This window comes from Sorex fumeus, unplaced genomic scaffold, assembly GCF_029834395.1.
Source record: "Sorex fumeus unplaced genomic scaffold, SorFum_2.1 ptg000044l, whole genome shotgun sequence".
Classification (NCBI taxonomy): domain Eukaryota; kingdom Metazoa; phylum Chordata; class Mammalia; order Eulipotyphla; family Soricidae; genus Sorex; species Sorex fumeus.
The window spans coordinates 9033127-9090313 of record NW_026606101.1 but is presented as its reverse complement, the minus strand read 5'-3'; the positions used below and the strand labels follow the sequence as shown (position 1 = coordinate 9090313).

The following is a 57187-nucleotide window of genomic DNA, read 5'->3' as shown; positions in this document are numbered from 1 at the left end:
GGTGAGATACTCTCGGTAGCGGGTGAGATACTCTCGGTAGCTTGCCAGGCTCTCCTAGGGGGACAGAGGAATCGAACCCGGGTCGGCTGCATGCAAAGCAAATGCCCTAACGCTCTGCTATACCATCACACAATATTACCACTGTTCCCTCCCCTGTCTGATTGTTGCTGGGATGGCCAGAAGTCACACACGTGGACCTGAGTTCATGAGGCCAGATGAGGTGCTGCAGGGTCCCCTCAAACAGCAGCAGCTTCTGCCCCCCTCAGAATCCTGCTCAGCAAGTCAGGTCCCTGGTTTCCTACATTTTATTTCATGGAAACCGCAAGAACGCCTTCCATGAAAAGTTCATTTCACTTTTCAAAGTGTGTCAGAGGGCTGGAGTGATAGACAACGGGTAGGGCATTTACCTTGCACGTGGCCAACCCAGGTTTGATTCCCAGCATCCCATATGGTCCCCCGAGCACCACCAGGAATAATTCCTGAGTGCAGAGCCAGGACCCTGAGCATCACCGGATGTGGCCCCCGAAAGCAAAATAAATAAACAAAGTGTATTAGAAGTCAGCTATCACTGGAAACAATAATAACAACCACCACCACAAAAGTAACCAGGGCTGGAACATCTTCCACTGTGCGCCACACTTAACCGCCGAGCACCATGTCTGCAGCTTACAGGGGTGGGAGAGAGGCTGTGTGGGAGCAGATGACATGCCCCAGGATGCCGAGCCAGGGGGCAGGACTCAGCACCAGGTGTCCGCAGCCGTTTAGAACCGAATGTTTTGGCCGCGTGATGGTGGTGGCCCTTGGCAAGATCTCCCTGCTTGTTTCCACCCCAGAGTCTGAGCAACAGGAACCCAGTGGGTGTGTTTCCCCAGTTCTGCCTGCAGGGGTGCCTCAGGCTTGGCAGGGGTGGGCTGCAGTCTCTGCCATCCCCCTGACCCAGGACACAGCCCTGAACGCTGGCCAGCAAGGGCAGGGGACGTGCCCCAGGCCACGCTGTGCAGGAGCTTTGGCAGATGAGGAGCCTGCGTCCATTTGGGGCGCACAGGACACAGGGTTTGGCCCCCATGGCCCGGGGCTGCGTCTGTCTGGGTCCCAGCCCCAGCATGCTCCTGGCGTGCTGGGCGAGACAGCAGGATGGAGAGAAGAATGGGAACAGGGGCAGGCGTCCGTGAGAGGCGTCTGGGGCCCTCAGCTGGGCCGTGGAATGGGAGAGCAGCTCGAGAAGCCGGCGAGGTGGTGGTGCAGGGGGAGAGCGGGTGTAGAGACCCACTGAGCACTGACCGAGGCTTTGGTGGCCAGGGCAGACCCCAGGGCGCTCCAGACCCCGCCAGGGGGGACAGTCCCCCCACCAACCACCACACAGCCTGGTAATTCCTGAACAGGAGGAGGAAGTTGTATAAGCTCCATCAGCCGGTGAGTGGGAGGCAGAACTTGGTTTCGTTTCCAGACGGTCCTGGAGCTGTTCTTGGGCTCTGGTGCCCGCCCCCAGCCCTGCCCGTCCCCTGCTGCCTCTGCCCTTGGCTCTGGCAAAGATGGATTTCAAAACCCAGCTGGCCCAGCGGGCATCATCAAGGCAACGACCAGGGGAAGTCCTGTCCCGGAGGGGAAAGTCCTGGGACTGACCACAGACTTCACCTCTCCAGACCAGTGAACGGCTGCAGGCTGGAGCTTCCCCGCCCTCACTTCCCGGCAGACTCCTTCTCATCCTTCAAAACCCCACTGAAAAGTCCCTCCCCTTGGAAGTTCCCTGAGGAGTCCCCACCGCAGCAAATAGGCCAGTTGTCCAGTTGTTCCCTCTCTGAACAGCCTAGAGGCCACATTTAAAAATAAACAGACTCAGCCGCACACGCTAGGGGAAAAGGCAGCTCAGATAGAGAAGGGAGGACCAAATAAAGGGTGCTGGGAGGATCCTTCCAGATGGGAGATGTGTGCTGAGAGTAGACTTTAGACCGAACATGAGTTCCACTCAATGCAAACCACAGCACCCAAAAGGAGAGAGATAACAAAGGGGAATGCCCTGCCATAGAGGCAGGGTGGGATGTGGGAGAAGGGGGGTGGGAGGGATACTGGGATCATTAGTGGTGGAGAACGGGCACTGGTGGAGGGATGGGTATTCGATCATTGTATAACTGAAACCCAAGCACGAAAATTTGTAAGTCTACAACTGTACTTCATGGTGTTTCACTAATAAAAATCTAAAAAAAAAAAAAAAAACAGACTCAGGGCCAGAGCGTTAGTACTGCAGGTAGGGCGCACAATCTGGGTTTGATCCCTGACACCCTGTATGGCCTCCCTGAACACCTCCAGGGGTGATCCTTGAGTGCGGAACCAGGACAACGCCCTGAGCACCGCCAGATGTGACCAAATAAATAGACAGAATCATAGTGGACTCTGGACTCAGAGCACCTCAGTGCCTTGAGCAGCTGTTTTCCAGGTAGCACGCACAGGTCCAAATGGACAGGCCGAATCTCCAGGACACGTTGGCATGTGGCTCTTCATCTCTTGAGGTTCCCCCTTGGGGCCTCTCCCCTGGCAGTGCCTGGCACAGAGGAGTGTGGAGCCAGGACGTACCTTCCATCCCAGACCTGCCTTCATCATGATGAAGAGCAAGGTCAGCGCCGCGCCCTTCTGACTTCAGGGAACCCCGTACGGGCTCTGCCATACCTCACAGTCTGACCGTGGGGTCGTCAATTCCCCTCCCCAGCCCTGATTTGCCCCATTTTGGAAGGACAGGTTTGGAGACAGCTGTCTTGGCCTCCTCTCTGCCCTAAAATTCTCTCCTTTGCTGGAGAACAGAACATGACAGATACCCCACAACCGGTTGGCCCTATTATTAACATCTTCGACTTGACGGTACATTTGCTACATGTAGCTTGTGGTTGGAGAGATAGCATGGCAGACTGATGCATGCTCTGCATGCCTGAAGCCCTGGGTTCAATCCCTGGCATCGCAGGAAATTATTTAAATTGAATAGGCTGGAGCGATAGCACAGCGGCAGGGTGTTTGCCTTGCATGCAGCTGGCCCAGCCAACCTGGGTTCAATTCCTCCGCCCCTCTCAGAGAGCCCAGCAAGCTACTGAGAGTATCTCGCCTGCATGGCAAAGCCTGGCAAGCTCCCTGTGACATATTCAATATGCCAAACACAGTAACAACAAGTCTCACAATGGAGACATTCCTGGGCCCGCTCAAGCAAATAGATGAACATCAGGAGGACAGTGCTACAGTGCTACAATGAAATTTAGGGGCCAGAGCTTCAAGGGCCGAGTACATGCAGGAAGCCCAGGTTTAAGCCCACTATACACTCCCATCTCACCCCACAATACATGGGGCCGTCCCTGAGCACCACCAGCTGTGACCCAAACACCAAAACCCAACAATACAAAACAACTGATGAAGGAGTATGGGTGCATTTTTGCTAATATCTCAAACATCATTCTTTCATGTCCTTGTTCCATGACAGTGGGACATATCTCCCACTATGATATTTAAAGTTCAAATAAACATGATATTTAAACTTCATGGCTCCTGGGGCACCTCTCAGCTGTCCTGGGGCTCATTCTTCTTTAATTTTATTTCATTTTTATAAAGTAGTTGACAATATTTGATTACATTTAATATTTGGACACCAAGTCTACAACCACAACACTTTCCCACCACCATATTTCAGATGTTTCCATCCCGAACCCCAACCCCTGCCCCAAAGAAGAAATGAAATATTGTATTGTTATGAATGAACCATTGAAAATGATTCAAAAAATTTCCTTAGAGGAAAGTGTGTGAAGATTGTTGTATTTCACCCAGGGGCCATTAAGTCCTTGTATAAGAGGTTACTAAAGTGTTGTTAAAGGTTGCTGGAGCTCATTCTTTTTTTTTCTTTCTTTTTGCTTTTTGCTTTTTGCTTTTTGGGTCACACCCAGCAATGCACAGGGGTTACTCTTGGCTCTGCACTCAGGAATTACTCCTGGCGGTGCTGGGGGAACCAAAGGGGTTGCTGGGAATCGAACCTGGGTCGGCCGCATGCAAGGCAAACGCCCTCCCCGCTGCGCTATTGCTCCAGTGGGGCTCATTCTTGATGTCCTGGACAGCGCTGAGGCTCGCTGCCTGGAGACCATGGTTTCTCCACTGGCAGGAGAAATGTTTGATATTTTTCCCACGGGTCTGCAGGGATGGTGGGTTCTGGCGGGAAGCCCGCAGAGGAGAGGCATGCTCCTCAATGTCCCTTGGATGCTGACCTGGTCTCCTGGCTGCTCAGCATGTGCCAGGCCTCACCATCAGTCACCCCATCCCGTCCCATCCTGTCCTCCGAGGCAGGAAGCCATCACCCCAGCCTCACCCCAGCCAGGAGCAAGGCTTAACTCCCATCCCCAAGGGCCAAAGATGGTGGTATGAACATTCTTCTTCTTTGATCTACTTTCCATCTTTCTCCCACCATACATCTGTGGTCTGAGGAGCCTGGGAAATGAGGGGGACGGAAGTCAAGGCCCAGGGTTGGGGTGGAGTGAGAGGTTGGGCTGGTGGGGGTGGGGGGGATCTGTGTGTCTCCCCCACACACCAGAAGGTCAAAGGTGCACAGAGCCAGACTCAGGACGGTGGGGCTCCCTCCTAGGCTTGGTCCTGCCACTTCCCCAGCTTCAGTTTCCCCAATCCTACAAGGAGGCAACTTCTCCCTTGTGTTGAGTGTGCAGACTAAAGGGGACGCTAATGCCAAGCCCCCCAAACAGGACACAGTGTAGGAAGCGGCTGGCCACTGTGGGCGGGGCCCCGTGTCCGTTGTTCTTTGAACGTTGTTTTGTGTCCTGGCTACTCAGCAAGCTTGTTGGCCTCTGCTCCGTGGGGTCACAGCTCCGGGGGCAGATGTGCCCCGTGCCCTCTGCCCTCCTGCCAGGCCAGCAGATCAAGGGCCCTGGCTCCTCTGATCTTTCCTCGCAAATGGGGAGCCACGGTGGAAGGACGCCTCAGCAGGAGGGGCTCCCCCCGCAGCCAGCGGTTCTCCATGGACCCTGGAGCGTGTTTGTCCCTCTCAGGGCCTCCACCATGGTCAGGGGGTTGACTAGTGGCCAAGTTTCTCTGCACGAGACCTTCCCAGGAGCTGGGTGGGGACAGGCATCTTCTCGACCTTCGACCTTCTCAGGGGCAGGTCCCTGTCTGCCTGTGGCTCCCTGACTTTGTGCCTTCTCTGGCTGGGCAGGTCTGCCCGGGAGCCCCCAAGCTTTCCGTCGGGGGCCGCCCCCAGCCCAGGAGGTGAAGTCAAGAGGCGCTGGCTCCGGCGGGGTTGTTCTGGGGGGTGCTTCCTGCCTGCCGTCTTCGGGTGCCCCTGTCCAGGTGCCCCGATGATCTCCTAGGGGCCTCCAGGGGGGACACGCTCACTGCTCTAAGCTCTGGTGACTCTCAGGCCCTGGGTTCATCCTGGCAGCACACACACACACACACACACACACACACACAAGCATGCGAGTCCAGGAAAATAAGACTCTTGAGGGCTGGAGTGATAGCACAGCGGATAGGGCGTTTGCCTTGCACACGGCCGACCTGGCTTCGATTCCCAGCATCCCATATGGTCTCCAAAGCACCACCAGGAGTAATGCCTGAGTGCATGAGTCAGGAGTAACCCCTGTGCATCGCTGGGTGTGACCCATCCTCCCCCCAAAAAAAAGAAAAAGAAAAAGAAAGAAATAAGGCTCCTTTCTACTACTCAAGAAAGAAACCATGATGTCGACTGATTCAGCCTTTTTGGAAAACAATATGGACATTCCTACAAAAACTAGTAATTGAGCCTCCATAGGAGACAGCAATTTTTCTCCTTGGAGTATACCCCAAGGCCCCCAAATTCAGTGCAGAAAAGCCCTCTGCACTCCTATGTTCATTACAGCACTATTTACACTAGCCAAAACCTCTGCCCAAGGACAGAAGACTGGATAAAGACACTATTGTGCATACACACAATGGAATACTACTCGGCTGAAGTCACGCAGTTTGCCACTCCGTGGATGGATCTGGAGAGCATCAAGCTGAGTGAAGTTCCCGAGAGGGAGAGGGACACAGAAGGCCTCTCTCAATGCGGGACATAAGGAAACTTAATGGGGAAATAACAAATGCCCGGAGGCAACCGTCAGAGAGGGACATGATATGACATCGGGGAAGGTAAGTGGTTGCTCTGGAGGAGAGCAGAGTGCTGACTGGAGGTAGAAAATGCCTACCATCGAGGCAGGGCGGGAAGGGGGGGGGCAGGAGGGGAGCTGGGGACATTGGAGGGACTGGTGTTGGAGCACTGTCTCTCTGAAACCCTTCCTGGATAACTTGGTAACTTTGTAACTCATGGTGATTCAATAAAAACAATTTTTTTTTTTGCTTTTTGGGTCACACCTGGCCATGCTCAGGGGTTACTCCTGGCTCTGGAATTGCTCCTGGCGGTGCTCAGGGGACCATATGGGGTGCTGGGAACCGAACCTGTGTCGGTCATGTTGGCTGCGTGCAAGGAAAACGCTCTACCCGCTGTGCTATCACTCCAGCCCCCTAAAAACAATTAAAAAAAAAAAAGAAATTCTGGTGCTAGCCAAATTCCTGGGGAGCAGCTCCGAGACCCTCAGCAGGGACAGAGACCCTTCGAGCCCGGGATACTCCAGAGCCAAGGTGTGTCCACAAGTATAGGGTTATGAATGACAGCCCGGATGCAGACGTCACCTCAAGGAGCCTTCCTACCGAAACTTTATCTTTAGCCCATTTTGCAAGGCTGATCTGCCAAGGCTTAGGGCCACATAGCCAACAAGTGCAGAGTTGAGACTTGAACCCAGGTCCATAGGTTTTTTTTTTTCATTTGGCCATATCCAGCAGTGCTCAGAGGCGGCTCCTAGCTCTGTGCTTAGGGGACCATATGTGGTACTGGGGATGATCAAACCAGGGTGAGCTGTATACAAGGCCTTACCTTCTGGACTATCTCTCCAGCCCTAAAGTCTGTTTTTAAACCCTGAGTCATCCCAATTCCAGAAGTCCAGAACTTTCCACTGAGCTCCTGGGTTGAATTTAGTGATAGACTAGTAAATATTTAACAACAAGTGCTCTCTCTCTCTCTCTCTCTCTCTCTCTCTCTCTCTCTCTCTCTCTCCACTCAGGGATCACTCCTGGTGGGCTCCGGGGACCATGTTGGAACTCAGGCCAGCCATGTGCAAGTCAAACACCTTATCCACTGTACTATTGATCTGGCCCACAATAGGCTTTCTGAAAAGGAAAGGAAAAGAAAAGAAAAGAAAAGAAAAGAAAAGAAAAGAAAAGAAAAGAAGTAGCCCAGATTCTGGAGCACATTTGTGCATGTCTGAGCTGACGCCACATCTTCTCCGGAGCACCATGCCAGGAGTAGTAGCCCTGAGTGCTGGTGGCTGTGGTTCCCAAACCCAAACCCAAAACACAACAATAACAACAAAAAGCCTGGGTGTGCCACATCTTCTGTCTTCCAATTCCCGAGGTGTAAATGTGGCTCTGTAGCTGTAAATGCTGCTTCTCGGCTGGCGTTCTGCCAGAGTGGTGGCAGGAGCCTGGAGCCGGGAGACGTGAGCCTAACACAGATGCCCAGGGTGAGGGCCAGCGCCTGCGTGCCCCGGAAGAGCTTCCCCCTGGTCTGAGGAGGCAGGAGAGGCTTGGAAACCTGCTCCTCCAGCCCAGCCTGCCCAGAGTCCTGGGAGCAGGGTTAAACTTTAATCCAGCCTTGCAAATAAGGGCAGCCACTTCTCAGTCTGACTTGCTGGGAGTTTGTGATCAGTACCTCCTCCCTGTGGCCTCAGTTTACCGGCCATAAGCGCATTCCTGGACCAAAGCCCTGGCTGTCCTCACATCTATCCATCCATCCATCCATCCATCCATCCATCCATCCATCCATCCATCCGAACTTTCCCAGAGTCCTCCGTGGCCACAGTCACTCCCATTTTCCGGCAGGGCCTGGACGGGGGCATTTTGGTGGATTCTTCCAGGTGCTGTAGGTGGACAGCTGGCTTGCCTGTCATCCAGGTCATTCTGGCTCCTAGCTAGCCCTTTGCGCTGTAACCGAAGGCCTTGGTCTCTGTGTAGAATTCCCTTTAGCTTCCTCCAGGCTTGGTGCTGTTTGTCCTGGCCGAGTGAGTCTTTGCTTACCGGCTGGGAGAGCGTTCAGGGGAGGACTGTGGAGACTGGGGAGGTGTGGAAAGGTGTTCGGAGCTGGATTCAGGCCCATCTACCTCTGCTGGACTCCAGGAGGACAGTAAAGAGCTAAGAGTGGGGTGTGCATCCTAGATGCTTGGGGTACACCCTGGAGGCTGGCCCAGGAGTGGTGGGGTGAGGTGCTGGCAGTCAGATGTGGCAGTTACCCAACTGTTCCCAGGCCCTGCAGCCAGACCCATTTCGCCTGTTATTTAGTTGAAAGTCAGGGCCAGGGGCTGGAGCAATAGGACAGCGGGTAGGACGTTTGCCTTGCATGCAGCTGACCCAGGTTCGATTCCCAGCATCCTATAGGGTCCCCCGAGCACCTCCTGACTGCAGTCAGGAGTAACTCCTGTGCATCGCCAGGTGTGACCCAAAAAGCCAAAAAAAAAAAAAAAAGAAAAAGAGAGAGAGAGAAAGTCAGGGTCAGGTTCTGCCTGAGGAGCACTGTCCGAGAGAGCCCGGTTGGTCTAACTTCCCTCTAGAGATGGACACCTTGTACTTTCCCTTACATACACTGCAATGAGCTCATGGGGCAGGCGAAGGTTCAAAGGGCTGGAATCCCGGGTTTGATCCCTGCACCTCTGAGCCGGAAGAGCCCCTCCCACGTCTCTGGGCGTGGCCCCGAACGAACAAACAAACAAACAAACAAACAAAACCCCCCAAAAAGTGAAGTCATGGGGGCGGGGAGAGTTAGCACAGTGGGGGAGGGTGTGTCCTGAGCGAGGCAGACTCGGGTTTGAGCCCTGGTATAAGCCCTACCTGCAGTGAGCCCTGAGTGCAGAGCTAGGAGTGAACTGTGAGCACCATTGGGTGTGCCCCCCACTCCCGCCACCCCTCACCCCCCTACACAGACACAAAAAAAGGGAGAAAACGAGAAAAGAACTCGGTATCTCTTCAGAAAAATGTCGCTCCTCCCACACTGCCCCTCCTGCCTAGTTCCCACCGTGGGTCAAGGTCAGGGTCCAGGGCCCGGTTCAGGTCAGGCGGCCCCCGCCTCCTGGGCTCTTTTTTCATCAGCTCCGGGGGACCATCACCACCCGCGGCGGGGGAAAGGGACCCAAAGCCGGGCTGGGGAGCACCTGGCCCGCCGGCAGGTCATTGTGGCCGCGGGAGGGGCGGGTCGCGAGGGCAGGTGGGGAGGAAGGGGGCGGGGAGGGCGGAGGGGGTCCCCGGGGCGGGGCGCCGGGCGGGGGGCGGAGCTGCCGTGCGGGCGCCGGACCCCAGGCTCCAGGGTGTCCCCCAGGCCCGGGCGGGACCCGGCCCGGCGCTTCCTCCTCCCGCCGCTGCTCTTCCTCCTCCTCCTCCTCCTCCTCCTCCTGCTCCCCGGGCCGCGGCCCCTCCCCCTCCCGCGCTCCCTCCTCCCCGCGCTCCTCCCGCCGCCTCCTCCTTTCTCTCCCGATCTGTCTCGGGGCCCGGGAATCCACCCGGCCTGCGCGCCGGAGCGGCCCGGCCGCCGTCTGCTGCCCCCGGCCCAGGTGAGCGCCCCCCGCCCAGGTGAGCCCCCGGCCGCGACCCCCGCGCCGCCGCCGCCGCCCCCGCCGCCAACCGCGCGCACCCCCGGCCCGAGCCGCGGCCCCGACCTGCCCCGCGCGGCCTTTTGTTGCGCCGGCCCGGGGGGGAGGGGGCTGCCGGGGTGGGGGGCGCGGGGACCCCCACCGGGCCCCGCCCGGCCGCCGCCGCCCGCCCCCCGCGCGCGTCTAGGCCGAGTCCGGGACCCGCGTCGCGCGGCGCCGCCTCTGGCCCCGCGGCCGGCCTGGAGCCCCCCGGGCCGGGGCCGCGGCGGGGCGGGCGCCGGGCGGGGGGTCGCGGGGCGCGCGGGGGTTGGGCGGCGGGACCCCCCGACCTCCCCCGGGCCCGCACGCGCGGCCGGGAGGGCCGGGCCGGACCTCCGGGTCCCCCGCGCCGGCCGCCGCCGCAGCCTCGCCCCTGGCAGGCCTCGCTGCCCGCCGCCGGCTCCGAAGTTGGCAAAAGTTTTGGGTTTTCGCCACCAGGTTGGTCCATCTGCCGGCCCCGGCTGAGTGTGGGGGTGGCTGGGAGCCCCCGCGGGGCCCCCCGCGGGCTTTGCTGTGTGTCCTCGGGCCCCCCGCGCTCCCTCTCTGAACTCCGCAGCGGCGGGAAGGTTTGACTGGCTCTGGGGGGCAGACGGAAGGGTTGGGGTCCCGGGAGCCCCAGCCATGTCTGGGACTGGGGGAAGGCGTGAGGACAGGAGCTGCCCAAGGGGCAGAGGCTTGGACACCCCAGCAATGTCTGTGCCCCTGTGTGAGGAAGGAGGGAGGCCAGGCCCAGCACTAGAATCCTGGCTGGCTGGTCCTGGGGCCGAGTCTTTGCACAGCCTTCTGGGCCCAGGGACTGTCCCTGTGTGGAACGGGGGCCCCCCAAGGGGCAGAAGCCCTTGGCGTGTACTAGGTGCTCAGTAAACGAGCACTTGCCCACTGGGCTGGGAGTCCAGGTGGCTGGCCTGGCGGGCTCATCTGCAGGAGAGGAGCCATCAGTGTCCCCCCCATGACTTCTCAAAGCCCCTCAAGAGAGAAGCCCCCCACCCCACAGTCCCCAGCCCTCCTGGGCTTGCAACCCGCTGCCTTGCTGAGTGTCCAAGGGGCCAGTGCTAGAACAGAGACTGTCCAGAGCCCAGCCCGGCTGCCCCTACGGTCTCCTCCCGAGGTTGGGGGGCAGGCACAGGACAGGGCGGGCCCAGGCGCGATTCTGTGGGAACCCCCGAGGTGCTTAGGGGATGTGGTTGGCCTCGGTGATGGGGTCTTTCCAGCCAGGGAGCGGCTCGTCACCCCTCAGCTGACAGCCTGTCCCGCTGCTCAGGGCACCGTGCCAGGAACACCCTCTCCCTTCAGCTGGCCGGCCCTGCCCTTGGCCTCTGGCCATCGGGACCCCCCCTCCCTCTCCCAGGACGGCCCCCCACCCCCCCTCGGGTGTGTGCTCCCCCAGCCCCGTCCGGGGGCCATGACCACCCCCACACCCCCGGAGCCTGCCTTGGCATCTTCCCCGAGGGAGTGTGGAGTCAGGAGGGAAGTTGGCGGGCAGGAACAAGAAGGAGCCGCTCCGTGACCAGCTGGCAGCCTCCTCCTCCCCCCGCACCTCGCCTGACCCCGATTCCCCCCGAGCCCTCCCCGATCCAGGCCTCGGGGTGACCCCCGATTGAGCCCCTCCTGTGTCCTGGGAGCAGGGAGCAGGCAGCGGCTGGTGACCGGGGCGACCGGAGGCTTCCTGGGTGCTCGGGTGGGGGGCATGGTTGGCTCCGGCAAGCAGGGCAGAGAAGATTCTGGCTTCACAGAATAGGGCCTCTTTCCGGGGTGCGGGGAGGCTCAGCCTGGGAAATGGGGAACAGGCCTCTGGCTGTCCAGACAGTCCCATCTGAAGGGCAAGCTGAACAGTAGCTAAGTTGCTAAGTAAACTTAGTTATAATCATAGATGTGATAAAGGGCTCAAGGTACAAGGTTTGGGGGGGGGGGGCGCAGAGGAATCTTGAAGGAAGCACGGAGGAGTCAGCTGGACTTGGGGCTGGGCCTGCCCGACGCAGGGCAACTGCATGTGCAAAGGCCCTGAGGTATGTGTGGGGGAGAGAGTGTGCTTCCAGGGGGAAGCAGCGGTCAGCCCTGGGAGTGTGGAGGGTAGGGAATTATGGTGAATGCTGCTGGTGAGAGGTGAAATGATGGGTGTCATCAATAGGTCTGGGCCATGTTGGGCTTGTGGAGGGGAGGGGAAGAAGTTGGGCCTTTATCTTCACATGGGTGGTGGGGGCCGGAGCGATAGCACAGTGGAGAGGGCATTTGCCTGGCACGGGGCCGACCCGGGTTCGATCCCTGGCATCCCATATGGTCCCTTGAGCACCGCCAGGAGTGATTCCTGAGTGCAGAGCCAGGAGTAACCCCTGAGCATTGCTGGGTGTGACCCAAAACGCCAAACAAAAGATTCACATGGGTGGGAGTGTGTATTGGGGGGACTTGACTGGTGTCAGCCACACTGTCATTATCAGCCACAGTGTTACCTTTCTGGGGGCCAGACTCTATTCGGTGGGGGGCCTAAATCAGGAATCAAGGGGAAGGGGACATTTGAGGCTGGGCTTTGAAAGCAGCATAGGAGTTCGCTGGAGGGAAGGCTGGCTGGAGGCAGGGAGGGTGGTGGGTGGTGGTTTGGTGGTTTGGGGCTTAGGGGACCAAATGCGCCATCAGGATCCAGAGTTAGGCCTGCCTGTAAGCGCCGCCCCTGGCCGTGTGTGTCTCTGGACCACTCTGCCTCTTGTCTTGAAAACCGGGTGATCCCTATACTACTTGAGTTGACGGGGGGGCCGTGTGCCCATGGCCGGCTCTGGCAGGAACTCGGGAGAGGGGCTTTCTTTGCCCCATGACCCGCTGGGCAGGATGCTGGCCACCCTGGCCAGGCAGTGAGGCCCAGAGCAAGGTGCCAGGGTGGGCAGAGCCACCCATGTGCCCAGATGAGGCTGAGCCGCGAGGGCACTGCCAGTGGTGCTCAGCCCGCTTCTGCGGTGCTTCTCTGGGGGGCTGCCCCTGGTCCAGGTCACCTCTCTGGCTTGGGGGCTTCGAACCCGGGCTGCTGCGAGCAAGGGAGTCACAGGAATGTTTTGTTCTCCCCGCGCAGACAGTTATGCTTACACTTGACCATCAAAGCAGCACACACACCTTCGTGGCATGTCCTGCGCTGCCCACGAGGCTCGCCATTCCCTGTGTCTTCCGTGGGGGTCATCTTTTCACTGGTGGAGGGGCCGGGGTATAAGCGAGGCACGGAGCGGCTTGGGCTGTCGAGGCCGATGAACCGAGTCAGAGAGGAGCTCTGAGCGACTGAGCAGGGGCCAGTGCAGGGCCCGTGGGCTTGAAGACCTCTCAGAGGCCTCAGTGCCTGCCCTGGGCGGGCTCAACAGAGCTGGGTTTCCTGCCTCGTCTTGTGGCCGCTGCGCCCCTCTCCCTCAGGTTTCCGTGGCCTCCTCCCCCCGCCCCCCCCCAGGGCTCCCACCCCCTTATCTCCCTGTGAAAACTTGGGCATCTGGGATGGGGGAACTTCCCCTGGGACACCTCAGTTTCCTCCCGTCTCCACTGGGATCCTGTGAGTCACGGCTCCCGGGAAGTCCTGGGGGGCCGGAGATAAAGTGTCATCCCGTGGGGGCTTCCTCCCCGGCACTGCACCCCTCCTTCCACTCACCCTCCGACGCTCTGGGTGGGTGTGGAGGGGCTGGAGCCACAGCACAGCGGGGAGGGCGTTTGCCTGGCATGTGGCTGACCCGGGTTCGATCCCTGGCATCCCATGTGGTCCCCTGAGCACCGCCAGGAGTAACTTCTGAGTGTTGCTGGGTGTCGCCACTCCCAACCCCCGGAAAAAAGCAAAACATAAAGTGGGTGTGGGCTGGTATTAGCAGGGCTGCGGGGAGATGGGGGTGAGGCCGTCCCCCGGATTCCTTAACCTGCCGCCCCCACCCCTACCCGGAGCAGACTTCCCCAGATTCAGGCCCTGCCCCCGCTACACGTCCGCAGGCGAATCACTTCCCCTCTCTGATGCCCGGTCTCTGCGCAGACCTTGGCAAGGGCCCTCAGCTAGTGTCCCCGAGCTACTGGGTGCCCTGGCCGCTCCAACACGGCGAACTTCCCTCTCCTCTCTGTAGTGGGGCCAGACTCCCACTGTCCAGCCACCTGCTGGGGGAGAACCATAAGGTGGCCGTGTCTGCCCCAGCTGCAGGTGGACACTGACCAGGGTCTCTGCGCACCGGGGGCCTGTCCTTTCTCATCTATCCTGTTGGTCATCGCACAGACTGGGGAGGTGAGGTCACCCCTACCCGGATGGGGAGGAAAAGGCCCACTTCCTGTTGTGGGACCCGCACATGGCCTGAGTGGGACCCCACCAAGGGGTGCGTGCTGGGCAGGGGTCCTGCTTTTTTTTTTTTTTTTTGCTTTTTGGGTCACACCCGGCCGATACTCAGGGGTTACTCCTGGCTCTGCACTCAAGAATCACTCCTGGCGGTGCTCAGGGGACCCTATGGGATGCTGGGAATCAAACCCGGGTCGGCCGTGTGCAAGGCAAACGTCCTACCCGCTGTGCTACCACTATAGCCCCCCGAGACTCCTGCTTCTTGCTGTGGATCCATGTCCCCTGCGTGGGGCCTGTCCTTCTCCTTTCCCCGGCCCCTCGGAAAAAACCCGGAATGAAAGCAGCAGGCTGAGGGGAGGAGCGGAAGGCCTGACCAGCCCCTTCCTGTGCTGGCCCTCAGGTTCCTCCTCTGTGCCCAAGGCCAGCCCCAAGGCCAGCCCCGAGGCTCTGCATCAGGAGCCCCTGCCCAGGAGCTGTGGCATCCCACCCAGTGTGGGGTGGGCGTGGCAGAGGGACCCTGGCTGCAGGTGGGGTGGGAGTCAGGACGTGCAGCTGCCTCCCCTGTTGGGGTCTTGCTTCCACCTCGCGGTTGCCCTGTCCACCTCTGCCCCGACTTCAGGGATGTCACACCCCGTGTCCGCTGCCTGGCCGTGCTGTAGCCCGGGGAGGCTCTGCCCCTGGCATCCTCATCCTGCTGGGCAGGACAGCAGCTCCCAGTTCTCAGGTGAGGGAGGGGAGGCACAGGGCTGGACCAGCAGAGTCAATGTGAGGTCCACCTGCTTCCGGTCACTCATCACGCCCAATTCCGGGTGAGCAGGTGCCTCCAGGGCTGCGGTCTCTCCTCAGCGTCAGGGCAGGTGTGCTCTGTGGGGGCTGGTGCTGTAAGCTTTGGGCCCCAGCTCCTCTCAACCTGACGCACTCGAATCTTGCCGCGTGCCCATCGCCCCCTGACTTGGCACCGGGGGCTGCCCAGTGGTGGTCGCAGCCCAGAGCCGGGTGAAGGGGCAAGAAGGCCTCTGGAGCCCGGTTGGTTCTGGCCTGATCCCGGCCTTGCCATCCCTTTGCTCTCTGTGCTTCTGGGAAGATGATGGCTCCGGGCCTCAGTTTCCCTTTCTGTGCCTTGCCTTGGCCATGTCGGCGACGGTATCAGCGAGTGGGTATGAGGATCCGAATGGGCCGCAGGTGTCCGTTATAGGGTGGGGTCTGCACCCACAAAGTGCCTGCCTGCCGCATGGGGTGGTGGGAGCCTTGGGAAGGCCACGCCCTGGCCGGCTGGAATTCCAGCCTCTGGGGGGTCAGTGGATCCAGGATCAGCACGGACCCTGTATTGCTCTAGAGGGGGCTTGTCTGGTGCTGGGGGCAAGGTTTGCTGGAGGGTGGGCAGGCTGGAAGCGGCTGCCCCTTCCTGAGCCCTCCACCCACCTGTGTCTGGACTGGCTCCTTCCGAGTGGCAGACGTGTGGCAGATGTCCATCCTGCCCCGTGCCGGGGGGGAGGCAGCCGAGGCGCTGAGAGCGTGGGTTCCCCCTGGAGAGGCCCCGTGGAGGGGTGTTGGTCTGAGCTGGTGCTCCCCCACTCGTTATCGCCCAGACTTCCTGGTCACTTAGGGGACGCTCCTGTCCTCTGCGGCCCGCCCAGGCCGCCTGGCCTCCACACCTCCACACCTCCACGCCCTGCTGGGTCCTCCCTGCCACCTCCCGCCCCTCTCTCTGCCTCCAGCTGTCTCTCCAGCCCCCTCTGCCCCTTCCTTCCCCGCCGCCACTTGCTGCCTTACATGGCCCGGCGGTGATCATCGCTCCCGCCTGGAAGGGTAACAGTTTACAGAGACGGGCCCTCGCGGGGCTGGGAGGAGGAGACAGCCACTCCCGTTTCCCGGGACGCCTCAAGCAAGGCAGGTGCCAGGTCTGCCTGGACAGATGGGACCGCCCCCCTGCCCCCCCCCTTTCTGCCCTCCCAACCCTCCACCTCCTTGTTACCCCCCCTCCCCCTTCCTCTGAGTCCCAGGAAAGTTCCGTTTCTTATCAGAAGGAGATTTGGAAGCTCCCAGAGGTGAAATGACTCCACTGAGATCACACAGCTGGGAGCTGGGGGCATTGCTTCCCGGGGGAGGTGGTCTGTGCCCCCAGTTACCCCCCCCACGCCCCTTCACTGCATGTTACCAACCAGGAAGCAAAGGGACTTGCCCACACTCAGACCTTGACCCCCCTGGGAAGTGGCTCTGGTCCCCACCAGGGCTTCTCCTTACCCCCCAACTGCCATCACACGCAAGCTGTGTACCTGGGGGGAGTCAGTTCCTTACTTTGTGCCTCAGTTTCCCCTTCTCAACAGTGCCCACAGCAAGGCAAGTTCTAAGATTTTGGGAGGTGCTCAGGGGAGTAGCGGCCCCTAACAGGTGCTCCTGGAGACCCACCTGGGACCACAGGGCATGGTGGTCCTGTTCTCTGGACTGGGTGGGAGATAGACTGAGGTGGGGTGGGGGCTGGCCTGGTAGAAGGGTTCTGGGTCATGGTCTGCTTCTGTGACCCCGGGACTCATTTTCCCCACTGGGCGAGGCTCCGTGCCCATTGTGGGCTCCCCCATCAGCCATCACCCTCGGGTGGGCACTGACTCGGCTCATGCCCCGCCTCTTTGTCCCTGACTCTCCCAGATTCCCAGGCTGGGCGGGGTTTAGAGGCGGACAACCCCCTGCAACCCAAGGCTCCCGGCTCCTGGACATGGGGCAGTGGCCGTCTGGTGGGGCGGGCAGAGGCTGCAGGAGGCTGGCAGTTCTGGGGGCACCCTGTGACCAGGTGTAGGGAAGCGGGGGCAGGGCCTGACCTGCGGCGGTAGCAGGTGGCCGCCCAGTTTGACCTTCCTGCCCAGCTTAACGTTTTGGTTTTTTTTTTTCTGGCGCCTTGAGAACAGCCACCTGCCCTCCCCCGCCCCCCCCCCCCAGGTGTTCCCAGAGGCCCTGGAACCAGATGAGCCACAGTTCTATTTGGGGACAATTCTGCTGTTCCCGTTTCTCTCCTGTGCCCTAGTTTTAGAAACGACGTGGGTTTGGTTACCAGTTAGCCTTTTGCAGAAGCCCCTCCCCCGCCCGCCAGTACCTCCCATCTGTGAGCAGGGCAGGCAGAAGAAGGGCCACCGGGCTGCTCCTGGCCTCAGCCCCATGCAGGGTGCCAGAGTCCCCAAAGCCACCCGCCAGGAGCAGCCTGTACCCCCCCCTCCCCGGGGAATCTGGCTGACCTCCCTGTCATTGCCTTTGGGGTACCCTGCTAGGAGTGAAGGAGGTGGGGGAGGGAGGATGATTGCAGGAGGGGAGTTGGGGGGGGCGGGGTGGCCACGACAGGTAGTCCTCGGAATCTGGTGATGGCCTGGGGGTGCTGGTCTCCCCCAGACCTGCTGACTGCTCATGTGCTCAGGTACGGTGGCCAAGGGAAGCAGCCCCCAGAGAGAGGGAGAGGTTCGAGAGGGGGATCAAGGACTTGGAGAGACTTCCTGGAGGAAGGGGTGTGTTGGACGGGTAGGATGGTCCGCTGAGCCCGGGTGTGAGCCAAGGCCTGAGGCATGGGAAGCAGGTGTGGCGGGGAGGGGCAAGGCTGGGCAGGGGTGCCCGCTCCCCAGCCTCCTGCTGTCCTCAGGCGCAGGCGTGGGCTGGGGGGCACTCAGTAGGCATTGCGGGCTGTCCCTGCTGGCTGCTGGGTCTGGGGGGTGGGGGGCGCTGCACGAGAGCAGAGAGACCTGGAGAGATGGCAGGACCAGGCAGGCAAGCGGCAGGTCAGGGATGCAGAGGGGAACGGTGTGCTGTGGGACGGGCCTGTCCCGCAATTCCTTGCAAACACTCGCCTGACAGGAAGTGGCTGAGACATGCCGGGGCCTGGCTGGCTGCTACCGAGGCTGCCTCGGGGCCCAGGCTGGGTGTGGGGCTGCGAGTCACTGCCCAGCCGCCTCTCAGCCGCTTCGCCTGGCCCCTGCGCTGGGGTAAAGGTCTCCCTGCTCAGGTGAGGGGCCAGGCGTGCAGCCCACCCTGCACCCCACAACACCCAGTGGGTCTGAACTCTAGATGGGGGGGGGGCGAGCTGTGGCTAGAGATGGATGCGGACGGACCAGCTACAGCCTCGAAGGCCCTGACTGAGGAACACTGTCCTTCTGAGCCTCTGTGTTCCCACCTGCAGAACCAGGGCCCATCCTCTAGCCTCTTTCCGGGAGGATAACGCCCACACCCGGGCCGGCCCCTGGCATCTAGTTCGGAAGCAGTTGGTCCAGATGACTGGGGGTGCTGGGCTCTGTTGGGCGGCTGAGGGGTGGCTTCCGGTCTGCCCCAGGCTCTCAGCACGGAGGACAAAGCCTCTTTGTGGTGGGACAGATGGAGCCTTGGGAGCCCCCCGCCCATCGGGGACCGAAGGGCCGCTGGCTCCCTTCCCCCACTCCTCACCCAGTTCCTCTGGGGGAAAAGCCGCCTCAGCTGGAGAAGATGGGAAATGAAAGTCAGGTTGTGCGGGAGAAGGGGGCCCCTGGCTGCAGCTGTGTCTCAGGGCTTCTTTTCCTACTGTGGGTCACCTTCTCACAGCCCTGGGCCATCCCTGCTAAGTCCCAGGCCCACTGTCTGTATGTCCAGTCACTTATCTGCCCACCCATCCATCCATTTGCCCACCCATCCATCCATCCATCCATCCATCCATCCATCCGTCCATCCATCCAGTCATCTGTTTATTCATTCATCCCTCCATCCCTCGCCCATCCGTGCACCTACCCATTGCTCGCTCGCTTGATCCCTCCACCTGTTCATGCACCTACCTGTCGCTTGCTCCATCCCTCCACCCACCCACCCACCCACCACTCACTTGCTCCTTCCATCTATCCATCTCCCTATCTGACCATCCCTCTACGCATTCATCCACCCATTGTTCCATCCATCACCCGTCCGTCCATCCATCCATCCATCCATCCATCCATCCATCCACCTACCTATCCATCCATCCATCTATCTATTCATCTATATACCTGCCCATCCCACCCTCCCCCTTTCCCTCCATCTACAGAGAGAGAGAGAGAGAGAGAGAGAGAAGCACCCAGAGTGGGCTGGGTGCGTTACTGTTTAAACGGGTGATATCTGAATAAAGTGTCGAGGCAGTGAGGGAGTAGGCAGGCAGAGAGCTAGTGGCAGTAGACTCTGGGTGGAGGGAGTGGTAGGTGCAGAGACTCGGAGCCATGTCTGTGTCTGCTGGGAGCTCCGGGAAGAGGCCCATGTGCGGGGCAGGGCGAGGGGAGGGGCGGGCACAGAGCCCGCTGTGGGCTTTGGAGGCCCTCTGAGGGCCTTGTTCTTGAAGTTGGTGTCAAGCAGGGGTGACTGGCACTGATGGCATCTCAGACAGCCTCTCTCTCTCTTCTGACTTGGTCAGCCAGCCTGGAGGAGGACACTGGACCTGGACTAGGAGGCGGCCGCAGTGGGAAGAAGACAGCCAATCAGGATATGCGTAGGGCAGAGAGGACAGGAGGGGCCACCATCCTCTTGGGCCCAAGGTGGTGGCTCCTCAGGACTTGAGGGGTCAGTGGGTGTGGGAGGATGGTTTCTACCCCAATTCCAGGTAAGGGCCCCAGTGTACTGAGGTTTCTTCTCTACACTAACTGCCATGGCTAGATGGAGGCTGGGACTGGGATCAGGGCTCCCCTGGTCAGATGACCCATGGCTTCAGTTTTCTCTGCTGGACGGTGGGCATAGTACCAGTCCCTGTCTCAGGGCACTGTGGACGAGTGGGACCAGGGGGCAGATGCAACTGCGCCAGTGATCAGTGGGCATCTTATGGGGAGCCAGGGCAGGGCAGGACGTGTTCAGGGGCCTCTTGGAGAAGACTCAGCACCTTGGGATTGAAAAGCCCTGCAGGGGCCGGAGCAATAGTCAAGCAGTTACTGGCGTTTGCCTTGCATGCGGCCCACATGGGTTTGATCCCCAGCGTCCCATATGGTCCTCCAAGCATTGCCAGGAGTCATTCATGAGTGCATAGCCAGGAGTAACCCCTGAGCATCACCGGGTGTGACCCAAAAAGCGAAGAAAAAAAAAAGAAAGGTCCTGCAGTCTGCCCAGGACCACTTTCCACTTGGAGACACACAGTACTGAAACACACAAGATTTGTAGGAGGCCCTGGGAAGTTGGTACAGAGCCGGGGATTCCCAGACGCTTCCTCTGCTCTGGGCCCACCTACTTTTCCAGGCTCCACCCCCATGGCTTCACCCTCTCAGCCGGAACACAGTCATTTGCATGGCCCCACCCACCATCCTGGTCACACCCACTTTCTCTGGCTCCACCCACCAATCTGGCCACACCTACTCTATGGCGCTACATGCTCAACCTGGCCACACCCACTTTCTATAGCCCTGCTCCAACCTGACTACACTTACAGCTTATGACTCCACCCATCCTGACCACACCCACTTGCTATGGCCCCACCCACCAGTCTAGCTACATTTATTTTCTATGGCTCCACTTGCCCAGCCTGGCCACACCCACTTTTTATGGCTCCGCCCCAACCTGACCACACTGCCTATGACTCCACCCAGCCTGACCACACCCACTTGCCATGGCCACACCCACTGGTCTGGCTACATTTACTTTCTATGGCTCCACTTGCCCTGCCTGGCCACACCCACTTTCTATAGCCCCGCCCACCCTGACCACACCCACTTTATGGCTCCACCCAGCCTTACCACACCCGCTTGCCATGGCTCCACCCACTTTCTGGTCACGCCCCCACCTTCAGCTTCCCCCGCACACACTCCGCTCTCTTCCTGGGTCGGGATGGCATCCTACTTTGTACTGCACAGGGCAGGGCCTGGAAAGGGCGCCCCTTTCTGCCCGGGGGTTGAGGGGACTCCAAATCTGCTGCACCGGAACCGTTCTGTCTCCACCGGGCTGGGGGTGTGGGGAACCCCGCCACCCGCAGGCTCAGATGTTGCCCTCCTAGGACTCTGGGTCCTGCCTCCTCGCAGTACTGCTCCATCTCTGCCTGTGCTGGCCTGTGCCTGCAGGGCCTCATCCTGCCCCGGCCACACTGGCAGAGCCGGTTTGAGGCCTGCCAAGCCTCGATCGTGTTCACACTGTGAGCGCGGGACCAGGCATGTTCTGGCGCCTGGCCTGCTCACAGCCCCTCGCTTGTGCCTGCTTCGCTCAGTCTTGCTCAGCCAGCAGGCACCCCCTCACCCCCACCTCTCCACACACACACACACCACACACCCCCGCCCCATACCTTTGCCAGGGTGGGTTCAGGGCCAGGACTTGCCTCAGACTTGCACAATGCCAGGTGCAAGTCAGGGAGGTCAGGAATAGTTTGAGGCTCTATCACAGGGCATGCCAGGAAGTGGCAGGCATGTGGGGTGGCTGGGGCCCAGGCTCCGGTGCTGGGAAGAATCACGACAGAACCTGCATCTCCTCATCCCCGAGAAGCTCTCGTCCTCCACTGCCTCCATCCTTTGATCTATCTCCCATTCCCTGCGTCCCTTCCTCCTTGAGCACACTCAGGGGTCAGGCTGTAGAAAACTGTCCACTCGTGACCCCATTTTGCCCAGGAAGTTTTTACAGAAACCCAGCATATCAGATGGGCTTCCAAGCAAACACTTCCTGGTAATAAGCCATCAAGAACTTCATGTGGAAACACGTTCTCTTAAAGCTCACGTCACCCCATCTGGAGTCGTACCCGCACCGTTTCTGAGGCTGGACCAGGCCTGGTGTTCTGAGATGAGCGGCAGCCCAGAACCCCAGACCCAATTCCCTGCTGGCGCTCTTCAGGGCTGACTCCAATGGAGACTGAGGGAGGGACCGCGAGAGGATTTAGGGTGCATCTGGCTGCCGGGGGTGGGAATGAGGGTGGAGGCCCCGGGACCAGCAGGAGAGAGACTGCCTTAGTGGGAGGAGGGGGGCATCATGGTTTGCATTATGGGCTTTGCGTAGGCTGGCGGTGGGTGGGAGGGAGTGGAACATATTTTTTCCATTCACTCTTCTCTAAAAAAAATTTTTAGGGGCCGGAGCAATAGTACAGCAGGTAGAGCAGGTAGGGCGTTTGCTTTGCACACGGCTGATCCAGGTTTGAACCCTGGCATCCCACATGGTCCCCCAAGCACCCCCAGGAGTAATTACTGAGTGCAGGGCCATGAGTAAGGCCTGAGCATTGCTGGGTGTGACCCCAAAAAGCAAAAATATATATATTATAAAATTGGGGACCATACCCAACAGTGCTCTGGGCTTACTCCTGGCTCAGGGATCACTCGTCACAGGGCCCCGAGGACCATATGGTGTGTCTAGACTGAACCTGGGTTGGCCACATGCAAGACAAGCGTCCTACCTACTGTACTATCACTCCAGCCCCTTCTTTTTGTTTGTTTGTTTTTTGGGCCCCACCCAGTGATGCTCTGGGGTTACTCCTGGCTCCTGACTCAGGAATTACTCCTGGCGGTGCTTGGAGAACCATAGGGGATGCCGGGGATCGAACCCCAGTAGGCCGCATGTAAGGCAAGCAAGCGCCTTACAGTCTGTACTATCTCTCTGGCCTGGGGCCCTTAAATTAAAAAAAAAAAACAGGTATTTATTTTCGGTTTTGGGGGCACACCTGGCAGTACTTAGCTTACTCCTGGCTGTGTGCTGTGCTTAGAGATCACTCCTGACTGTCCTTGGGGAACTGACTGTGCCAGAGTTTTAATCTGGTTGGTCACCTGCAAGGCTTACTCACTGTACTGACTCTTTGACTCATCTTTTTTTTTTTTTTGGCTTTTTGGGTCACACTCAGCTATGTTGAGGGGTTACTCCTCGCTCATGCACTCAGGAATCACTCCTGGCAGTGCTCAGGGATGGGATGCTGGGAATCGAACCCTGGTTGATTGCATGCAAGGCAAACATCCTACCGGCTGTGCCATCGGCCTCCTATCTCCTTTTTTTTTTCTTTTTCGTTTTGATGTGAGTGATAGCACAGCGGTAGGGCATTTGCCTTGCGCGCAGCCAGCCCAGCCGAGCTGGGTTCAATTCCTCCGCCCCTCTTGGAGAGCCCAGCAAGCTACTGAGAGTATCTTTCCTGCACGGCAAAGCCTGGCAAGCTACCCGTGACGTATTTGATGTGCCAAACACAGTAACAACAAATCTCATGATGGAGACGTTACTGGGCCCATTCGAGCAAATCGCTGAACAACAGAACAGTTTTTTTAATGCGAGTTTATGGAGGCACAGAGAGATGGGTAACGTTGCCAAGGCCACACAGCAAGTCTAGGCCAGAGCTGGGTTTGACTCTCGCAAGTGCAACCCTTTATCCCCCTGACAGGGAGGAGAGGGCTTGCCTGAAGGCTGAGAGGTTAGCTTGGAATGGAAGGGAGGGCTCCTGGGCTTGGAGGAGGGGTGGTGAGGGGGCCTCGTGCAGAGGCCTGGCCGCCGGGTGCGCCTGCCCACCCGTGTCCCCGGGGGAGCTGCTGCGCAGACGTGGGCAGGCGGGGGACACTGTGTGTTCCCGAACGAGCAGAGGAGCCGCCAGAGCTGCTGGCAGGAGGCTCTGTGCCGCCTGGGCAGGGGCTGGCTGGCGCCCTCCCCCCCCCCATAACCCTCCACCCCCCTTCCCCCCAGCCAGCATCCTGCCGGGAGCCTGGGAGAGCGCAAGCTTGGCCCCTTGGGGTTCCCCTGCGGTCTCCCAGTAGTGGCGCCAACTGGGCTGGCCAGCGGAGGCCGGCCTGTGTCCCCAGGACGGCCCGGTCCGTGGGTCCCGTGGGGCCAGGGTGCCCTCCTCGAGCTTCCCTTCAGCCTCGTGCTCTGGGGGGGGTGGGCTGCCTCTCCGAGCCTTGCTCGACATCCTTGTCTGTGAATGGGGGTGCCTCCCGGGGGTTCCTGATTAGGGTGATTGGCCGCCCTCCGCGGGGCCTTGCTGCTCCTCCTGGTGTGCCCGGGGCTTGGGGAGAAGCTGGTGGCCGTGGCCGGGGAGGGGGTGGCATATTGGTGGTGAAAGGTGGCCAGGGCTGCTGAGCTCCCCGTCCGCCGGGCACCCTTGTGGGCTGCAGAGCCACCAGCCCTCCCTGTGTGTGCCAGCCGGGGCGCGGGCCTTGGTGGGCGGGCGTGGGAAGGGGCTGCCCACCAGGCACCCGTCTTTCCCCCTTTGGCTGCGGGGGACAGACTGCCTGACTCATGGCCTTTCTCTAGAGGTGCCCCTCCAAGCCTTTGCCTGTCCGCAGCCCCCCACCCTCTCTACACCTCTCTTGAGATGCCCTCTCCCCTGGGAAGTCCACCGTGTTTTAGGTGACTCCCCTGACCCCTGCAGCTCTCCGGAGCTGGAGATTTCTGTGTTCTGGCAGGATTGCTCAGGGAAGTGGGGGTGGGGGTGGGGTCTGTCTGTGCCCTGACCTTTGTCAGGGACCTGAGAAAATTTCATAGCCACTCCACAGCATTTTTGGTCTTCGTGATCTAGATTGCTAGATAGGTCACCCCTAGGGTCTCTCGGACCTCTTCCTGCTGGACCAAGGGCTGACCCAGTTAAGCAGGGAACCCATCCGGCCCCAGGGCCTTTGCACATGCTGCTCCTCCTGCGCTGCCTCCAGGAGTCTTGCAAATGCTCTAGATGCCCTCAGGTCCTTCCTGGGGGCCCAGCTTTCCTCCCTCCCCTCTTTCCCTCTTGTGGATGTAGGCTGGTTGCTCCAGAAGGCCTGGTTGAAGGCCTTCTGTGGAAGGCACCCCATCATCAGACTCTGGAATGAGGCTGCCCTGGCGCTGTCTCTTAATTAGTTAACTGTTTTTGTTTTGGGGCCACACCCAGAGATGCCCAGGGGTTACTTCTGTTTCTGCACTCAGGAACCTCTCCTGGCAGTACACAGGGACAGTCTGAGGTAATAGAATGAGGTGCTGGAATCAAACCCAGGTCAGCCTCATGCAAGGCAGAAGCACTACCCACTGTACTATCTCTCTGGCCCCTGAGTCTGTCTGACCCCTAGATCTCCACTTTATTTTTTTAAATTTAAATTTTTTGGTTTTGAGGCCATACCCACTGATACTCAGAGGTTACTCCTGATGGTGCTTGGGGGCACCCTATGGGATGCTGGGGCTCGAACCCGGTCGGCTGTGTGCAAGGCGAGCGCCCCCACCCCCCACTCTCCTATCCCTCCGGCCCTAGCCTTCTGTTAGAGAGATGTTCCAGCCGTTTGCGTCGTCCCACTGTGGCTGCCGCTGTGTCTCTTGCTCTGGCTGGGAGGAAGCAGGGTGGCCCTGAGCCATGGTCACTGCTGGCCTCCTCACATCGCTCTCACCCCTGGACCTTGTTGGGAAGCCAAGTGCTCCTGTCCACGTGGGCCTCCTCACCCCTTGTGGGGAAGGCTGTGCTTTTTTTTTTCTTTTTGGGTCACACCCGACGATGCTCAGAGGTTGCTCCTGGCTCTGCACTCAGGAATTACTCCTGGCAGTGCTCAGGGGACCATATGGGATGCTGGGAATCGAACCCAGGTCAGCCACGTACAAGGCAAACGCCCTACCCGTGCTATCGTTCTAGCCCCGGAAGGCCATGCTTCTACAGGGGCCCGAGGGATGCTGCCCGGGAGCATCCATCCTGGGGGCTGTAGCCCCCCTCTCTGAAGCGGGTACGTAGGGCGGGACCCCTTCTCCCACCTCTAGCCTCAGCTCCCCTGCTGTGCAGGACCAGTGCCCTTGGGCCAGTGAGACGGGAGGTGTCCAGGGGGACCAGCCTTGGCTGCTCTGAGCCCCCATGCTCGTTGCTTGAAGTCGCTCTGGGGCCCACCGTGCTCCCTCAGAATGTCCCCACCCCGGGCTGTAGGTGGGCTGGGGCCGAGGGGTCCGTGGCGAGCCCCCTCTGCTGTCTGGGATGTAGCCAGGACACTCTCTGGGCTTCTCTGATCCTGTGCTTCCCGTCTGGGGGCCATCTAGGGCCCTGGTGCAGACCAAGACTCAGCTGGACCAAGGGCAAAGTTGCAGGACCCCGGGGCCTGTCCCAGGGGCCGGGGCAACTCCACAGTCCAGAAAGAGGCTTCTGGGGGACTTGCTTAGAATCTGTGGGCGTGGCAGGGTTCCCCTGAACCCCGAAGCTGCACCCGACCTGGCTCAGCACCTCCAGAACAGGAGGGGCCTGACAGCGGGCCTCGTACACACCCCCTGCCCCCAGCTCAGGCCACTGTTACACTGTTACCAGGACACAGATGACAATCTTGCTACCTGGGGCCCCTGGGCGAGGGGGTGTGTTCCGGAGTGAGGCCCCGCCGGGTAGGGGAGGGCCCTGGGGCAGCAGGCTGTAGAGCACAGGCAGTCCTAGTCTCTTGCTGATTCTGTCTCCGATGGGCGGTGTGACCTTTGACCTCTCTGCGCCTCAGTTTCCTCACTGCAAATGGTGCTGGTCCCAACGGCTATGGTGGGTTCCCCTGGGCGCGCAGCCACTCTGGGGTCTGTGGCGCAACCCACTGGCACCGTCTGGGATCCCTTGTCCCTCCTTGTGGTGGCCCCCTCCGTGGATCTGTGAACCTGTGTCCATCTTCTGGCCAGTCCTTCCTCACCCGGTCAGCCCTGTGGAGTGCGTGGAGCCAGAAGGCTCATGTCAGAGGCGGGGCTGTTGTGTGCCTGGGGGCGGGGGGAGGGGCTGTGCCTCTCAACCTCCTCTCCCTGCTGTGCACTCTCAGTGCTCGATCCCGGCCCTTCCTCAGGTCTTCTTGCACCTGGCAGCTGTTTACTCCATCTTCCCCACTGCCCTGCTTCAGGGAGGGTGCTCTGCTGAGCATTGATGACGGAGCTCTCGAGCACACAAGGAGTAATAACCCCCCACAAAGGGCTTTGTTACAGCTAGATCTTTGCTGGCAAGCTCCCGCATCCAGGCGCACTGTCCAGTCATCTCTACGAGTTGAATTCCTTGTCTCTTCCAGGAAGCCCTCCTGGGTTTCTCCCACTGAGAAAGTGTTCTAAGTCCTTGATCTGAGGGTCTTTGGTGGCCTCTAACTTGTGACGTGTTTAGTCTTTTGGGCCAGGCCTGCTGGTGCTCGGGGCACCCAGTGGTGCCAGGAATCATACTGTACCTTCTGCATCCACTCCTGTCCCCTGGGCCATCGCTCCAGTCCCCAAGTGACCTGCTAATAGCCAGTAAGGACCAGGCGCTTGTAGGAGCCAGGCAGGTGAAGGTGCTGGCTCTCTGCTCGAGAGTTTGATGGCCTCTTCCACCGTAGTCTTGCAAGATAGGTAAAGGTAAAGGTAAAGGCCCTCCCGTTGATCGTCGATTTGCTCGAGCGGGCCCAGTAACGTCTCCATTGGAGACTTTGTTGTTACTGTGTCTGGCATATCGAATACTCTCGGTAGCTTGCCCGGCTCTCCGAGAGGGGCGGAGGAATCGAACTCGGGTCGGCCATGTTGGCCGCGTGTAAGGCGAACACCCTACCCGCTTTTTTGTTATTATTTTGATTTTGGGGTCATTCCCAGTGGTGCTCAGGGCTCACTCCTGGTAGTTTACAGGGACCTTCCAGGGATCGAACCCCAGCTGGCGGCATGCAAGCCAAGTGCCCTACCCACTGTACCATCACTCTGGCCTCGATGTCATCCCTATTGTTCTTCTCTTCGCAGAACACAGAGGCTCAGGGAAGTGAAGTGACGTTCCCAGCTATGAGAGGGCGAAGCAGGATTTGAAGCCAGGTGAGCCTGGGGTTTTGGTTTTTCTGTTTATTGGTTTTTTTTTTCTCTTTGGGTCACACCCAGTGATGCACAGGGGTTACTCCTGGCTCTTGCACTCAGGAATTACTCCTGAGTAATTTTAATGAAAGAGAAAACATTGATCCTTGCAACAGGAAACAATTGCAAAGAAGTCGAGGAGTGGTCAGTCTCTCGCGCCTGAGTCTCCTTGTCAGAGGCAGGCGCCGGGGGAGAGTCCCCTGCGTCAGTCAGGGACTGTGTAGGTTCAAACCTCTCTGAAGTTTGAGGATTTGGTGTAACCTGTTCTCCACCCTGTTCTCTCTGGACCTCGGAAGTCATTTTGTGCCACGTTCTCTTTCCTGATGGTGTAGTTTTTATTGTGTGGGTGGAGACGGTTTTGCCTAAGGACCCTTTTGGTTATTTCCAGTCTTGATTTTGACCCCTCCTCCCTCCAGAGCCCCCAACACACGCGAAGGGCTGAGGCGTGAGGCTTCCTCCGAAGCACACCCCACACGGCAGGCTCAGGGGCCGTGGGCAGCCGTCGTCGCTCTGATGGATTTGCCAGATCATCCTGCTAGATGCCCGCCCACCCACCCCCCGGGCCCCCTCACTCTCAGTAATGCAGGGTGCTGTAGGACTTGGGGGTCTTGGCCAATCTAAGGGATGAATAGTAGCTCTTAAAAAAAATTAGATCAGCTTTTATTGAGATCTGATTTCACGGACCGTGTGATTCTGCCACTCAAGCGTGCGCTGGCGGGATTCTTCAGTTACTCAGAATTGTGAAACCACCACCACGATCCTTTTCAGAGCATTTTGAGTCTGCCCCACAGAGTGAGGTAACCCATCACTCCTCATTTCCCCTCAGACCTTCCTGCCCCAGCCGCAGGCCGACACTGATTTACTTTCTGTTTCGGCGACTTTGTTTCCTGTGGATGCTTCACGAATGTGGGATCGTACCAGCTGTGATGGTTCTCCCCCTCCTCCTCCCCCCCCCAATATCGCCCTTTCAAGATTTTCCCATGTCATGGCATGTATCAGCACTTTCTTGCCTTTTCTTGAGGAGCAATATTTCCTTATATGGAGATTCCACATTCACTTGTCAATGAATGGGTCTATCTTGTCTCTCTCTCTCTCTCTCTTTTTTTTTTTGGCTCTTATGAATAATGCTGCCATGTGCAACTTTTCTGTCTGTGGATATGGTTTCTTTTTCTTTTTAGTGTTGGGATCACACCCTGTGATGATGATCAGGGGCCACTCCCTCCCGGCTCTGTGCTCAGGAATTACTCCTGGCAGGGCTCAGGGGTCATATGGGATCATGCCAGGATCGAACCTTAGTCGGGCGTGTGCCAGGAAAAGAGCCCTTCCCACTCTGCTATCTCTCTGGCCCCGGATATGTTTTTCTTTTCTCTCGGGTTGTACCTTGAAACGGAACTTTGGGGTCATATGATAACTTTATGTTTGACCTTTGGAAGATGTGCCCGCCCGTTTCCCAAAGCACCACACCGTTTTCTAGTCCCACCAGCATTGTCTGATGCTTTCAGTTTCTCCTCGTTCCTTGCCAACAATTTGTTATTATCTGTCTTTTTAATTATAGCCATCCTAGTGGGTGTGAAGAGGTACTCATTGCGGTTTTGATTTGCATTTCCCTAATGACTAATGATGGGGAGGCTGTGTTCATGTGGTTATTGGTCATTTGTGTACCACCCCTTTTTTTTTTTTTTGAGCTGGGGGCATGCTCAGTGGAACGTGGGCTATTGTCGAGGGTGCTCCTAGTGGTACTCAGGACACCGGGCGGTGCCCAGGGTCAAGGGTAGGGACCCCACCTGCTGTAGCCTGGAAATTCTCCTCCCAACCCTTCTTTGTATGCCTTCTTTAGAGAAATGTCTATTCAAATCCTCCACCCACATTTTAAAAGTTAAGTTGTTTGGGCTGGACAGCAGGTAATGCGCTTGCGTTGCATGTGGCTGACCCTGGTACCATCCCTGGCACCACATTTTGTACCCTGAGCACCACCAGGAATGACCCCTGAGCACAGGAGACAGGAGTAAACCCTGAGCACTGCTGGGTGTGTCCCTTTCTCCACAACTCAATTTTTAGGTTATTTGTCTCTGTTATTGTTTATATATTTTATATAGCTATACTTCTTTTTTGCCTGCTTTGGGTCACACCTGGTGGTGCCCAGGGGTTATTCCTGATTCTGCGCTCAGGAATCATTCCTGGTGGTGCTCAGGGAACCATGTGGGATGCTGGGAATCGAATCTGATCGGCCCTGTGGAAGGCAAGTGCCTACCCCACTGTACTATTTCTGCAGCCTCAAGATATAGTTCTTTATTACACATATGTGTGTGTACATACACATATATATCCATACAAGTTCCTTAGCAGGTAAATGGTTTGCAGACATTTTCCCCTTTCTGTGGGTTGTCAGTTTGATTTTAGTGTTGGTTTTAGGGCCACGCCCAGCAGTCCCCAGGGCTCATTCCTGGCTCTGCACTCAGGAATGACTTCTGGCAGTGCCAGGGGACCAGACAGGGTGCCAGTGATCAAACCTGGGTCAGTCAGATTGGCCACGTGCAAGGCAAGTGCTTTGCTTTCTTTCTTTTTTTTCCCCCATTATCAGCTAAAAACCATCATGTCAATTTATTTTAGACAAAATTGAAACTCGAAACATTTTGAGAAACAGTACAGCAAATACAATGCTAGCATTACATGTGGTCAATCCAGGTTCAATTCCTGGCACCCCATAAGGGCCTGGTCACAGGAATGAGAGCACAAAGCCAAGAGTTAAGCTCTGAGCACAAACAGATGTGGCCCCCCTGCACACATACAAAAAAAAAGTTCTACAGCTCCAGTACCTTTCTTACAATTGATAAGATTAATTAGAAAAATCCTTGTGAAATTTAGAATCTAAGAAGTGAGGCTCATAGCATTTTTATTCCCTGTTCTGGAACTGACACTTGGACTGGACTTCCCTTTTGCTTTCTTTGTGGCATCCTCCTTTGGGACTCAAAAGTCTTTCATTTCAACTAAGTCCTGCCTATCTTTCCTTCTGTTGCTTCTGCTTTTGGTGTCCTAGCTAAGAAATCATTGTACTACAAGGTGGCAAAATTCATGCCTTGTTTCCCTAGAAGAATTTGGATTCAGTGATGGCAGACATTTTAGGCTTGTGATCCTATTTTATATATATATATATACACATATATATATATCTATATATATGTCTTTTTGGGTCACACTTGTCGATGCTCAGGGATTTCTCCTGGCTCTGCACTCAGGAATTACTCCTGGCAGTGCTCGGGGAACCATATGGGGTGCTGGGGACCAAACCTGGGTCTGCCGCTTGCAAGGCAAACACCCTACCTGCTTTACTATCACTCCAGCTCCTTGAGGTCCATTTTGAGTTAAATACTTGTGCAGGATTTGAGGAAGGTATCCAACTTCCTTCTTCTGCATATGGATATCTGGTTGTTTCAGCACCATTTGTTCTTTCTCCACTGAATTGTTTTGATTCCCCTGTTAAGAAAAAAAAAATCAAGAGACTGTGAAAGTGAGGGTTGATGTTTGGGCCCTCAGGTCGTCTGCCTGGTGGTTTATATATGCTCATCCCTGTACCTAGATCCCACAGTCTTGATGACAGCTCATTTTGAAATGAAGACCTTGCAACCCTCAAATGTTGTGTTTCTTTTCCTTTTTTTTTCTTTTTGGGTCATACCTGGCAATGCACAGGGGTTACTCCTGGCTCTGCACTCAGGAATCACTCCTGGCGGTGCTTGGGGGACCATATGGGATGCTGGGAATTGAACCCGGGTCGGCCGCGTGCAAGGCAAATACCCTGCCCACTGTGCTATCACTCCAGCCCCATTATTTTTCTTCTTCAGGATGGCTTTGGCAATTCTGGGTGTCTTGATTTCCCATATGAATTTTATAATCAGTTTCTCATTATTTTGCAAGAAATTAACTGGTATTTGTGTTTATGCTTCTGGGCTATACCCGAGGGTGCTCGGGGTCTGTGGCTGGCACTGTGCTCAGGGATCAGTCCTGGCAGGGCTGGAGGGACTGATACCGTGAGGGGCTGGGGACTGACCTGGCAGTGGTCACCGCCACAGGAGGGCAGGCGCCTTAGCCTTTGTCCTCTCTCCGGCCTACCAGCTGGGATTTTGATAGGAATTGTTTTTACTTCCTAGTTTAATTCGGGCACATCATGCCATTTTATCCATGTTTAGTTTTCCTTTCCATTTGTATAGCCCTTCCTTTCAACTTTTCCTTTCAAGTTTTCAGAGTGCAGATTTTACTGTGCTACTTTTTGCTAACCTTATTCTCTCTCTCTTTTTTTTCAGTTTTATAAAGTTGTTCACAATATTTGATTACATTTAATATTCAAACACCAATCCCACCACCATTATACCTTCTAACCACATTATTTCGGGTGTTTCTATTCCGAACTCCAACCCCTGCCCCAAATCAGAAGTAAAATAATATAATGTTTCCTTCTAAGGTTGATTGACTCCTACTTTGAATTTCATCAAATGTGGTGTGGTACTCTTGGAGTATGGATAGAGTGTGTCTTTAAAGTGTCCAGGAATAGATTCACTTGTGGGTGGTGCTCGGCCCGAGTATGTGGAGAGCAGCCGTGGGCATGGTGGATTCTGGAGGTTTTCAGCTCCTGGGGCTGGGTCCCTTGGAGAGGGGAGGGGTCTCACCCATTCCCCCTCTGGGGCGCCCCCAGTGAAACAGCCTGGCGTGGGGTCCAGCAGCATAGTTATGTCGAGCGGCATGCTGTGCTCCCTTCTGGGAGAGAAGGACAAGTGATCTGGATGGTGGCTGATGACCCGATTATCTGGCGCCAGCTGGGGGTTTCTTATGGCTTGCTAGCCTTATTCTTAAGTGTTCTTGTCTTAATATTAATTTTTCATTGTTCACTGTCAATTTTAGAAATAGTTTATTAATTTATTTTATTATTTTATTTTGGGGGTCATGCCTATTGGTACTTAGGGCTTACTCCTGGCTCTGAGTTCAGGGATCACTTCTGGTGGGCTTGGGGGACCAAATAGGGTACTGGGGATGAATCTGGGTTGTCCTCATGCAAGCCAAGCAACTTACCTGCTGTCCCTAAATAATTTATTTCTGTATATTGATCTTGCACCTTTCTGGGCTCATTTACTACTTCTAATAATTTTCTTAGTGGCATCGTTAGGATTTTTTATATACAGGCTCATGTCATCTGCAAATACAGTTTTATTTCTTCTTTTCCGATATGAGCGCCTTTAAAAATAAATCATTTTCTTTTCATATTACCTGTGCTGTCACCTCCAGTACACTGTAGAATAGAAGTGGGGAGAATGAACATCTTTGTCTTGTGCCAGGTCTTGGGGGAATGCATCCAGTCTCTCACCAATATGATGTTTTATGTGCGTGTTTCATCAGGTTAAAGAAATTTCCATTAATTTGTTTTGTTTAAGCATCATGCCTGGCAGTGCTCTGGGCTTACTCCTGGCTCTATGCTCGGGGTGGTGTGCTGGGGACCATATGGGGTGCTGGGAATTGAACCCAGGTTGGCTGTGTGCAAGGCAAGCTATCTCTCTAGTCCTCTATTCTTAATTTTTTTTTCTTTTTGGGTCATACCCAGCGATGCTCAGGGGTTACTCCTGGCTTTGCACTCGGGAATTACTCCTGGCAGTGCTTGGTGGACCACATGGGATGCCAGGGATCGAACCCAGGTTGGCCACGTGCAAGGCAAACGCCCTACCCACTGTACTATCACTCCGGCCCCTATTCTTAGTTTGTTGAGTGTTCTGCCATGCAGTCTCTGTACCTCTGTGAGATCATTAGGTGATTTGCAGTAAGTGTATTCTGGTGGTACGGGGCGCTGCGTCTGATTTTGGGGTTTGGGCTCATACCCGGTGGTGCTCAGAGGCTACTCTGTGCTTTCCTTCCTCCTCATCTTGTTTTCTTCCTCTTAGTTTGTGTTTTTCTAGGAGCTTGTTGCTTTCATCCAGGTGATTTCATTCATTGGCACGGCATTGTTTGTAGCATTCTTTCATAATCTTTTAGTGAGGGATGGCTCAAGGGACCCTGGGTGGTGCTCAGGTGCTTCCAAGGCTACACCTTGTGGTGCTGGCGGTGAGGCGGGCAGGTGGGTGCTGGGACTGAACGGGGCATTGTTGTCATTTGAGTCACATCCCAGCTCTTATAATCTTATGCCTGTAAGACCGACGGGAATGCCCTCTCTGTCATTCCTGATTTTTGTCATTTGAATCTCTTTCTTTTTTTTTTGCCCTCAGTCAGTCTAGCTAAAATTTGCTAGTTTTGACAATCTTTTAAAATAACCAGCTTTTGATTTTATTGACTGTTCACTGTTAACAACTGCCCTTTGTTAATTTCTGCTCTAATACTGCTTATTACCTTCCTTTTACTTGCTCGATTTAATTTGCACCTCTTTAGCCTGCTTATTCAGTAGGAGATTATGTTATTATGATGATTTGGGAGCGACTTCTTCTTTAAAAAAAAAAGATTTATTTTGATTTGGGTTCCACACTGGCAGTGCTCAGGGGTTACTCCAGCTGTGAGGTCAGGAATCATTCCTGGTCGTGCTCTGGGTACCCTGCGGGATGCCAGGGATTGAACCTGGGTCAGCCGCATGCAAGGCAAGAGCTTACCCGCTGTACTCTCTCTCCAGCCCTTGGAAGCTTCTTTCTGGTAGAGGCATTTTTAGCTTCAGTTTCCCCGCCAGTTCCTCTTTGCTGTGTACCTTCCAACTTCGCATAAATCGATTTCCTCTCCTCTCAAAATATTTTCTACGTTCCCTCGGCCATGGGGCCACCTTCCCAGCCTTACTCTAAACTGACTTGCCTACTTAAAAAAAAAAATTCCTTTTGGGATTTTTCTTGGGATCACATTAAAATTCTAGATTAATAGAAAGAATACTTGTTTGTCTGGTTTTGGCAGTATGTCGGGCTTACTCCTGGCTTGGTGCTCAGGGTCACTCCAGGAGACGCTTGGGGGAACCGTGTGGTGCCGGGGATCAAACCGGACTCGGTCACATGCAGGGCAAATGCCTGACCTCTGTACTATCGCTCCAGCCCCATCTGCCCCTGCCCTTCATTTGCTTTTTGTGTAATAGCTTTGCCGCAGGTTCTCTTGGGTTTCCCAGCCCAACACCTGGAACATCTGCAAATGACACTCATCTCCCCTCATCCTTTCCATTTCCTTCTCTTAGCCCATTGCTTTGGCACCTGTCTTGGAGCAAGGGTGACTCGTGGGCACACTGACCTTTTCTGGACTAGCCTATGGAAGCATCTTTTAATAGTCTGGGTTTCTCACCTACCCCACCAGACAACCTCTCAGGGTTGGGAGCTGGGGATGTTGTGGAGGTGGCGATGCTGGAGGTGGTAGAGATGGTGGAGATGGTGGTGGAGACGGAGATGGTGGTGATGGTGATGGTGGTGATGATGGTTGTGGAGATGGTGATGGTGGTGATGATGGTGATGGTGGTGGAGATGGTAATGGTGGTTGAGATGGTGGTGGAGACGGTGATGGTGGTGATGGTGGCCACTGTGGCTGGTGCACGCCCCTATCCAGAGTCTGGGGACGGGAATGATTCTCCAGAGGGAGGGGCCCCTCCTCTGGGAACCTCTGGCACCACCACTTCCCTTCCCACCCAAGGCTCTATTTTGGCCTCAGAAGGTACAAGTGACGGAAGAGATGTGGGGTCTGACCATTCTGAAATGGCAACTCACTGTGACTTGCCACTCGGACCTGGCCCAGAGGGGGGTGAGCCCCTCGCAGCTCTCCCAGCCTGTGTGTCCTTCCTGGGATACACTCCGCTCAGGGCCGAGCTGCCTCGGCATCTACCCTGTCTGCTGCGGCATCTGACTGGGCCTGTGAGAGACATGTGGGGGGCGGGGGCAGAGTTTCCCCCGCGGGCCCTGCGAGCTCCCCCATGTTTGCTCATTGAGATTCCCGGTCCCCTTGTACTGCACCGTCACCTTGCTGTGTGGCATCAGGAAGGCTCCCCTGACTCTGTCTCCATTTCCTCGTGTGACCTGGGCACACTCAGAGTCCCCTCCCGGTGATCATGTGGCTGATGAGTAAGAGTTTGCTGAGTGCTTCAGCAAGGCCCCGTGCAAGGTCCAGGCTCCAGATAGTTAGAATAATGGCAGAACTGTCCCAGCCAGCTGCAGCCTGGCCCCACAGGACAGCGCGCTGGAGGGGAATCCTGCCGGCGCTCACCCACACTCCCAGCTGGTCTGCAGATATTCTCAGAGCACCGGCTCTATGCCAGGCCCAGTGCAGGCCTGGTGCATCCGAGCAGAGTGACCCACTCCTGCCCCAGGGGAGCCTCTGGACAGGGGTACTGACTGAAGACCAGCGTCCTGTCCTAAGTTCTGGAAGGACCCGCCGTGCCTGTGTCTTTGATCATCTCCCGTGATCTCTCTCCACTTTTCCTCTTATTCTAAAGCAAGTTGGGACTCCTAGAAGCACCTTCATTTGGAAAAAAAAATAACTAAAGGAAAAGTTTAGATTTCTGTCACTTGTTTCCTCTCCAAGTCCCGCAAACAAGTGTCCGTGGCCTTCCAAGGCCGGCTACGGCCAGTGTCCCCCGAGTCACCCAGGAGCGCCAGAGGCGGTGGTGGGCTGCAGGGGGAACTCGGAGAATGTTGAAGATGGAGCGGCCAGGGCTGTGGAACCCGCCCGGCAGGTCTCCTCGGGAGGAATCTGTGGGGCTCAGGTCCCCTCTGGCCCACCCCGCCCAGCCCCACATTCTCTCCAGCTGGATGGACCCCCGGGAGCACGCGGGCTCCAGCCCCAAGGGCCAGCCTGGATCCCGGGTGCAGGGATTGGCTGAGAGCTGGACTTGGCCCCCAGGCTCTTCTCCCCTCCACCCCAGGCTTCCCTGGCTGGCCCAGGGCCTGTGTCCCCTGCACCCTGGCTAGAACCTGCCTCCCTGCTTGACTCAGCCTCCAGGACCCTCGCCTTCCCAGTCTGGCTCAGTGAGCACAGAGAGAACAGAGACGTCCAGTCACCTGGCGGGGCTCACACAGCCACTCAGGGTGTGAGAAGGGATGGGGGTGTGGAGGGCCCAGCTCTCGAGTGCATCCCAACACCATAGCTCGTTCCAGCTCCCAAGGTGCTTTGGATGGATTGAAGCTGTCTTGGGGGTCTTCGAGTGCACCGTGTGGGTTGGGGACTGGGGGACACGAGTGACCCGGGAGTTGTGGGAGCGTCTCTCTGACCGGGTCCTCCCTGCAGCCCGCAGACCTCGGCTCCGTCCCTGCCTGGCCGATGAGGACACCGCGGGCCAGCCAAGTGAAGTGACGCACCCGCCGCCGCCCCCCGCTGGCCCAGGGCCAGCAGAGTCGGCGCGGAGACCCCAGGTGAGGCGCTGGCTGGGCGCTGAGGGTGGGGAGGTTGAGGCTGAGGGGGAGGCGGGCCAGGGCGTGGTGGTGTCCCCCTCTCTGGGACTCCTCGTGGCCACCATTGAGCACCTGCTGCGTACACCCTGTGCCCGGCCCTGGACAGACCCAGGCCTGAGGCAGGGCTCAGGGGCCACAGGGACCGGACAGGCGGTCATGCACTTGGCCACATGCCGTGACTCTGTTTACCCGTTCTTAGGCCCTACCCACCCCGCGGTGCTCAGGGCTGACTCTGTGCTCACGGATCCCCCTCGCCGGGCTTGGGGGACCCCGCAGGGTCCTGGTGGTGGAGCCCAGGTTGGCTGTGTGCAAGGCAAACACCCTCCCTGCTGTCCTATTGTCCAGTTGCTCTGACCCCACAGTGTGTTTTTTTGTTTTTGTTTTGAGGCCACACCCGGCAGTGCTCAGGGGTGACTCCTGGCTCCTGTGGGCTCAGGGGGCCATCAGTGATGGTGGGGATTGAACCTAGGTTGGCCGCATGAAGGCAGATGCCCCCCACCTCCACAGTCCTACCACTCAGGCCCTCACCCCACAATGTATTTTAATGGGGCGTCCCTAGACCTCCCCAGGAGGACACTCTAAGCCGAGAGTGGAGCAGTGGCTGGGGCGGGGTCAGCCCCCTGCTCCCCTCCTCCCAGCCTTGTTGCCGCCTCGGGTGTCCCTTTTCCCCTAGTTCACTGTGTCCCCCTAGCATCCTCTCCTCAGGCAGAGCGCCGGCTCAGAGGGAGAAACGGACCCGGGTGTGTGGGCCCAGCCTGGCTTCTGATTGTGTATGGGGCATTTCTCCAAGGCGTGTGTCTGGTCTCCATTTTCTTTCATGCACACGGGGCCTCCTCGAAGGGGCTGCCCCCCTCTCTGGGCCTCAGTTTCTCCCTCTGTGGAATGGGTGGGTGTGGGGCTGTGGAGGGGGGCCCCAGGACAAGCCTGCCTGTGCCTCACCCTCTTCACCGTGGGCCCTCTCTCCTCTGCAGCCAGGACCATGGGCAGCAACAAGAGCAAGCCCAAGGAGGCCGGCCAGCGGCGACGTAGCCTGGAGCCCGCCGAGACCACCCACGGGCCGGCTGGCGCCTACCCCAGCGCCCAGACCCCCAGCAAGCCCGCGCCCGCTGACAGCCACCGCGGTGCCAACGCGGCCTTCACCCCCGCGGCCGCCGAGCCCAAGCTGTTTGGGGGCTTCAACTCCTCGGACACTGTCACCTCCCCGCAGAGGGCCGGGCCGCTAGCCGGTCAGTGTGTCAGGGTACAGGGGTGGGGGGGTGCCAAGTCCCTCACCTGCGATAGGCCACTCTCCAGCCGCTGGGCCTGTCATTAATGGGGACCCTTATGCCTAGCCTAGGGCCTCCGTGGTGTGGGTGGCCACGGCAGTGGGTGACCAGGGTGGTGGGTGACCAGGGCTGTGGGTGACCAGAGCGGTGAGTGACCAGAGTGGTGGGTGACCGGGGTGGTGAGTGACCAGGATGGTAGGTGACTGGGATGGTAGGTGACCAGGGCTGTAGGTGACCAGAGTGGTGGGTGACCGGGGTGGTGAGTGATCGGAGTGGTGGGTGACCAGGGTGGTGGATGACCAGGGCTGTGCGGTGCCCACACTTCGCTGTCAGGCAGACTTAGATGTGTTCCCAGTGGGGTCTCCAGGTGTTGGGCTGAGGCAGAGGGCAGGGACAGCCAGTCAGAGGCCGCGCCGGGCAGCCTGAGGACCAGACTTTGCTCCAGCCTGCTTGGAAGTGGGTCAGCACCCCACAGGGACCAGGGAGGTCAGCGGTCAGCTCAGCCAGCCCCAAGATGCGCCCCTGCGCCCTCTGCCGGCTTCTCGGGGCAGCACAACCACTGGATGCGGGGCAGGGACCCAGCGGCCTGATTCAGGCACTGGAGACGGTCACACTCCAGAGAGCTGCTGCAGACTCAGCCCCACGGGACACAGCTGAGAGGGAGGCACCCCCGGTCACAGGTCTGGGGAAGACAGGCCACGCAGAGAAAAGGCCACCCCAGATACAGACACATGGTCACACACACAGTCACACATACACAGTCACTCACACAGATCTGACAGTCACTCACACAAACACAAAAACAGACACATGGTCACACACACACAGTCTCACACACACAGTCGCACACACACGGTCACTCACACAGGGCTGACAGTCACATAGATACACAGTCACACAGACATACAGTCACACACAGACTTGATGCCACTTACACAGACACACAGTCACACACACGGACACACAGTCACACACAGACACAGTCACACAGTCACACACACGGACACACAGTCACACAGACACAGTCACACACAGTCACTCACACAAACCTGATGGTCACTCACACAGACACACAGTCAGACACAGACACACAGTCACACATACACAGTCATACACACAGTCCTGACGCCATCCACACACAGATACAGTCACATAGACACGCAGTCACACACACACTCATACAAACCTGATGGTCACTCACACAGACACATAGTTACACACAGACACACAGTCACACACGCAGCCAGACCTGACACCCACTCACACAGACTCACAGCCACACACACAGACCTGACGGTCACACACACAGACATACAGTCACACACACAGACCTGACGGCCTCCCACACACACAGTCATACACAGTTACACACACAGTCACTGACACAGACCTGACGGCCACACATAAACACACAGCTACACACACAGACCTGATGGCCACACACACACGCACAGACCTGACGGCCACTCACACACACACACAGTCACACGCATGCGAACCTGACAGCTACTCACACACATAGTCACACAGTCACTCACACAGACCTGACAACTACTCACACAGACTCACAGCCACACACACAGACCTGATGGTCACACACAGGCACACAGTCACACACACAGACCTGACACCCACTCACACACTCACAGTCACACACATAGACCTGACACCCACTCACAGACCCGCAGTCACACACACAGACCTGACGGCCACTCACACAGACACACTCATAGACCCAACACCCACTCACGCAGATACACAGTCACACACACGGAGAACTCACCAAACCAGGAAGCACGGACACACAGTCACATCCATGGTGCGTACACACGGACTCAGACACGCAGACGTGGTCACCTGCATGCACGCGGAGAGAACAGACGGGCTTTCCCTGGAAGACACAGCCGGGAACACAGGTGAGCTGGTGCTGCCTGGGGGATGTGGCTGACCAGTGCCCGTCTCTGCAGGGGGCGTGACCACCTTCGTGGCACTCTATGACTATGAGTCCAGAACAGAGACCGACTTGTCCTTCAAGAAAGGGGAGCGGCTGCAGATCGTCAACAACACGTGAGTGTGCCCAGCCCACCCTGCGGGGCCGCTCGGGCCGAGCCTCCAGGAGCTGCTGTCCAGAGAGGCCCAGGGCCTGGCACTGGCCTGGGGTGCCGGGCGTGGTGTGGTGGGAGGTGGCGGTCAGGCTCGGGGGGCTCCCAGCATAGGGCCCCCGATGGTCAGGGCAGGACGGAGCCAGGACCCAGGGAGCAGAAAACAAGTCTAGGAGATGGGGGTCCGAGAGGGGAGCAGGGTGGGGCGTACGCCCCGCCCCCCGGCATCTGTTTCCCTGAGGGACACAGCCCTGGGGGGCTCGCAGGCCCTTGACGGGCTCGGGGGGAGTGAGGCGGCGCAGTGTAGGTGGGCTCCAGCCAGGGCAGTGGGGGCCAGGCCTGTCGCCGGGGTGTGGGGTTCAGGCTTCGGGGCGCTGGTGAGAGGGGTTTGTCCTGTGATGGACCCCCCGCAGAGAGGGGCCCGCTCCTGCCTGCTGCCCCCCGGGCTGTGCTGCTCGCTCTGGCCCTCAGCGCCTCCTTCTCTCTGCTTCCCTCCCGCTGCCTTAGGAGGAAAGTGGACGTCAGGTGTGTACACGCTGCAGCGGGCGGGGGGCTGCATGCGCCGCCACTGCCCTGCTCTCCCGCGCTCCCTCCCGCAGTGCCCCCCCCCTCCCGCTCATGCGCCCTCCACCTCCGGCCAGTCTGCTGGGGCAGCCATCACCGGGTCACCCCGCCACGCCTCCTTGCCATCCACCTCCCCTCCTCGCCCTTCTCCGTCTGTTCCTCCTGCATGTGGGGGTGGCGGGACCCCTCGGGAGGCCTGGGTGGGGCCAGGCTGGCCGGGCCTCCCGCTCTGCTGCATGCCCCCCCCACCTCGCTGAGGCAGGGACAGGGGGCTGAGGGTCCCAGCCACCCCGCAGGGAAGGCCAGGGCAGGTCCTGGGAGCAGGCAGGTCTTGGCAGGGGTGTGTGAGGGGGCTGGAGGCCTGCAGGGCTCGGAAGGTTCTAGAGGCCAGGGAGATCGCTCAGCTGTACTGCACACATGCGGGGCCTGGGGTTCACTCCCCAGCACCCAAAGGAGGTTCTGGAGCTCAGAGCATAGCAGCCCCCGAGCACCCCTCAAGGGTCTGTCTCGGGGGGCGGCCACCCCCTCGCCCAGGCCTGTCTTGCGTGTCTGTGCCCGGTGCTTGCTCTCCTGCCAGTGCCCTCCCCCCCACCCCTGCCTGGCGCACTCCTCTTCATCCCTTAGCACCTGCCCGGCGACGGCCTTCTCTCTGCCAGGGGCTGAGCTGGGTGTTCTGGCCCGTATTCTCCTGTTGACCCTGTCGTGGTCCTTCCAGGGCTGTTGAGGGAGAGAGAGAGAGAGAGAGAGCCGGGACATTTTGCAAATGAGGAAACTGAGGCTCAGAGACGTGAAGGCCTTTGCCCAAGGTCACACAGCCACCTAGTAGCGAAGCCGGGATTGGAACTGGGGCCACGGGGCTCGCCCAAACTCAGGAGGGTCTTTCGGGGGGCCAGCCCCTCCCTCTGCCCTGGGGGTGTGTCGGATTCTAGAGTCACCCCACTTTTCCTAGGGGTCCAGTTGTTGGCATCCACCTCCCCCAAACTGCACCCCCCCGGGCCGGCTGCTCCCAGGCCAGCTACATTCCTGGGTGCCCATCTGCCGGGGGCCCCCCTTGAGATTCCGGGAAGGAGGGGGGCCAGTGATGAGCTGCCCCCAACCCCTCCACCCTGCCTGTGAACCGCCCCATGCCAAGCACCCCAAGTTGTGTTGCGTTATCCCTGCTCACCACCGACCTGAGAAGTGGTGACTCCATTTGACAGATAAGGAAACTGAGGCCCAGAGAGGTGAAAGGACTTGCCCAAGGTCACATGGGGCAGTGGAGGCCGGAGGGGGCTGGAGTCCTGGGTGGGGGGGCAGAGGGGCGGGCGGGTGGTGGTGGAGAGACCGTCCATGCGTGGGGAGCCGTGACTTTGCAGTGCCGGGCCTTCAGCCACCACATGGCAGGAGGGAAGGTTCTGGAACGCGCCCCTGGCCTTCTCAGCCTGAGGCAGAGGGCAGCCCTTGTTTGGCATCTCCCTTAACTTCTTCAGCCCCGGGGTACATGAGGGTATGGCGGGGGGTCCCTGGTGAGTCGGGCATCCTCCACCCCTCACCTGCTCAATGCTCCTGTCCTTCCCTCCTCCTGTCCTCCCTTTCCCCCCTCCCCTCCCCTGTCCTCCCTCACCCCCTCCCTCCCCTCCCCTCCCTGGCACTCCCTCCCCTCCCCATCCTCCCCTGCCCTGCCCTGCCCTCCCCTCTCTGCACTCTTGCCCCGTGGAGTGGCTGCTCCCTGGCTCACATACAGCCCCCACAGGATTCTCTGGCCAGTCCTGGCCTCCCCGGTGAATTAAACCGAAGTGTCCCCACCCCCCCCTACCCAAACTTCCCAGGCCCCCATGCTGCGGGGCACCTAATGCACACGCCAGCCTGGCTGGAACAGGAATCAGGGTCCTACAGCGGACCCCCAGGGCTCAGAGAGGTGAGGCCAGGCCTGGGCCCACACAGCCAGCGACCTCCAGCTGGGCAGTGAGACTGTAGCTCGGGGGCTCCCCGCGGAGTGCTCTCTCCCTGGGGTGCAGGAGGGTCAGGGCACAGTTGCCACCTGCTGCTCTCCCAGCCCAGAGCCCACCCACTGAGCCCCAGGAGGTCTGCAGCGGAGGGAGCAGGCCCTTTGCTCCAGGACTCACACACTCGGTTGTGTCGCTCACAAACTCAGTTGTGTCACACATGGGCTGTGTCGCTCACCTACAGGTTGTGTCGCTCACATTTGGTCGTGTCGCTCACAGTTTGTCGTGTTGCTCACAGACTTGGTTGTGTCACACGCGGGTTGTACCACTCACATAGTTGGCTTTGTCTCTCACACACTCGGTTGTGTCACACACTCGGTTGTCTCTCACACTCGGTTGTGTCATACACTCGGTTCTCTTACACTCGGTCGTGTCGCTCACACAGTTGGTTGCGATGCGGGGTCTACCTTGTGGACTCACCATAGCCCCGGCCCCTGCAGGGTGGGCGGGGACACTGCGACTTGGTGACTGTTCTCCTCTGCTCGGCCAGACCAACCCGGGCTAGAGCTGTGCTCTGTTAGGGTCCTCTGAATGTCCCCCCTGAGACGCAGGGCCAGGGGAGCAAAGGTCGCACATCCAGTGAGGATGGCGACACCCCGGGCACACGTGGGTCCTGACAGGAGCTCAGTTGCGCTGGCCCAAGCCTGGGTCCCGTGGGGGGACTCGAACCCTGGCCTCGGGGCTCCGCTTGGCTGCTGTGCGGGCCCTTGCCGGGTGGGGGCTGGGGGCTCCCAGGAGACCAGCCAGCTGGCAGCTGCTTCATCAGTCTGTCGCTGGTAGCCTCTGACCTAGACCTCTGCCCAGCTCTGCTGAGTGAGGCCTGCTGGACGCTGCCCCGCCACACGCCTCTGCCCTTCGCTGCTTCCTCCTCCATCTGATCCCGGACTGCCCCCCACGGCCCATCAGCCTCCTCCATCTGACCCCAGATACCGCCCCCCTCCCCATCAGCCTCCTCCATCTGACCTGGATTCCCCCACCTGCTCATCAGCCTCCTCCATCTGACCCCGGACTGCCCCACCTGCCCATCAGCATCCTCCCTCCGACCCCAGATACCTCCCCCCTCCCCATCAGCCTCCTCCATCTGACCTGGACTGCCCCCACTCACCCATCAGCCTCCTCCTCCATCTGACCCCAGATCCCCTCAGCCCCCTCTCCCCAGCTCACCGAGGGAGGCCTCAGGGGTACAGGAGACCTGCCGTATCTGACTCTGGGCACTTGGGGGTTCCACCTACTGTCCTTGCCAGAGAACTCCACCTTGTCTCACCGTGCCTCGGTTTCCCCAGGTGAATGGGCTTCTGCACAGAGCACTGCTCCTTTCCCGTAGCCAAGCCCTTGCTGTGTGTCTTTGGGCAAGACTCGGCCCCTCTCTTGGGCCTCAGCTTCCCCCACGCTACAAAGAACGTCCTGGGCTCTTCCGGGCCGGGCGCTGGGCCCCGTGCTTCTCAGAGCCTCGGTTTCCTCCTGCTGGTGCTAGAGTCCCCGCAGCACAGAGGCCAGCGCTGGCACCCCGGGGGTTGGACCGGGCACCCCACAGGTTGGCCCCACGTGGGCCCGACCGCTCTGCTCAGCTCCGCGCCCGGCTTCAGAAGGGGTGCGGTCACCAGCCGCTCAGCAGAGGCCTCGGCCCTGCAGGGGACAGCCTGGGACTGAGGGGCCTGAAGGCTGCACGCACTGCCACCGGGTGGGCATGTGATCTCAGGCAGAGGCCTTCACCTTGTGCCTCAGCTGCCATCGCAGCGTGGCCTGGGAGGGGGCCGGATCCTAACTCAGGTGCCCCCTCCCACGGCTCCCCCCCCAAAGCCCTCCCCCCTCCCGCCCCCTCCCCACCCCGTGCCCTTGGCCGCTTTGGATGTGAGGCCCTGTCGCTGGCCCGCCCAGCCCCTGCTCCCGCCTCACGCTCTCTGCTCTCTCTCACCTCCCCGTCTCTGCCTCTTCCTTCCTGGCGGGCTCCCGCCTTCTCCTCCCTCCTCTGTGTCTCGGGACCCCCGCTCCAGCCAGACCTGGTTCACATTCAGATGGCTGCAAAGGTACTTCCACACCCTGCGCCCCTCCCCTGCAGGCCCCGGGGGACTCCTGCCCTGGCCCCCTCGTCTCCTTCCCCTCCCACCCTGCTCCGGCACCTCCTCCCGCCCAGGGTGTGAGTGTGGAGACGCGCTCTCATAGCCCGCGGATGCCTGGCAAACTGTGTGACTTTGGGCAAGCCCCGCCCCTCCAGGCCTCAGTTTCCCCTGGTGGTGGGCAGGCTTCGTGGGCAGGGAGGAGACTTTGCAGTGTGGCCGGGGATTGAGGACCAGGCGAGGGTCACTCTAGTCAGCAGGACGGGCCCCGGGTGAGGGCGGAGGCAGGGGGACGCCTTGGAGGCAGGAGCCGTCTCTCAGGCGAGGGGATGCCACTCTCCCTTCCGGACCAGTCTGCTTCGGGAGAGGCTGGGGTGCGCTCACCCCCGGGGACCCCAGGCCATGGGCTGGCCAGGCCCAAGCCTGCAGGGTTGGCTTTGGCCAAAGGGTACCTGGGCCAGGGAGAGGACTTGAGCAGTGGGGGGCTGTGCTCCCCGTGCTGCACTCGGCCTGGGTGGGGGGCAGGGGGCCCTGCACAGCACCTGTGACAAAGGCAGGCGAGGCCCCCGCCCCCTGACGCCCCTTCTTTGCCCCCCGCTCAGAGAGGGGGACTGGTGGCTGGCCCACTCGCTCAGCACCGGGCAGACCGGCTACATCCCCAGCAACTACGTGGCCCCGTCCGACTCCATCCAGGCTGAGGAGTGAGTATCTGCGCTGCCCCCTTCCCTGGGCCTCCCCGCGGCCCCTCCTGTGAGAGGGGATGGGGCAGGGTGGGTACCTGGACCCTCAACACGCCCCTCCTCTCCCCACACCCACCCGCCCCAGGTGGTACTTCGGCAAGATCACCAGGCGAGAGTCGGAGCGGTTGCTGCTCAACTCAGAGAACCCCCGGGGGACCTTCCTGGTCCGGGAAAGTGAGACCACGAAAGGTAGGAATACTTCTGCTGGCCTTGGAGCCTCTGATGGGCTGTTCTAGTTGGGTATTGCAGAGTGAATAGGAGTTTGGTTGATGGAGCCGGGGGTGGGAGGTAGGGTGGGAAGAGCTTCTCCAGGGGTCAGAGCAGGCGGGCCCAAGGCAGTGGCATCCCTGAGGGGCATGCAAGTTTCCCAGGCCACCGGGCTGGCATGAGACGGCAAGGAGCTCCTCGGGCCTCAGTTTCCCCAGAGGAGGAGTGAGCACAGGCTGTGAGTGCAAGCCCCGCAGGCGCCTACTGCTTTTCCGTGTCTGACTTCGACAACGCCCCGCCCCCCACCCATGCACAAGGCTTGTTGCCCAGGGAGTGCTGAGCGGGGAGGGAGAGGGTTCCTCTTCTTTGCTCTCCGGGGGCCTCTGGGGCTCCTCTGGGTGCCAGGTCCTAGGGTTGCCCATCCTCGCAAAGTCCGGGCCCCTGTTCTCACCTCCCCCTGCCTTCCCCCTTCTCTGCAGCCCCGTCCCCATGGCAGCACAGCGGCTGCTTCCTGGGAGACACACGAGACTGTCGGGGTTATGGGAGCAGCTTTGCCTTTGTGCGTGGGAGTCTGGGGCGCATGGCACCCAGTGTGGGTGTCTCTGCACTCCATGGGCCTCTAGTGTTCAGCCGAGCTGCCCCATGTCCCCGGCACTGGCCCTCCGGCTGCCCTCCGGGTCCCACGGGCCCAGCTCCAGCAGTGCCCGATGCGGGGTGACGGGAGGCTGAGCACAGCCGCTCAGCCCGGGGGTCCCAATCTCCCCTAGAAGGACTTTCCAGACTCTGGGCCGTGACTTCCAGCACGAAAAGGGCCTTCTGAGGCCACGGTGCTGCTGCCCCGCCTCTGGGGCCCAGCCTGGTCCCCTGAGGTCACCGCTAGCCTCTCGGCCCGCTCAGGCTTCCAGCCGTGTCTGGCGGCCAGGAGGAGTTTCGCAGCCAAACGCTTTTCTAGGCTTGAGGGAGTCGGGAAGAGGAGCCCCAGGCTGACCCTGCTCACCCTCGCCGCCTCTGGCCACATCCACCCAGCATTGGCCTCTGTCCTGCCCAGTGTACACAGGATGGGGTGCTCAGGCCTGGCCCCCCGCCCAAGCAGGCTGAAGAGGGCGCAGGGCAGGTCGGGAGGGAAAGGTCTGAGCACTCCTGTTGGCCGAGTGCTGAGTCAGGGGGCGGAGGGAGGGTCCCTCTTCTTCCCTCTCCAGCTTCTGAGGCTCCACTGGGCTCCAGGCCTTGGGGTTGCCACCCTGCTAGACCCTGGCCCCAGGTCTTGCCTCCCCTCCCCCGCCCATCTCTGCAGCCCCTGGCAGTCATGGGGGATGTTCCCAGGCTCTGGGAGATGTGTGCGAGGTCCCACGTGTGGGCTCCCTGGGCCTTCCTGGGGGTCTCCTGAGATGCAGAGGAGGAAATGGAGGCCCCGAGTTTGGGTGTCAGCAACCATCAGGAAGTGGGAGCTTGGAGACCGGAGCCCCCCTCTCCCCTCCCCTGGCACTGCGGTCACCGCCCTGCCCTGGCCCACCTCGCAGGCGCCTACTGCTTGTCCGTGTCTGACTTTGACAACGCCAAGGGCCTCAACGTGAAGCACTACAAGATCCGCAAGCTGGACAGCGGCGGCTTCTACATCACCTCCCGCACCCAGTTCAGCAGCCTGCAGCAGCTGGTGGCCTACTACTCCAGTGAGTGCCCCCTGCCGGCCCCTCCCCTTCCCGCCCTGTTCTCCCCCTCCCCCTCCTCCCTGCGGCTCTCCCCACCCTCCTCCTCTGTCTACCCCACCTGACCTCCCCAGCACCTCTTACCTGCCCGAGCGCCAGGACTTCTTCCTGCCCACCTGCTTTTGCGGGTCTGACTCCGCTGCCTCCTGTGCGTCCTGGTGGGGGGAGTAGGGGGGATGTGATGTCACCACCCCCCCCCCCCCGCCACCACCCAGGACTGTGAGCTCTTGGGGGATCCTGGACATGTCCCTGGAGGGTCCCCGAGGAGTGACCGACTCAGGGGGACGCTGCTCACGGGGTGGGCTGCACACACGGGCGTGGACACCTGGCCTCGGGGCCTCCTGTCCCGTGTGTCCCCAAAGCTCAGCCGGCTCCCTGCCTCCCCAGAACACGCCGACGGCCTGTGCCACCGACTCACCGCCGTGTGCCCCACGTCCAAGCCGCAGACGCAGGGCCTGGCCAAGGACGCCTGGGAGATCCCCCGGGAGTCGCTGCGGCTGGAGGTCAAGCTGGGCCAGGGCTGCTTCGGAGAGGTCTGGATGGGTAAGCCCGGCCCCCGCCGTCCCTGCCTTGATCCTGACGCCTCCTCCGAGCACACCGGGACCCCCATGCCGCCCTCAGAGCAGGAGAGGAGGGCGGCAGCGCGGGGTGCAGGGAGGAGGAGGGTGCCAGCACACGCCCCCAGGAGAGCCTGAGCAGAGCCTGGATGCCGCCCTGCACCGTGCCCCCAGTTCCCTCCTGGGTCAGAGTGCAGGTGCTCAGAGTGGGCAGGAGCTGGAGAAGCTTCTAGAACACGTTTCCCTCTGTTGACACATACCCCAAAGACCCAGATGGGGAGACGGGGCTCACGGCTGGGAGGGCCCGGGAGGCATCCCCTGTGTCCCATCAGGCCTCTGAGCCCTTGTCTTCAGTCGACTCTGGGGTGTGCGGTGCCCCTGGGGTGCTCTCCTGAGGCCGGCTCTGCTTCCCTCTGCTGGTGGGGGGACACTCACCGTCCTCATAGCTCCCGTTTCTGGAGCATCTACTGGAGGCGCTTCGAGTCCTCAGAAGAGCCCCGTGAGGAGGCTGTTCTGCTGCGGGCGCCTCCCCCCCTTTGCCGCGGGGGAAACTGAGGCTCATCCTGGGCCCCATGGCTAGGAAGGCCCCAGTGGGGACTGGTACCTGGCAGGGGGGCGCAGATCTGGGTCCTTGTGGGATGGGGGCCGGCGGGACCCTGGGGCTCCCCACCCAGGCAGCCTGGCATTCTCTGCACCCCAGGCACGTGGAACGGCACCACCCGCGTGGCCATCAAAACTCTGAAGCCCGGCACCATGTCCCCGGAGGCCTTCCTGCAGGAGGCGCAGGTGATGAAGAAACTGCGGCACGAGAAGCTGGTGCAGCTGTACGCGGTGGTGTCCGAGGAGCCCATCTACATTGTCACCGAGTACATGAGCAAAGGTGGGCGACTTTGCTCCCAGATCCCAAATCACATGCCCCCAGATCCAGAACGTTCATGGTAGGGGGAGACACCACACCCAGCAGTGCTTGGAGCCGCTCCGGCCGTGCTGGGGGCCGAGTGTGTGCTCAGAGCGTTCACCATTTTGTATCTGACTCCTTTCGGTTTGGGGCGGTCATGCCTGGCAATGCTCAGGGGACCATATGCAGTCCTGGGATCTGTCATGGGGTCAGCGAAATGCAGGGCCTTAATTCTCCCACACTGTCGTTCGGGTCCCCAAGAATGTACATCTTTGTGTTATTTTTTATTTAGGGGGCCCATGCCTGGCCGTGGCTGGGCGCTGCACTCAGGGATGATGCCTGGCAGCCCGTCTGGGGTGTAAGGTCAAACCCAGGTCAGCTGCATGCAAGGCAGGTGCGTTCCCTTCTGCACTGTGTCTCCAAGCACGTGTATCTTTTGCGGGGCTGGAGCCATAGCACAGCTGGTAGGGCATTTGCCTTGCACGTGGCCAACCCGGGTTCGATTCCCAGCATCCCATATGGTCCCCCAAGCACCGCCAGGAGTAATTCCTGAGAGCATGAGCCAGGAATAACCAACCCCTATGCATCGCTGGGTGTGACCCAAAAAGCAAAAAAGAAAAAAGAACATGCATCTCTAAAGGTGGGACGGGGAAACCAATTCCTCATGCCAATGGGAGAGTGGCCCCAAAGCTGCCTCCTGAAAGTTTCGTTTTGATCATGAATTGAAATCGCACTGGTCTCCAACTTGACCTAGCTTTCAAGTGTGCAGGCTGTATGTCGGCAGTTGGAGGGGCTGCAAGCTGGATGTCCGTCACCCACCGTTGCCTCTGGCCTGGTGCCCCACCCCTTCGCTTCCTGCAGCCCAGTTCCGTGCCTGACCTCTAGGGGGCTCTAGTGTTCACTAGCTTGGTCCACCTCTTGCGTGTCCCGCCTCTGCCCTACTGCACTTGATGTCATCACTGCAGCCCCATCCATCTTCTGAAAATGGCAGAATTTCATCTATGGCTATTTTTTTTAAGGGAAGGGGACCACATCTAGCGGTGCTTGGATGCTCCTTCTGGGCTCTGCACTCAGGGCTGGCTCCAGGCGGTGCTCCGGGGACTATTATGTAGTTCAGGGGATTGAACTTGATTTGGCCACTGGCAAATCCGAGCACCTTAATTCCAGTTCTATTTCTCTGGCCCAGGAATCTCATCTTTAAAAATAGTTGTTTAGCTGGGTAGCGTCCACCTTGTGTCTGTCATCTTCACCCACGCCGCTACCCACACGGGCACAGGTGGTTTCAGTTCTTCGTTATTATGAGCAGCCTGCAGTACGCATGCAGGTGTGGGTGACTCTCCTACCAGAGCCTTTTCTTGTTCTCTCTGCTTGTTTTTACTTATCTCCCGGGTCGGGAGGCGGCTTTGGGCCACACCTGGCAGTGGAGAGGCAAGCACCTTGACCCTGGAGCTGCTCTCTGTCCCCAGTGATTTGTTGTTATTGGTGTGGTAGTGGAATGGAAAGGGGTCTCCCAAGAGGGATTCTTCCTCGATTTATTTTTTTGTTGTTGTTGTTGTTTTAGGTCCCACCTGGTGATTCTAAGGGGTTACTCCTGGCTCTGCACTCAGGAATTACTCTGGTGGTTTTCGGGGGACCATATCGGGTGCTGGGGATTGAATCCAGTCAGCCCAGTGGAAGGCAAACATCCTACCTTCTGTACTATCTCTGCGGCCTATCATCATTGTATATATATATATTTTTTGTTTTCTTACAGTACATCTTGTCTTCCCCCACTTTGTTGATTATAAATTTTGTTTCATTTTAATTGTTATGGGGACCACTCCTGGTGGTGCTTGGACCCAGTGGGGCTCAGTGGCCATGTGGGGTGAGTTCTGGTGGTTCTCAGGGAACGCTGTGATGGCAGGGATGAAACCCAGGGCTTCCAGAGCTGGACCTGTGCTCTTTCCTCGAGGCCACCCCCCTGACCCTCAGATCTTAATTTTCTGTTTTCTCAAGTGCTGTTTGTTATTTGGGGGCTAAAAGAGAATCTATACCCCCACCCCAGCCAAACCCCTGCTGAACCACAAGGCCCTGGCTTGACCTTACTTAATTTTTATTTATTTATTTTTTTTTGCTTTTTGAGTCACACCCAGCAATGCTCAGGGGTTACTCCTGGCTCATGCACTCAGGAATTACTCCTGGCGGTGCTCGGGGGACCATATGGAATGCTGGGATTCGAACCCAGTTCGGCCACGTGCAAGGCAAACGCCTTACCTGCTGTGCTATTGCTCCAGCCCCAAACCTTATTTAATTTTTAAATGAACCTTTAAAAAAAATTCCAATATTTGGAGGTATGACTTTTTTTTTTAATGAATCACTGTGAGATACAGTTACAGACTTACAAACTTGCATGATTATATTTTGGTGATACAATGCTGGAGCGATAGCACAGCGGGTAGGGCGTTCGCCTTACAAGCGGCCAACATGGCCGACCCGAGTTCGATTCCTCCGCCCCTCTCGGAGAGCCCGGCAAGCTACCGAGAGTATTCGATATGCCAGACACAGTAACAACAAAGTCTCCAATGGAGACGTTACTGGGCCTGCTCGAGCAAATCGACGATCAACGGGAGGGCCTTTAATGTTTGAGTACCCTCCCGCCTTTGTGGCAGGCACATTCTGGAGTTCTAACTTATATACAGAAATGTGCCAGACTCAGTTGAATGTATGTTAAGGAATGAAGGGCTGGAACCATAGCATAGTGGGTAGGATGTTCGCCTTGCATGTGGCCAACCTGGGTTCGATTCCCAGCATCCCATATGGTTTCCCCACCCCCACCCCTGCACTGTCAGGAGTAATTCCTGAGTGCAGAAACAGGAGTAACTCCTGTGCATCGCCGGGTGTGACCGAAAAAGAAAAAAAAAAAGGGAATGAAAGCACAGGACTGGAGCCATAATACAGTGAGTAGTGTGCTTGCTTTGCATGGGGCTGACCTAAGTTCAATCCCTGGCACCCCAAAACTAGGAAGGAAGGAGGGAGGGAGAAAGGACGAAAGGAAGGCAGGAAGGCAGGCAGGCAGGCAGGCTGGCTTTGTGATTCCCTCACCACAGTTAGAGTTTCCATGACCTTCTCTCCCCAGCCCCAGATGCGCAGGGCAGCACTTTTGGTCATCAGGGAGTCATTTATTCTAGAAATTTCTAGGTGCAGTCTAAGGTGTGGCCGGACTTTCTAGGTGCCAGGTTTCTTTTCTCCCACTGCCTGGAGCAGTCTTTCCATTCCCCTGGGAAGGGGGCCTCTGAGGGGCGCGAGTGGTGGGCTGGCGGAAGAACCTCCTTCGTAAGGGCTGGGTACAGGCACTGACCTTGCAGTGTCACCCCATAGGGTCCCCGGGCACTGCCAGGGTTGAGCTCTGAGCACAGAGCCAGGAGTGAGCTGTGAGCACTGCCAGCGCGGCCCAACACCACCCCGCCCCAGCACTTCTGAAACAGTGAGACATTTGGTACAAGCAGAGCAGAAGTCTGTGAAGGTGACAGTCACATGCCTGGAGTGGAGAGGAGAGAGAGGGGTGTCCTGAGCACAGCTCTGGGCAGCCTTTCATCTCCCCCAGACACACCCTCTTTCCCTCCTCCCGCTCCCCAGGGGCCCACGGGGCTGGTGGGTATGACCGCAAGCCGCTGTCTGTAGAGACTAGGACCAGGGGATGCGCCTAATGCCAGCCCCCTTCACGGCTTCCCCCGACCTTTCTCGCGGAGACACATGGGAACCAAGTCGGGTTCATTCTCCCAGGAACTGGCCGTCTGGAGGGGCCCATCCTGCCTGCACAGGCAGGGCTGCCCGCATCCTGGCACCGGGCTCCAGCTGCTTTCTCTCTGCACAGGGAGCCTGCTGGACTTCCTCAAGGGTGAGACCGGCAAGTATCTGCGGCTTCCTCAGCTGGTGGACATGGCGGCGCAGGTGAGTCAGCACCTCCCCCTCTGCCTCCTGCACCCTCAGCTCTAGAACCTGGCAGCTTCTGGTGTCTTGAGCATCCTGGGGTCTTGAGCACCCCCTCCAGTGAGCTTGCCTGGATTGCTCTCCCCCACGCCCCCCACACACACCAGCTCTGATCTCTCCCCAGTTGTCTTCCTGGGGCTGCTGATGGGGTTGAGGGCAGAAGAAAGAGTCCTTGCCTGGGTGGCAGGAGCCACTGATCTGCTGTGGGACCTCCTGCCTCAGCTTCTATGTCTGGGAGAGAGGTCACTCAGCCTCCTAGCAAACAAGCTTGCTGTAGGCGACATGGGCAGCCCTGGGGAGGGCTGTTCCCTGTGACAGATGATGAAGCAGAGGGCGAGTGGGCAGCCCGCAGGACCCAGCTATCCTCCGTGCCTCTGAGGCGTGGGGGGTACACGAGCCTCCCTTTCACCCTCGCACTCCGTTCTGGGGCGCCAGCTTCCAACCGAGGGTCCCTCGGGACACGTCCTGGCTGGCCCCTGGCGCCCGTGCCGGCCTCCTCCCCTGTGCCAACAGTGTTGGGGGCGGGCATGGGGGTGGGGGGGAGCCTGAGCCCGGTTCCCCCATTGCTCGACCTGCAGATCGCCTCGGGCATGGCGTACGTGGAGCGCATGAACTACGTGCACCGGGACCTGCGTGCCGCCAACATCCTGGTGGGCGAGAACCTCGTGTGCAAAGTGGCCGACTTCGGGCTGGCGCGTCTCATTGAAGACAATGAGTACACAGCCCGGCAAGGTGGGCGTGGCCGGGTGGGTGGGCGTGGCCTGGGTGTGAGCTGGTCTGGCCCAGGTGGGGTGGGCTTGGTCCCGGTGAGGTTGGGCGTGGCCCGGGTGGGGTGGGCATTGTCCGGGGTGTGGATGGGCCCTGCGGCAGAGCCACTGCGACCCCTGACCACTGTCCCCCGCAGGCGCCAAGTTTCCCATCAAGTGGACAGCCCCAGAAGCTGCCCTCTACGGCCGCTTCACCATCAAGTCGGATGTGTGGTCATTCGGTATCCTGCTGACCGAACTAACCACCAAGGGCCGGGTGCCCTACCCGGGTGAGCGTGCCCCACCTTTGCTGTCCCCCCCTCCCCACCCTCCCCTCCCCGTACAGCCGTCCCGCCCCCCTCCCCTGTCGCTCACACTGCCTGCCTCTGCCCCGCAGGGATGGTGAACCGAGAGGTGCTGGACCAGGTGGAGCGGGGCTACCGGATGCCGTGCCCGCCCGAGTGCCCCGAGTCCCTGCACGACCTCATGTGCCAATGCTGGCGGAAGGAGCCCGAGGAGCGGCCCACTTTCGAGTACCTGCAGGCCTTCCTGGAGGACTACTTCACGTCCACCGAGCCCCAGTACCAGCCCGGGGAGAACCTATAGGGCGCGGTCACCCGGCCAGACCAGACGCCCAGCGGCTCCCCGGACCGGCGACCCCTGCCGTGGCCTGTCACCTGTGCCCGCCGCTGAGCCTCGAGGAGGGACACTGAAGGGCCCAGCCCGGGGCAGCCGTGAGCGTGGGGACCGAGGCTGGCACCGGGAGCGTGACCAGCACCCTGCCAGCCCCCGGCCTCCTCCCGGCGGCCCTTGCTAGAGCCCCGCGTTGCCCCCCTGCACAGGAGGAGCTGCAGAGAGAGGCGGGGGCAGAGGCGCCCCCCATCCCCGCCGAGCATGGACGCCCCCCTCGTCCTCCCACCTGTCTCCGGAGCTGGCCAAAGAGCCTTTCCAAAGAGGAGGGCGGCGCCCTCGTGCCCTGCCTGGCTGTCACCAGGGTCTGGAACATCTGTTGGTGGGAGCCATGGGGCCCAGGGGTCTACACCTAACAGCGGTAGGGGGGACCTGGGAGCCCCCCCTCACACCCTGTCCTTCCTGGACCGTGGGACCGTCAGACTCCCGAGAGCCCTTTCCCTCCTGCTGCCCTGGAGAGTGGAGTCCAGAGACATGTTGGGACTGTCCAGGGCTCAGGCAGCAGCACAGGGTGGAGGTGGGACCGGACGTCGGTGCACCCCTGTCTTCCTCAGGAACCCCCAGGATGGTCCTCAGAGGCCTCCCGAACACTCTGGGCCTCCCCGAGGTGGGGCCTGGGGAGGGGGCCCCCCTCCAGCAGGGCTGTAATGCAGGGGGCTGACCCCTGCCCGAGTGGGAATGGCCTGGGATGGGAGTGGGTTTGGGCTTGGGGAGTCCCAGCTCTGGGCCAGCCAGCAGAAGCCTCAGACCGGGTGGCCAGAAGGCCCCACGGGCTCCCAACCCCCTCTGACCTTTGTCCTCGTCATTTCCTGCCCCCAGCCCCTGCTGGAAGGAGCCCCTCCCCCAGCTCGGGAGTAGGACAGGGTGCCCAGTCTGGGGAGAGGACACAGGGTCTCCAGCTGGGCGGCAGGACAGACTCGTAGCCTCGGGTGACCTCAGCTTTCTCTGTGGACTCGCCCAGGGGCTCGCGCTGGCCCTGACAGCCCTCCCCGGGGACGTGCTGGCTCCTCCCTGAGCCCCCGTGTGGCGGGCAGTTCGTGGGCATCTTGCCAAGTGCCCCTTTGTCTGTGTGTCATTGTGTGTGTGTGAGTGTGTGTGCGTGTGCCTTTGTGTGTGTTCATATTTAACATGTAAAAATGCCCCAACGCTGTTCCAGACACGTACATTTCACCCCCTCCGGGGTTCCCACTTAGCAATAACCGTCCTGCTGTGGGTTCTCAGCCAGCCGGGTCCTGCTGCGCCCGGTGCCCCGAGTGAAACCCCAACTTCTCCTTTCACGGCGTTTATTGCCCGAGGCTTGTGTACCTGTGCAGCCAGATAGACCCACACTGGCGGAGTCCAGGCTCACAAGCCCGTCCACTGCCCCAGGCCCTTTGTATAAGGTGTCCAAATACTGTCCTTTGTTTTTTGTTTGTTTGTTTAGTTTTGTTTGTTTTTTAAATAACAACAGTGTTTTGTAGATTTCAGATGACTATGCAGAGGCCTGTAGACCCTGGCTCTGGGCAGGGCCTTGGGGGTCCTGTATCCCAGGGCCCAGACTTTGGGGGTGAGGGTGGGTGGTCCAGAGTTGGTTGTAAATACTTTGCATATTGTCTGATTAAACACCAACAGACCTCACAGTTTGACCAGTGGTCTATGGGGCTCCAGCGTGTTCCAGAGAGCTGCAGGGGTGGGGTGCGAGGGGACCAGGGTCTCAGGCCAGACCGGGAGGTAGTCAGGGCTGTGGCCACCCACTGCGTGTGTCTGCACCCGCCTTTGTGGGACAGGAGCTGGGTTTAAGGCTGGGATACAGCATAGGAGGGTCAGGGCCCCCCCCAGGATGCAGCCAGGGCTCGACTGCTGGGAGGGGCTCTGAAGGGACAAGGACAGGCCTGGACACTCCCCCTGTCCTCTCCTGCCTCGCCACCGGAGGGTCCAAGGCTCATTTGCAGAAGTCCAGAAGGAACTTTGTCTCATTCCAGGCCATACACCTGTCACCTCTGATTGTGATATTACTGTTTAATTAAAAAAAAAAAAAAGAAAGAAAAATCCTGCAACAGGACACTTCTCAGTTCAGTATCTTCACAAGCCAGATGCCAGGGAGACTGGGTTCGTGACACCCCGAGATCCCAGGCCCGTGGCATTTGTCTAATGTTGGTTCACAGGAACGTGTGCTACTGTGTTCTCTCTGTTCTGTTTGCTTGCAGGGAGCTGTGTTGTGTGTGGACCCTGTTCCTGGTGTGTGTGTGTGTGTGTGTGTGTGTGTGTGTGTGTGTGTGTGTTCGTATGTTTGTGAGTGTGATGTGATGGTTCTGGTCAGCCATGGCTGTGTAGCCGATTACACGCTGCCTGGGTGTTATGTGAGCCCCTGGGTTCTTGGGGGTGGGGATGTGCACCCACCTGAGTATCATTACTACATGCAACATAGGGTCTGAACACATGACTTGACGGAAATAGGCCAGTGGGTCCTGGATGAGTGTGCACAGACACAAAGCAGGTCGTTCATAAGCCCCCGGCTGAGGAGCGAGAGCGGGGGCACTGCCGTGGGCAGACCATGAGCGAGCGGGCAGACCTCTGGGTTTGGAGCACTTGTGGCACTGTCCACTCCTTGCTGGGTGCATGAGTGCAAATAGCTCTGGAGGGGGGCGGCCCCCAACCTGGGGGACAGGGACAAAGCTCTCTCCCGCTGAGGTCAGGCAC

General features: G+C 59.0%; 1 protein-coding gene and 1 long non-coding RNA gene across 4 annotated transcripts; both read left to right on the top strand.

Moving 5' to 3' along the window:
• Window positions 1-9326: 9326 nt before the first annotated feature.
• On the top strand, window positions 9327-36968 carry LOC130030059 (uncharacterized). The gene is made up of 3 exons (XR_008793452.1): window positions 9327-9663; window positions 27544-27612; window positions 36859-36968. It is a non-coding gene; the product is annotated as an uncharacterized LOC130030059 (long non-coding RNA).
• A 1028-nt stretch (window positions 36969-37996) lies between these two features.
• Window positions 37997-56125, top strand: SRC (SRC proto-oncogene, non-receptor tyrosine kinase). 3 transcript variants are annotated; one of them, XM_056121190.1, is made up of 13 exons: window positions 37997-38248; window positions 40255-40354; window positions 40897-40914; window positions 44933-44965; window positions 45598-45696; window positions 45821-45924; window positions 47463-47612; window positions 48036-48191; window positions 48906-49085; window positions 52957-53033; window positions 53651-53804; window positions 53977-54108; window positions 54216-56125. In XM_056121190.1, the coding sequence occupies exons 1-13, from the start codon at window positions 38002-38004 to the stop codon at window positions 54422-54424; spliced, it is 1659 nt and encodes a 552-aa protein (XP_055977165.1). In that variant the 5' UTR covers window positions 37997-38001; the 3' UTR covers window positions 54425-56125. The 3 variants fall into 3 exon arrangements, with proteins under 3 accessions (XP_055977165.1, XP_055977166.1, XP_055977167.1); XM_056121191.1 differs by lacking the exon at window positions 44933-44965; XM_056121192.1 differs by lacking the exons at window positions 40897-40914; window positions 44933-44965.
• The last annotated feature ends 1062 nt before the right edge of the window (window positions 56126-57187 follow it).

Coding starts and splice junctions, on each gene's coding strand:
- SRC (XM_056121190.1), top strand. CDS start 38,002: ATGGGCAGCAACAAGAGCAAGCCCAAGGAGGCCGGCCAGCGGCGACGT. Junction 38,249..40,254: donor GAGGGCCGGGCCGCTAGCCG/GTCAGTGTGTCA, acceptor CCGTCTCTGCAG/GGGGCGTGACCACCTTCGTG. Junction 54,109..54,215: donor GGGCCGGGTGCCCTACCCGG/GTGAGCGTGCCC, acceptor TCTGCCCCGCAG/GGATGGTGAACCGAGAGGTG.